This window comes from Neovison vison, chromosome 3 (genome assembly GCF_020171115.1).
Source record: "Neovison vison isolate M4711 chromosome 3, ASM_NN_V1, whole genome shotgun sequence".
Taxonomy (NCBI): domain Eukaryota; kingdom Metazoa; phylum Chordata; class Mammalia; order Carnivora; family Mustelidae; genus Neogale; species Neogale vison.
The window spans coordinates 166660591-166732679 of NC_058093.1; the positions used below are offsets into that span (position 1 = coordinate 166660591).

The 72089-nt window shown below is 37.5% G+C and overlaps 1 pseudogene; it reads left to right on the top strand.

The window, feature by feature from the left end:
* Positions 1 to 4638: 4638 nt before the first annotated feature.
* On the top strand, positions 4639 to 33050 carry LOC122903587 (annotated as a pseudogene).
* The last annotated feature ends 39039 nt before the right edge of the window (positions 33051 to 72089 follow it).

Consider the following 72089-nt stretch of genomic DNA (forward strand, 5'->3'; position numbering starts at 1 on the left):
ATAACTTATAACATAGTAGTAGAGTGATAACGGGCATAAAAACAAACCTTCTACCCTAAATTTTCCACCCTAAAATCTATTTTCAGGGAGCCCTCCTTGCCTCAAATGACTAGCTGTCACTTCACCTCTACTTTTTGAGGTCTTATCATTCTCTTTGCTATCACTGGGCCTCCCTTAGTCTTGGTTTGTAGAAGGCACCTGCCACTTACCTTCTTGGTGATGCATGGGCCACTCCTACTAAAGCATCCTGCAAAGCTGGCAGACCCTGGACTCTCCCTTTGAACACACCCATTGGGAAAGAGATATCCACCCTTACTTATTTAAGCATTTTGAGCCTTCTCCTGCCATTTTCTGTAGCACTTCTGGCATTTCTATCATACTTTGAGTGTGCCAGTACTTTCTTCAAAATTTCAAAAGTCAAAGTAGCAATATGTTAGATCCAGGGTCCTTGCTGGGTATTAAAATGTTTAATATTAAAGAGGACTTCCATATCCACAAGAGTTCCACAAACTCTTCTCACCCTGGTGTTCCATAATTGTCCTTTGGATCCAGTACTCTCAGGACCCAGTCCTATCAACACGTGTCTCCAGACTCCTGTACATTTTGGCTAGGTCTTTTGGCTCTTCATTGGAACAGCTTCTTTCCACCCTTTTCAGGGTTGGCATTTCATCTCTCTAACCAGTCCAGTAATTTCACTCCAGTTACTCTTCTGGAGGTCAGAAGGTGAGGTCTGGCTATATCCTAAAAATGAGGGTGAGGACATTTGCCATTTTGCAAAGCAGAGGTCCTTCATCATCTTCAAGCCTATGGGAATCAGGAAGGCATAAAGTGCTGCTGCAAGTGTAGATGGTTCATGAAAATCTTGGGTTACAATTTTCAAGTACATCCATCCAAATGTCTCTGTCCAAAGTCTCAGCATTCCACTTGTTCCAACTAGAGCCCTGAATGAGGGCTTTGCCATAAGACTTGCCAGGGCTGAGAATGCCACTTTCTTGGGTGTTCTGTTGTTCTTATAATTAGGTCCTGGTTCCTCTGCTTTTTTCTCCCTGGTAGCTACAGGAGATTGAGTTTCTTCATATGTTTCCCAAGAGGTCCTCTGGCTCCCACACTTAGCCATTAATTTAATTTATGAAATACATGAATTGCTCCCAACAACAATCAAATTCCATAATCCTTATAATTATTACTTTGCCCAAATTTCTAAGGTATCTGAGATATTGCCTCACCAGTGCTTTTCCTTCTATGAGTATACAGTCCCAGCTCATCATAAATAAAAATGTTTAATGATTGCACCCCAGTGTACCAAGAGACCCCACAAGGGATGGGATCCTCCCCAGGCTTTACCTGAACTGGCTGGTGTCAGTTAAATCCTATTTTAGATTCAGACCCTCAGACCACTACAGGCACCACTTCTATTAGGCCAGATTCCCTATGAAACACTTAGACAAATAGATGTCTGCAATAGCTTCATATGGGAGTGCCCTGGGGGTCAAATATGGGGGCAGGGCTGAAGAAAAGAAGACCAGACTGAGGGAAGAGTTGAACATTGATGCAGCCACAACAGAGGTCTCAGCCTACCCCACAGATGCTCAGGTTCTGGGAAAACCCTCCAGAGCAATCTTGTCTGGGAAGAGAGGGGTGAGTTTTTGCTCCAGGCTTGGGGAATAAGTACTTTAATCTTGAGAGGTGGATCTGAACAGGGCAACACTTCATTCAGCATAAGCAGAAACCTTTCAGACACAATTAGCAGAAAACAAGACGACATATGCAGCTGCAAGGCAAAATATGGCAATGCAGATGCAAGTGGGTTATTTGATTTGATGGAAGCAAGATCAAGTAATGATTTTTAATTTTTTCTTTCCATGAAAAACAAAATGAGATAATTAGTTGAGGATGAGTAAACAGATTTTGAGGAGAAAAAATAATTACACAGTTCTTGAGGACAACGGGACAAGATATTAACAGAAAAGTAGAATAAGATGGTCAGGGACCCCTGAAACTTACCTGAGATATACTGTCATAAATTTAAGTGAAACAAATCAACATGTTGGAGGAGTGTTATTTTTCAACAACATTTAGTTTCTCAAGTGCAAGCACAGAGTAGGCAGGAAGGTAGGTTTAATGAGGTTGAAGCTCTCCCTGAGTACAGTGGTGGGAGAGGGATAATGGAATGGACATTACAGGGAGGAGGATACATTTTATATGAATTATAGCACCTAAACTAAGGAGAGATATTAAGAACAAGAGGAGTACTAATGACAACAAAAACAAAAATAATACTCAAATGACTAGAAAATCTTAAAGGGTTAAATGTTTGCAGTAGCAGGTGATACTAGACTTGATGAGCTAGAAATACACGGAATGATGGGGCACCTGGGTGACTCAGTCATTGGGCATCTGCCTTCAGCTCAGGTCATGATCCCAGTGTCCTGGGATCCACCCCCGTGTCTGGCTTCCTGTTCAGCGGGAAGCCTGTTTCTCCATCTCCCATGCTCCCTGCTTGTGTTCCCTCTTTCACTGTGTGTGTCTCTCTCTCTAATAAAGAAATAAAATCTTAAAAAACAAAAAAAGAAATACGGGGTGGGGGGCGCCTGGGTGGCTCAGTTTGTTGAGTGACTGCCTTCGGCTCAGGTCATGATCCCGGACTTCCAGGATCGAGTCCCACATTGGGCTCCCAGCTCCTTGGGGAGTCTGCTTCTCCCTCTGACCTTCTCCTCTCTCATGCTCTCTCTCACTCATTCTCTCTCAAATAAATAAATAAAATCTTTAAAAAAAAAATGGGGAATGCTGAGTTTATGGTGCATTACTTCCAAGGGAGAATCAGGTACACCTTTCAGAATAAAAATCTATAGAGTACTTCCCTAGGCTTAGATAGCTGAGTTGATGCTGAGGGAGTGATCATTGTTAGCGAGAAACTCAAAGATGTGAAAATTCAGAATGTGGGTTGAGTCATCCACATGATGCTGAAGTCATCAAAAAAGAAAAAAGAAAAAAAAAAAAGGTAAGATGGGGTGGCAAAAAAAAAAAGAGTTATGTTAAAATTATCAATAAATAAGTCAGTTACCATGCAGTTGGTACATACTGCAACAAGGAGAGGGAGTCCTTATTTAAAAAGTTAAGGCTTTAGGGGAATGAAAGTCTGAATAAACTTGAATGGTAATAAAAGAAAAAGAACATTTACACCGTCTTTAGGTATTACGTTATATGGGGTGAGAGAGAGACAAAACAAGAGCCAGAACGGAAACAGTTGAGAAACTATAGAGGAATCCAACATCCTCAAGTGATGGTCTGGTTTCAACAGAACCAGAAGGGAAAAGGAATGTCTGGAGAAGTTAAAGATCATACACAATTTTACTGATAACAGAACCTTAGTTCCTGAAAGCATGTGTGTACAGGCAGTGAGGACAGGGAGTGGGGAGGTCAAAGGAGGATGGAGGGCAATCAGGGAGCTGTGTGAGATTATATCAGATCAGAGGGTGTCCAGAGCCAAATGGAGATATAATAAAGACAATCATGTATGTCTTGAGGGGTTTGGACTTCTGGGGATGACTATAATCAGAATTATGCACAATAAGAATTATGCACAACATGAAGATACTGATCTTGATAGACTCTCAGGAAATAGACAATATTCAGTCTTAATTTTAATATTCCTAAAACTGTCTCTAGGCCATTTGTCATGGTGAAAACATTCACTTGGGAGCTTGGGTGGGGCAGTCTCAGGATACCAGGAATGTCTTTTTGTCTTTCTTAATCGTGGTGTGGATATGGTCATGACCAGTGAAAGGCCCATGACCCAGGGAAGTCAATGTTAATACTACAGCTTGGGCTACAGTGATTGCTTCTGGGGTCAAGCTGTGCCCAGGGTTTCTAAACAGAGCTGGCTGCAAGGACTTCTCTTTGATGACTGAGCCATCAGTTTCTGGACCCATGTTCCCTTCTATCTACTGAACAGAGAATGAGCAACCCACAAAGACAAACAGAGAGGAAAAGGAGAATTTACTGCATTCCACTCTTTGAATCAATTATTTCTAATGCCCATGCAGACCACACGCTTTTATAAGTGGCCAATACATTGTACTTTTTTTATTACTCTGATTCAACTTAGATATATGTCACTTGCAATCAAACATACTGGACTTGCACATATATTTTAAATAAAAGCATTTTAAACAGTTGGGACAGTTCTGCATCATACTCTTGAAAGTTCTAAGCAGAATGACCTTGAAAGGTCATCTAATCCATTTCTTTGCCTTCAGGCAGAATGACACTTAAACCGTCCAAGAATGCATGTGGATTTTTAATAAATACCATCTGTTGGTGACATATGCCTGTGGGATTTGTATGTGTAAATTACAATTATGAGACACTCAAAAAAAATTCAAAAACAACTATACGTTTCTATTGCCTTCTCTGGAAAGCAATGAATCATGTTACAGAGTGCATACTTTGTTTCTCTCTTTGAAAGGGCATTACCAATTACTTTAGTGATTTGATTTTAAACAAAGTGGAAATTGCCTTAATGAGAGTATCTCAAAATTTCTGCTTTTTCAAAATATATTCAATTATCATAAAATGTTTAGTTTTAGAAAGTCTTACCTTCAACAAATAACTTATTTTTGCCATTAAGAATGCTGTATGGAAGACGAAACGCAAGTTCATGAAATAATGCACTCCTCCCAGAACAGTAATGACGTCATTTCTGACATTATCAAAGGAGCTTCCAGCAAATATTCCACAAACCAGGGCAATGCTGAAGTTTCTTCCATGAGAATCAGGAACTGCGATCAATGTTCAACAAATAATAAAGCATTTCCTAAAGGTAAAGAGAGAAATTTTTTGAGAATCCTAAAAGAGTACAACCAATAATAGAATAAATAATATCTACCAAATATCTACCAAATAATATCTACCAAATAATAACACATTAGATAGCTTACTATTCCATTATTGTGAATACCAAATAAGACTGTAAGTAATATTTTAAATCAGAGTCTGTACAAGGATTGCATATCCTGCATGGAAAGATGCCCATTTCAGGCACAACTCTGAAAGGGGTTATATGGTCACTATGCACTCTAGAGGCCAGAAAATGACCAAGAAATCAGTGGCATCCACCCCGTTCAAGTCCTTCCCATAATGAAGTGTTTCCATAACGCACAATGATGCCTTGGGATTTTATAAAGTCAAAAATACTAAAATAAAACAAAACAAAAAAGGGTTAAGTGAAATTAAATTTCCCCATTCTGTACAACACACAATTTATGTTGCAAATTTGAAAATACGTGTGTTTCAAAATAAGTGTAAGCTTGTATGTGTGCATATCCGTTTGTATACCATGTGAATATCTGCATAACTGTATCACCTGTATAACTATTTTTATAAAATATCGCACTGGGAACACTGTTACAGACTATTTTCCTTAGAATTCTCCAGACCAGAAAGGCACTGTGACACTTCATCTATAATAGACACCAGGCACTAGAATGACTTTGCAGGAACAAAATGTGATATTCAAATCAAGTAAGGAAACTAGTTTCTTTATGCAATTTACATATCTCTATATAATAAAAGGAATCATATTTTCTTCAAACACTTTTCTTAACTCAATAAACAATTCTTTCCTACTTCTGTGAAGCCAAGTTATTTCACAGTCAATAGTTTCAACACATAGCATTTTATATTTGTTTTTCACTTTCATGTTTTATATATCTGCCACTTGTATACAAATTACATAATATTTTGCATATTTTGAATTCTCCCTAATTGCATGAATTAACATATTAGCAAGTTATTTGGAAATTTATTTTTCAGACTGTAACTTTACCTGTATTTCCCAAGTGGGATGCACTGAACTCTGGTCATAGAAAATATTTGGCATAGTTTTTGTGGAAAATACATTTGGAAAATGCTTCCATTAATGTACTTAAATCCCTGAGACATGCACACACAAAAATTTATGTAATTTTATTTAATCTAACTTTCCCCAAATGTATGTTACTCTAGACCATTCTGAGGGAAACACCAGAGAACACAGATCTTCCTGATGGAAACACCACAGACTACCTTGAGGGAGACATAGTTTCTATTGGATTAACTGTAATAAATAGTCTGTTTTTCATAGAAATGAATTAGAAATGAATTTCCCGCAAAGGTACTAAAAAGCTAAACAAACAAACAACAAAAAAGAAGGAAAGAAATAAAGAAAGAAAAGAAAAAAACCTTCACATATTCACATAAGGCTGTGTGAACATTCCTGCCTTGCTGGATAATCCGAGAAACCCCAGCGAGAATGGCGAGGGATAGCAACTCATCCCATCCCTTATTTTCCTCCTCCTCATACCTCTTCCCACCACTCCCAGTGCCACACCATGCTCACGTCTGTGTATCATACTTGATATACTAATTGCAAAGAATTCTCAGATCTGAAATCCCTAATTGCCCTGAATTCGGTCTTTGATGTATGTTTTCATTAATTTAATACCCATAGGAGGAGAACAAAATGGAATCATAGAGAACACTACACTAGGTTTTAGGTGAGATGTTTAGTGCAGGGGCTGCCTTGGCAACAAGAATCAGCTTTTATGCACGCAGAGAAAACCATGAAGAGAAAAATATAAGTTGAACTCTTCTTGTTCCAAAGAGACCTTAAATGCACCCTTAAATGCATCTTTTATTTTTCTCAAGTACTTCCCAGCTCTGTCTGGGTCTTGTAATAATCTGAGTATATCACAGATATATGCCACACTTTTATCTTTGTCCTTGCATTTTTCTTTTCTTTCTTACCAGCTTTTAAATATAAAGTTTTCAAACATCTAATCATCGGAGAGCAAACTAAACAGCCGAAGACCTCATCAAATACTGCACTTCGCCTTCTCATCAGTTCCTTCGTGATTTGCATCAGTCCCCAACTATTTTAAGTTGATCTTCATCAACTTCTGCAATTTTTAATGCCCACTCATCCAACTTTTATTTAAAACTTTGGTTTATCAGCAATATAAAATCTAAATAATTGGGAACATAAGTAGTACTACAGAAAAAGGATAATAATCATCTCAAAAGCCATTATAAAATATGGGGAAATATCCCACAACAGAACCCAGAAACTTCATAGTTAATTTTCAGGTTCTGTTTTATTCCACTGTTTTACATTTTTAGACTACATCAGCTCTTTCAACAGAACAGTAAAGGGAGATGAAGTAATGGATCAACAAATAGTGATTACAAAAAATTATTTGATTACAGATGAATATATATATATATTGGTTTGATTGGCCCATATATTAGTGCTTTGCTAAGAGAACAGTATTTTAGATTCAGACCTTATAAGGAGTCAGGTAACTATAGAGAGTTTCCTAATCAGAAACAACATCCGTAATCCAAGCCAGCTGTCCCTAATTATCCTCTTTGCTGCCTGGATGAGTGAGTATGGATGGATCCACATAGAAGGAAAAAATATCACTAATATAACTTATTGAATGACGAATGTCATTTTCAAATATATTTGCAGAGATTTTATTCATTCAAATTAGCCACGGGCAAATGGCTTGCACTGGCTCACAACTAACTGAATTTCTGCAAATTCCTTTTCCTAGTACGTTATTTTCCCTTCCTTCTTCAAGAAAGGCTAAAGGTAGCTTCCTCCAGGAACATAAATATGATCTGCTCCCAGACTTCATTTAGGGTTGGGGCATCTTTGTCAGGTAAATGGAGGGTTCACTAGTGTGCTTCCTCCCTCTTCCTAACCCACTCTGGAATAGGAACTTCTCTTATATGCCCTGCACTTAATTTCTGAAATAATATTTAACAACAGTATCATCATGACTCAATAACCTATCGACTTGTATATCTTCCCCAGAAGATGGTGCTTTCTGGATGGCAGGACAGGATATTTTTCTTTTGTGCATTTTCCCCAAAGAATTAAGAACTAGGATAAATGCTGACCTCCTACACCAAGATTTAATACCATCATAAAATAAAAATGAATTTATCTTTTTAGTTTGCAAAGTCAGGTTGATCAACTCTAAGCCTTCATACACATATCTGGTTGACTGAAAATTAAGTACCAGTAGTTTATTGTGGTGGGAGGGGAACTCCCCACCACTCTAATGTTATGCAAGAGTTCCAGGGATTTTGATGGACCAGAACATTCAGATATTCCCTTCTGTCCAGTCTACTCGGGATGGTGTTGATACTATATGAGCCCACAGGGCAGCTTTCTGTTCCCAGGCCCATCCTGGACAGATACCTGTCACCAGAAGTCTCGAGTTCTCAGCTATTAGTGATCAGACCACTGACATCTCTGTCACACCATCAGAGGCCCATTATCTCCTTAGGAAGCTGAAGCGGAACCCATCCCAGGTACCCAACACACATTCAACTCAGCCACCTAATCGGTCACCCAGGGAACTCAGAATTCCTTTGATTCAACCACTAAACTTGCTCACTCCTTTCCCTTTTGTATAATCCTTGCTTAATTCTTCTCAAGGTGAATTTTCCCAAGCAGGAGGTTAAGTAGAATAAGGACAATTTACCTTTGGTCCTACAGTGTTGGCCTTTCTTTCCTGAGGTTCAAGTGAGAAAGGAGATGTTAACAACAGATAGTTTCTTCTTTTTCTATTAGCTGACTTGTTAAGTATCCTTCAGAGGAAAAGATTAGCCAGCCATGTCAGCAAAAGCAAGGAATCACTGAGGCGAACTGGTAGGCATTAATTCAAGAACACACCCGGGAAGAGGCACTCAGCTGATTATCTTGAAGTGTTGTAGCCCCTTGGTAGTGCTGATGCTATTGTGAGGATGGATGTATCAGGGTACCCTCCCTGCACTGCACTGTGTCAACATTCAAATCTCCTATTTCCTGTGATCCAAGCTCCAGATTCGTCCCAAAACCCAACTGTAGCTCAGCTTCCTCTGTAGTTCTGCTGATGAGGATAAATGTAAGAGACACACGTGTTTGCTGCATGGCAGTTGTTTTTCTTATTGTGAAGTAATAAAATGGCATTCTGGTTTTGTAAGTTAGTCTCAGGAGCTTTGATAATGTGGATCTTTGGCTACAGACATGGATTGTATATATGCTGACAGTGTGTAGAAGATGGAAGACTAAAGGGGTCATACTACTACAGATAGCCTTAGGAGATCATCAGGAAGATGCCCCCCTCATCTCTCCTTGGGTCATCAGGTGTGTTACTCTCTTTTGGCAGCCTGAACTTACACAAGGGGCCCAAAAGTTCGTTACTGAATGATTAAACCTTTTTACATTTTGACAGCATTGTTTAGCATACAAAAGAAGTCTTCAAGCCTATGCTCTTACCCCATGTTATATACTGTGAATATATGAACTCCTTTGCCAGGTTGGATACCATAAATCTTGGATTGTACTTGTAGCTTGATTTGTCATGTGCAAAAGACATCTTTTCTACTTGGTTTAGTAGCCATGTTTGAGATTTGATTTCTATATTCATATCTCATCAGGCTTGTACTTGGAAATCTGTCACTTTCTCCAACCCCACATCTGCCAGCTCATACTTTCTAACAAAAGGAAAATCCCAAGAACTGACACCTGTACTCTCAATTCTAGATTTCCCAAGTCTGATTCAAACTGTTTCCAAATATAAGTCCATTTATGACAGATAAGATGAAATGACATTTTATTCTATTGAAAGACAATTCCTTTGGAATACCAAGTATATTGAATACCTTCTGCTCCACACTTCTCAGATCAACTTATTAAATGCCAACATATATTTCAATAGGTATCTCATCCTACTGAATATTTTGTGATTTTTTTAAAGATTTTACTTATTTATTTATTTGAGGAAATAGAGAGAACACAGAGGGAGAGGAAGAAGCAGACCTCCCTGCCAAGCAGAGAGCCTAATGCGGTACTCAATCCCAGGACCCTGAGATCAGGACCTGAGACAAAAGCAGATAATTAACCAACTGAGCCACCCAGGCACCTCAACTTTTGTGATATTTTTGACAGTATTCTCTCCATAGGTCACCCACTACAATCATCCATGTTACTCTTTCTTTTGAGAAATATTTATTGAACCACTAATATGTGTAAGAAATAAGCCTAAACAGAATCCTCTGAGAACAAGGCAAAAGTCATAGACCTTGTTGTCAAAGAGCATACTATTTATTAAAGTTAAAAGATGTACAGAAATGAGTATTAGAAGAAGACTAATATTAGTTCCAAAATATTTGTTTTGGAAGAACTTCAAAGGTTTAGAGGAGAGGTTGTTCTATTTAAAGGAGTCAGGAAATCTCCGAAAGAAAATCACATTTCAGTTGGAGTTGGACAGGAGTGCCAAGGAAAAGGGCTCTTCCAAGTTGAGCAACTAGTAAGATCAAAGAGCAGGGTTTAAGACACAGCTGAACAGTGATCTAGCTTGTCTGGAGCACTGTTGGATCAAAGGACATAGCAAGAATCATGTGGAAAGGCAGGTTGGGGCCAGAGTTTATGCACCTTGAATGTACAGCCCTGCATTTCACTCTGAGTTAACTATGGAAGTGAGTAATGCTTTTTTGGTTACGTTCCTCGAAGGCTGAACAAAGGGAGAGTGGAGTCAGGTAAAATCTCCACCTCTGCCACTTGGTAATTGGTGACTTTGCATAAGTCATTCAACCACTGCAGGTCTCAGGCTCCTCATCTGTGACATGATAATGAATATAAGAACTACATGTCAAGGGGCTGTGATGGCAATCAAATTAAGCAATACTTACAAAAGAGGACGGTGTGGAGGTTGGCAATAGTAGATACTAGGTAACACTATCAGTACCGAATAAGCAAGTAGTGAAGACTTCCAGAATTCTCGTAAGTCACTTTGCATGCCTTGGAATAATTTCTAACTCATCTGTGCCACTCTGTGACAAAAGGGATTGGACACCATATTTCACATGTGTGCAGATGAGCGCTATGTGGGTGCCTGTCTCCCTTCTGTTGTTTGCCCACTTCTGTGATTACATTGGCCTTTCTGGCAGATATAGCACACAAAGAGTTTATGTTAATTTTTTGTTTAGATTAAAACCTGCAGGACGTTGTCACATACACAACTTCCATGCCAAGCTGCCTGAATCCTGTCCTCATGCAATTATTTTTTTTTCCTAAATGTAGGACTTTACATCATCTCTGCTAATTTAATCACATTAATTTCAATTGAAATTTTCCTTGTAGAAATCTTTCTAAAAATACTAAATTTAATCTAACATTTTAACGATGAATCACCTGAAAATTTGATAAGCATTGCACCTATCCCTAAAAATATCTAACTACATTAGAATAAGAAAAGTGTTCTGAATCACATACCTTCATATGTCCCCTCTAGTTTTTTAATTTTTTTAATTTTTTACATTTTTTTAATTTTTAATCAGCTCTGTTAGGCTATGATAATTCAAACAGATTTTTCTTACTATCCCTATGTATTTATTGCCCAAAAGGCTATCTTCCAACATTAGATCAAATATTCTGCCCCAATAGGATATAATTTCTCTGCCCCATTATCTATAGTAGAAAAGTAAATTAGATGTTATCGTCACAGGGACGCCTGGGTGGCGCAGTTGGTTAAACGACTGCCTCCCGCTCAGGGCGTGATCCTGGAGTCCCGGGATCGAGTCCCACATCAGGCTCCCAGCTCCATGGGGAGTCTGCTTCTCCCTCTGACCTTCTCCTCGCTCATGCTCTCTCTCACTGTCTCTCTCTCAAATAAATAAAATAAAATCTTAAAAAAAAAAATAGATGTTATCGTCATAACTTGTTCTTTGTAAACACATACTGTTTTTCCATAACCACTATTTTCTTAACACTGTCCCCAAATTTGTTTTATACCTACAGTTTTCTCAAAGTTCCCCCATGCACATGTCAAAGAAGATTTGCTCACCAAGATATAGCTATGGTCAAATGTCTTTACAGGAGCTTTCCCAGGGAAAGCATTTTTAGACTACATCATCGATATTTGAAGTATCGATATTTCATTGATATTTGAAGTTACACATTAGCTGAGTGGGTAGGTAGTATGAAGATGGATAGATCAGAAGACAGAGCAGAGCAAGACTTTTAGCTACATCTATTTCATATATCATGAAATGTATAAACTCTTCACAAGGCAGAGTGAATGGTTTCAGTCTTCTATGTTACAGACTATTTTTAAGGCACATTTTAATATATTATGCAAGCAAGAGAACCTATTCTGAGACCTTTTATTTATTTATTTATTTATTGAGGAACTATCATGCATGCAAAGTAAGAAATACACCAATTAATTTTGTTTCCAATTAATTTTGTTTCCCAAAGTCATTTCATTCCAAGACAACAGCTGGAAATTCCCTTATTTCAAATAGGCATTTGCAATTAATTGTATAAAAAATATTAACAGATGAGAAGATCTTAGTCTTCCCAGCAATCCAAAGAAGTTGTTCTATCAAAAGGACTTGAAAGGGGTTTTCTTTGACCTGACCACCCACTCCATTTGTAGTCTGTTGTCCCAAATCTCTCGTTCTAAAAAGCTTTCACAGAGCGAATACCTCGGTACCTTGTTCCATCACCTCTATTGCACTTTGTCCAATAAATTGGGTCAATATACTTTCTATTCTCAACCTTTTCTTCCGACTCCACAGGATGCTGGCATCATTCCAAACCTGCTGGGTCCCAATCCTGGTTTAATAAAAATTAAAAAAAATAAATAAATGAGAGAAAAAATGTTTCTGGATAGCTCAGCTGACATAGCCACCAGCAGGAGTTGGCTGTGCTATTTGGCATTATCCTCATGACCAGCCAGACACAGACTTTGTTATTTCACAGTTCACCCTTCCAACCACGTCACTCAATTGTTGCAATCAGTGCTAATGCTTTAGGGTACAAATAAATAAATAACACATGGGGACTAGCACGCCTACTGGCTGACACAAGTGAATCCATACAGAACCGCGATATAGGTAGCTTCCGCCTGCCAACGTCTAAATCAGCTCATCAATTCCTGATCTTTTTTTGTTGTTGTTGTTTTCTTTTTTTTGTTTATGCTTTTTCAGTTAACAGGTTGTATGACCCGTGAGTTTCTTCTTTGGAAAGGTGCTTGCTTTAGGTAATAGTCTTCTTTCTAAAAGAAAATCTACTGACCACTCCATCAGTGGGGGACAGTACCTAGCATGAGCTACCACAAGTCAAAGGGAAAAGGAAAGGGCTACCTAGTTCAGTAACAAGGAGATTCCTTGCTTTGAAGTCCATGAACTTCTTTTTTTTAATATTAAATTAATTTATTTATTTTCAGAAAAACAGTATTCATTATTTTTTCACCACACCCAGTGCTCCATGCAATCCATGCCCTCTATATTACCATGAACTTTTTAAATGGCTTTAGAAGCTACTTTCCCATGCAGTAGCCTTGGGATGCTATAATTCATGCAAAGAGTCTCAATCAGAATGGGGAAAATAGAAATATAAAGCTATCCAACTTGGCATGAAAAACTTAAATGGGTTTGAATAATTGAAAGCAAGCAGACTTTACCATATTGCAGCCAAAATTCAAACAGCATGCTGGCTCCTGCTACACAGAAAAGCAATCTAGGGCATTATCTCATGTGTCATTCTTTCTACTTTTCTTTAAGAAAACTATAGCAAGAGGATTTGTGTTTTAGGGAGGAATGCCAGATATGAGCACCATGAAGAACGAGTATCTTTAAAATGCTGAAGAGGCAGAAATTTGGGAGAAAATAGATCTATTCATAATTTGGAATTCTGTCTTTCCTCCGTTGGCTGAGTAACAGGCTTTGTCATCCATTATAGGAGCATGGGATGTGTAAATGTTGAAGGAGTGGGAGGGAAGGAGGTTTCTACAGGCAATATCATTTCTATTATCTGTAGTAAAAGAAAAAAAGAGCATCATGTTCATAAAGGGAGGAGATATCTGTTTTTACCAGCAACAATAGAATTTCTTAGTTTGGCTGCGCTATTCTAATCTCTCCCAAATTATCTCATTCCCTACCGCTACACTCCAGAACAGTCTAGACTTTGTGCAAAATATAACATACAGATAATCCCCTGTGCATGATGCCTAAAGTCATAATTTTATAATAGTTTAAGTCAGGCAACCAAGTAGGATTTCATTTATAAACAGAAATTCTTATCAGTTTCACAAGATAGGAGGAAAACTAAAAAAGAACTGGTGAAGAAATAAAAAAGACTGAGGGGTTGTCACTGGGACACAGATTGGTTGCAGGAAAAGGTTAGCTTTATCAGTAGACAAATTACGGAGTAGAAACAGCAGTATCAAATAGAACTGAGTAGTGGGGAAAACATTGAAAAGCAATGGGACGTTGGATAGAACTTGAGACAACTGGCAGATAAAGACATGTTTTTGAAGGAGACTACATGACAGAATGCATGACCAATAATTTCTGGTTTGATTAAGAAGGTTATGAGAGAGGTACCTGAGTAGCTCAGTCAGTTAGGCATCTGATTCTTGTTTCTGACCCAAGTCACAATCTCATGGGTTGGTCCTGAAATCAAGCCCCACATTGGACTCCATGCTCAGTGGGTAGTCTGCTTGAGATTCTCTTCCTTTGTCTCCCCTCTCTCTCTCTCTCTCTCTCTCTCTCAAATAAATAAATATATATAAAATCTTAAAAAAAAAAAAAAAAGGTTATGAGAATCTGGGGAAGGGGAAAGATGACCCTTTACTGAATATAGATGAGATTGTTGACTGTCGTAGCCTTCAAGCCTGTCATGTACTCTGGATTTAACAAAACATTTTGCCATATGTCCTTTCCTTTTATTAAATATCAACATCCCAAAGAGTAACATGGCTCATTTCTGAAAGCTAACCACATAAAATCTGGATTTAGAGGATCCACCTTGAATAACAAAATAAACTAGATCTTCTCCTTTCATTGAACAGTTGCCTCAATTATTTCCTGAAATAGAATCACTTCAACAACACTACCTCTGACGAAGGGTGCTCCTCTAAGCAGGCCTCACGCTATCTGGCAATGCAGCTCTGATCACCTCCTCCAATGGGGAGGTCAATTGTTCCCAGTGCAGAGGTGGGGCTATATCCAAATCACTGAAGAGATATTTCAAACTTCACAGGCCTGCCACCCTACTGCAACCTAAGAAAATGGCTGTTCCATGGGTTGCTAGATCTCCCCTACAAGGTGTAATTATCTCAATCATATCCAATGCTCACCTTCACTCCAAAAATAGAAATCACCTGAGACAGAGGTATAAAAAGGCGAAAGACTGCAAGAGGGTTCATATTAACTGAGGACTAGATTTTATACTTTTGAAAGTTTAAATTTGGGATGCCTGGGTGGCTCATTGGTTAAGCCTCTGCCTTCAGCTCAGGTCATGATCTCAAGGTCCTAGGATCAAGCCCAGCATCAGGGTTTTTTGCTCAGCAGGGAGCCTGCTTCCTCCTCTCTCTCTGCCTGCCTCTCTGCCTACCTGTGATCTCTCTTTCTGTCAAATAAATAAATAAAATCTAAAAAAAAAAGTTTAAATTTATAAAGTTAATTGATTTTAAGGGGTTATTTTGCTTATTTGTTATGTTGACTTTTTTTGAATACTATACTATTTTTATATGAATAATGCCAAGTAAAACAAATGTGAAAGAAAAAAAATATATTCAGTATGGATTTAAAGGGTTTTTTCCTTAACTGACATTTCAGAAAAATCATAATCTAGATATAAAAGAAATTTTACTTTATATCTTAGTTATTTTCAATATTACTATTCTCTATCACCAACTAATTTCATTGAGAATTTATAAGAAGGTCTATCAAATGGAATCATTACACTTTAGACTTAACTAGATAGTTTCAAAAGATTTGAAAAAAATATTTAAAATGAACGAATGAATGATTTTACTGGTTGTTCCATGAAGCCTTGAGATTTCTGCCGTGTACAGAACTTCCTGAGAATTCAACTTCCCTATTCTGTAGCTTATGCCCCTTCAATTCCATCTCCAAAATATTTATTGAAATCTATCACTGAACCAGAGCAATAGTATTTGTCCAGCTGGGTGGATTGACATTTCCTGCTTTTACCAGTATTTTCATCAAAGATAGCATACTGGCCTCGGGGATCATTTAGACACAGATGTTATCTTTCTCCACTGTTTTTCCTCCTTGATTCTTTAGTAAACTGTAAACCAGATAACAATGGCTCCAAGCCAAATACCAATTTACATATCAAAGGTACATTATGTTGTACATTCCTGTTGACCTATCCATTGTGTTGAGCTGAAGAGAAAATAAGCTGTTAGTGAGCATTATTGTGTTAATTCAGAAGTACAGAGAAAATGGCATTAGATGTGCAAGAGATTTATTAGGGCAGGGAGCACAATGGGGGAGAAAGAAAAGGAAGGATGACAGAAAGACTTTCCAATGGTAACAAAGTTCCAAGAAAGTTTCCGCCAGACAGACTGGGGAGTCCCTAAGTCAAAGTCACCCACAGGAGGAATCCTACCTTATAGAGAAAGGGGCCACATTAGTTCCCCAGTGTACTTGGTCATTCTTTGGGAGCGGCCCACCAGAAGTATGGTCTCAGGCAAATATGATGGGTGATCTAGAGGGGCCTTTCCTGAGGCTGTCAATCAATGACCTGCCCCTAACAGGAGGTCTGATCCATGTGTTTTCATGGCCACCATAATGAGTATATTGTTGCAACATTTTATTCTACCTCAAATAAACAGGCTGACTAAATCACTGACTTTAATTTATTTGAAACATAGATGATATCAAAGAGTAATTAATTTCTTTCATAAACTTTTATTAAGCACATACTATGTATCAGGTACAATGCCAGCTGCTATAGATAGAAAAGTGATTAAAACACAATAACAACCTCAATGAACTTACAAATAGTTTTACCCAAGAGAAAACAATATGTAATGAATGTGCATTACATACTAAAACCAAATAAGACCTACTTTATCATATTATGGAAATCTTTTAAAATGTTTATGATATGTTCACCCAATAAAGCATTTAAGAAAATAAACTGTATTGTTTATTTTCTCAAATATGTTGTCATTTCTCAAAGGCAGGCAGTAAAGCAAACAGTACTATATGTAAATAATTACCACCTTCGGTTTTAAACTTAGAGTATTTCAGTAAAATAATGTAATATTTCTGCAAACAATAAAAAAGAAAAAAATTCTTTTTTCAACTACTGAGCTATTTTCTGTTAACTAGATCTGCTTATAACAAACAAACGATCTCAGTTTTTCCTTTTTTCTTAATTTCAACTGTGTTTCTCAAGAGCTAGGAATTCTATGATTTCAACTGATAGACACCTCACATAAGAATGAGGATCATGAAAATTCATTCATAAAGGTGAAATTAATGGATTATTATGCATTAGTTAATGGTCTGTTATTATTAATGGAAATTAATTGATAATGATCCCAAGATTTCATGCATTTACTGAAAAAATATTTATTGAACATCTATTCTTTGCCAGCTTCTCTAGGTACCAGGATTACGGCAGTGAACAAAACACATAAAATTCCTGCCTCCTGTGAAGTTTTACACTCTTGTTGAGGAGGAGGATGGAGAGGAAAAATAAATAAGATAAATAAGATATAACATGATAGTAGTGTATTCTAAGAAGAAAAAAAAAGCAGAAAAGGGTGATAGAAATTTAGAGGGTTGACAAGGTGTGTAACTGATTGTGCATAAGTGGACCAAGAATAAAAACTGTATTGAATGAAAATAGTAATTCACTAATCAAATTTTTTATTCATTTTTTTTTTCAACAAGCACTTATCTGCAGTTGCCAGGTGACAAGAACAGAGATGCAGGAGATATGATCACTGTCCTCATACTGCCTACTAAGTAGTGGGAAATCATAACACTATTGTATTCCCAAAATGCTAATACAGGGGCATCAAGTAAACATCAATATATCTGTCACATTTCTAAACAGAGATAAAAACACTGATAGAGTTCACTACATAAAGAAAAATGTAAGCCTCTTAATAATATATAAACCAATAACTGGCAATGTGATGATGACAACAGTACAATTTTTTGAGTCCTCCCCAAATGCTCCTAAATAATAAATCAGGAGTGTTAAGCAAGATGAGAAGACAGAAGCTTCAGATACAGGGTGGAGGAACCTAAAGGAAGTGAATCCTGGGAAGCAGTATATAGGCAAAACGATGAGAGTAAGTCTGGTATCGCTACTTTGGAAGGCAAAGCCTATGTAGCTGAGGGCTGAAGCATGCAACTGAGAACAGCAAACATTTCTAAGATAGACTTACCCATAAAAGACACAAAGGCAACTATACAGAGGCCATATTCCGAGTATTTCCCATAACAACAGAACGGATATTCTCAATCCAAAGAGCTCTCCACAGGTACATCTTCCCAATAGCTCAAGAAAATGCACAACACTGAAATATGGGAAGGGGTGGGAAAAGAAATAGCATCTAAACCATATAAAATTGTTGACAAAACATGATGACAATTAACCTAATGACATTTCAATAGTCACAGAGTATATGTTGGGAAAATCTGTCAATAAAGGAAGTAAAAGTAAGCTGAAAGATACTAAGAAAATTAAGAACACAATGCAGCTTTGGAAATGGCACAAATCTTAGTAGGAAAGCTCAGAATACATACAACTATATATCAAGAGGATAAGAAACCGAATCTCAAGGAAAAAAATAGGAAAAACAAAAATAAAAACTGAACTAGAAGGAATGTAAGAGTGAATATACAAAAGTCAATGACTGGGCTCTGCCACAGGACAAGGCTGTAGGCTGGGTCCTCAGGTTACCTGCGGTCATTATTTGGGCTCCCTGATGAGGTCAGGCTATAAGGTATGCTGTGAGAGGCTGAAGGGTGGCCTCCTTGGCTATTCAGGTTCTCTGGCTAGGCTTCCTGGTTGAGCAGGACTGGCATCTACCCCAAATAGTCGTCTTGAAAATTCTTTTACTCTCTTTTTAAAATTTCTGCTTTAATTTTTATAAAGAAAAGGTCCATTTTTTCTAGATTTTTCCATTTGTTGCCACACAGTTTTCCCATTATTTTAATAAATTGTTTTGATCGCTTCAATATTAATAAATAAAATCTCTCCAATTTCTCATTTTAAATAAACGCATATATTAAACTAGATCACACGTGCCAACGTTGAATCTGTTTTTTTCATCTTTTGGGCTTTTAGCGGGGGGCGTTGTTGTTTTGTTGTTGTTTCTGTTGTTTATTTTATTTATTTGAGAGAGAGAGAGAGCACAAGCAGGGGGAGTGTCAGAGGGAGAGGCAGAAGCAGGCTCTCTGCTGAGAAGAGAGCCCGCTGTGGGGCTCAATCCCAGGACCCCAAAATCATGACCTGAGCAGAAGGCAGACATCCAACTGACTGAACTATCCAGGCATACTTTATTGGTCTTTTGAAGAACCTAGTTCCATTTTATGGTTTGGGACAAATTCATTATTTCCTGCCTTTATTTTTATTAATTCCTTCATTCATACATTAATTTTTTAAAAGTTTTTTTTTGTTATTTTCAAATGTGTATATTGTAAATTTAATTTATATGATATGTTCAAAGTTTTATCTTTTTTCTTAATGGATTTAGAGCTTTTTAACAGCAAAATTGCCTGCCAATGACATCTGTGCTTTGATATTTACACACAATCTGAGAGTTGCCTATTATTAGAAAATTTCAAAGTACTTAAATTTATTTTTATGATTTATATGTCTGGTCTCCTCTAATCTAGTTTTATGCCTTCTATTTATTGTATTTCCCTTATATTGCACTTTATTTAATTTTGCCCTTGTGATTTAAAAGTAAATGTCCTGGTTTTGTTTCTTAAGTGTTAAATTTGCATTTTTTAAATATCAAAACCTGGTTTCTCTAATTATGAATATCAACCATTCAAGAGCATATCCTGATCTCTTCTATGTAGAATGAGAAAACTGCCCAATATTATATTTCACTTCGACTCCTCCATATTTTCATTTTTTAAAATAATCTGTATTTAAACCTTGCTTATTGGGTGCCTGGGTGGCTCAGTGGGTTAAGCCTCTCCCTTCAGCTCGGGTCACGGTCTCAGGGTCCTGGGATTGAGCCCTGCATTGGGCTTTCTGCTTCGCGGGGAGCCTCCCACTCTATCTCTGCCTGCCTCTCTGCCCAATTGTGATCTCTCTCTCCATCAAATAAATAAGATTAAAAAAAAAAAAAACTTGCTTATCATTTTAAAGCTACTCATTATTACAATTTTGTTATAATAATTTTGTATTTTTCCATTACATTCCTTCTTAGTGCCACATACAAGTCCATTGTTAAAATGCTGCTCATTTCTCCATACCTCACTGAAGCAACTTGAATACTACTTTTAAAGGTTTTTGAGAGTTGTTCTGGTTATTTGTTTCCAGAATAGAATGAATACTAGCATTTTAGTCTATCCTTATCTTTTTCCCCATGTAAATGGAAACCAGAATAACCCTTTCCCTTAAAGTCCCTGATAAAATACCTTCAACCTGGTGAGCCAAGAATGGTTGCAAGGGTGGGAATCACTGGGGCGTTGGGTGGTTAAACAAACACCCCAACCTGGAACTCCACACTAGTTCCCACCCCCCCACTCCCCCCCCCCCCCCCCCCCCCCCGGCTGCAAACAGCCCTAAGCAGTCTCCATGTCAAACGTCACTTCTTCTGTGTGCCGTATTGCAAAGGTGCTGGGAAGGCCTACCGCAAGGCTGTTCTATTGTTTTCTCTTCTTCAAAGTTATGGAAAGGTTTAAAATCCATTTTTATTCTTTATTGTATTTCATGTTTTTCTATATCCTAGATATGTGTAGATTTCTTTTTTCATTCTTAAATACCCAGACTTTTATCAGAATGTGTTTATAGTCAGTTCCTTTTAGTTACATTTGACAACTTCTGAGCCATTTGAGTTTACAGAGCCAAGTTTATTCTTTAGTTCGGAATGTTTTCTCTCATTGTCCTTTTGTGCATATTCCTAGTAGGTCATTTGTTTTCGTTCTTCTTCAGAAAGAGAGCAAGTTTTTAAATTTTGTTGTTCGAACTTTTCTATTTGTCATCTTTCCACTAATTTGTTTTCACCTCTTTTTCCTTTCCTCTGCATTCTAGGCAACTTCTTAAATTAATCTCTTATGTGATCCTTAATCTTCTGTTTTTTACTTTGTCTACAACAGGTAAAAATTTTATTTCCACTTGTTAAAAATCTTTTTAGTTATTGTACCTAACTTTTATGTTATTTTATGTGTCTTAGTCCATATACTTTTTCATCTCTATTATCTCATCTCTTTCTTATACTGTCATGTATATAATAGTCTATAAAATTTAATTGGGTTTAGAAATTTTTTAAAAAGATTTTATTTATTTATTTGACAGAGAGAGAGTGAGAGAGGGAACACAAGCAGAGGGAGGGGCAGAGGGAGAAGCAGGTTCCCCATTGAGCAGAAAGCCCCAAGCTAGGCTCCATCCCAGGATCCCTGGGATCATGATCTGAGCCAAAGGCAGATGCTTAACAACTGAGCCACCCAGGTACCCTGTAGGTTCAGAAATTTTTAGTGATTAAAGCTACAATGAAATATGTATATGTTTATTACATATGTATTATTTATCCTTTCTTTTGGTTACCAAATCTTTCTACAGGTTCCACATTTTTGTTCTTCCTTTACCTTTGCCAGAATGGAAAGAATTCTAGGCAGGCACCTATTTTCTCCTCAGAAACAGAGAACTATATGATTTGGACACCTCTCATTCTCTGACAGAATACCACTGATATCCTCTCATTTCATCTGAAGTTGGAAAGTTAATTGATTGGTTGTTGCTGGTTTTTGTTTTTGTTTGTTTGTTTGTTTGTTTTTCAGTTGACTAGAAGCCTGAGAAATACAAAGAATTGTGGCCAGTAAAAAAATTGCCTTTCAGTGTTTCTATAAATAGAAAAAATAAAAATACCTCCTGTTACAGGCCAGTTCCAACATCCTAGTGCTGTTACCAACTGTTCCAAGAAAGAGTTTCTGTATTTGGGAAAAAAGAAAAAAAAAATCTGTCCAAATCTGCTGTCACCCTCTGCTTCTATCCTCCACCCAAACTCTGGCCTCTGGTATGTCTACCCTAAGATTTCACCTGCTCCCCTTTGAGAGGGGGCTGCACCAGAGAGGAGACTGAAGCTTTGGGTAAATATTTTTTTTCCCTTCCAAAGTTATAGCCCTAGAATATACTTAAGTTTATTTGGAGCACAAAGTCTCTGTCTTTTTCTAATATAGATAACCGCCCCTCAGACACATAGGAACAACCTTAGAATAAAGACCACACCTCATCGTCTCTCCCCATCATGCCCTGACATTGCTCAACAAAGAGCTGTTGCTCAGTGTTTGCTTGCTTCCTCCCTGCCCGATGACTGGATGGAGGCGAGGAACCCCGATTACCACAGGCAGTCTCGTGTTGGGGACCTCCCTTTCAAATGAAGACTATCTCTACTAATCATGGAGACTCCTAAAACTTGGAGCATGGGGGATTATATTTCAATATACCAGAAAAACATGGCATCCCTCTCTCAGTACAAATTCCAACTGTGTTCTATCTGACCAAAAAATATCTACTGCATTTCACTCTGTTTCTTTCAAAATGATAAAAAGATAAGTGATCAGTGGGGAATCTGTAGATAAAGTTTTAATATGATGTTGGAAAGAAAGTATGGGCACCACGTCAGACTTGTGTGACCCGTTCAGGGTATAGAAAGGCCTTTTATAATGGGTGATTCTGCCCACAAGACCTAGTTCAGTGCTGGTCAGTAGAATTTTGTGCAATGATGCACATGTTCTGTATCAATACATTTGACACAGTAGCCATTAGCCACTGGTGACCAATGGACACTTGAAATATGTCAGAATGACTGGGGAATTGTATCCTAATTTTTTTTAATTTTAGTTAATTTTATCATAAATAGCCACATATATTATACAGCCCATGCCTAGTCAGATCACTGACTTATTTTTAGCCAAATTTCTCCCCCAAAGCCAATCTCCAATTATATCCCCAGCGGCACTAGAGTTTATTTCAAGATTTTTAAAGAAAATATTGCCTTTCTTACAGAGATCTCTCTCAATTTTAAAGGACCTAATACACCCTATGTATCAGGTGGAGAAGGTTAAAGGACTCATTGACCTCTTCTCTCCAGGAATTCTGAGTTTTATCTCTGAGTGAGACCACAACTTAACATCAAATATGAGTTAACCAGGGGACTAGGAGCCCTATAAGCTTGACAAAGACTTTAAGAAGCTATATCTTCAAACTTTCATTTTCCCCCCCTCCGAAGTCCCTTCCAGTCATGGAAGAGTTTTGAAGAGTCGACCACAATGATAGTGGTCCTCATTCTCCCTTCTCAAGAACTAGTAAGATCTGTTCCCATAAAAACAAACACCTAAACCCCATGCTATTTCTTAAAAGTGTGGAAAGTTTTACTATAGCAGATATTCAACTTCTAATCTCACTGTGTCTGTAAAATAGTGGATTTTCACTGTGTCTCATCATATTCCACTTCTGAGTTTAAAAACAGAACAAAACTTTTTGCCTAATGACGTATTTTATGCACAGCATGTGGTTAAAATTAAAATAATACTGTTCATTCCGCATAAAAACTATTTTTCATCTTGAGAAAAACATTGATTACTCCCAGAGAACATTGCTGATAGTAGTTATTACTTCACCATTTCACAGATGAAGAGTGGGAGGAGGAAATAAATACAGACTAAAAGGAGAATATCTGTGTGGAGCCCTAGCAAAAATCAAAATTGGACTTTTAAGGTGTGTGATTTTTCATCTCAACCTCAGACCTGTCTCTCTCCATTTAAGGTTATGACCATAAATCAACCTCAATTAACTGTGAGCATATTTTACATAGTAAATCCAAACTCCTATCAACAAATAGCCTTTCTCCTACAAGGAAGGAAAGAGGGAAGGATGGAAACACGGAAGAAAGGAAGGAAAAGGGGGAGGGGAGGAAGGATGAAGAAAGAAAATTATAAAACCTTTTTTAGCCACAATATGTTCTTAATTTCATAAGCTGTTTTGTTGCCCGGTTCCACGGGAAGGATTCAGAAGTGGATATCTGTGGAACAAGGTAATTGCTACTTCCTTGCTGACCTTGGTTTAGTAACCTGGGAAATATCATGAAACCACAAAGCCCTTAGGTACCATCACATAATTTACTAATCATCCACACACAAAAATAGCTGTTTCTGCCCCCAAATTTCTATCACCGATAGAGACTGCCTCATCACTGAAAAGTAACTATACATGATGATGTGTGGATGGGTGAGGGGCTCATATTTATTTAGGGAATCTTTTGTTTTATAAGGAAGCCAAGAAGTTTTCTTAAAAGAAACATCAAATTTTCTTTTCTCCTAAGAAAAGAAAATCTTTGAAAATTTTTACTTCAGAGGAGAATCTCAGTTATAAAAATCCTGTCCATGTGGTTATACCTATCCCTAACATATTTCTTTCCTTTCTAAATATACTTATCTCAGAAATTCCTTCTCTCCTTCATGATACCTAAAATCCTGCCAAATAGAGTTGCATTTCAGTCAACAATAATGTTCTTTTAAAATCCAAATAGTTTTGCGAATATTCTAACATCTGTCCTCTCACCAATACCTCAACGAGCTATGTGAGAGAAATTAGATTTTAAATGTATGGGGCTGCAGAATAACAATTACGTGCAGTAGAGCAGATGTATATAACATGCCAAATGTAGGCTAGTGGTCCCCAGACTTTAATGGATGTAATATCACATTCTAGAATTTGAGAGAAATGCAGTTTTGGGCTCCACCCCAGAGATTCTGAATCAGTAGGTTTGAGACAGGTACAAGCATTTGCATTCAGGCAAGTTTCTTTAGGCGATTTCATGTATGTTGCCCAATTCCAGGAAATCTGTCCCCTGGTGGCATGGTGTGCAATCTACATGGGGCCCTGGGCATCACTCCGTTTGATATGGGCTTAGGTGATTTGAATACATGGAACATTGAGGATCATGAGGAAAGGGTGAAAATGGAAAGATAGCTGAATATTTGACAATGGCTCAGTGCTAAAGGCATACTTTACCATTTCAAAATGTCATCAGTTTGGCTTTGTACCCAGGAGAGCAGCAACCTCCTGTTTTCTTCCTCTTCCTCCTCCTCCTCTTGCTCATCTCCTGCAAGACTCCCTGTTCTTACAGTCTGAAACCTGTTTTCTATAGTCCAGTATCACACAGACAAAATAATTTTTTAAAGATTTTATTTATTTATCTGACAGATAGAGATCACAAGCAGGCAGAGAGGCAGGCAGAGAGAAAGAGGAAGGGAAGGAGGCTCCCCACTGAGCAGAGAGCCCGATGTGGGGCTCGATCCCAGGACCCTGCGATCATGACCTGAGCTGAAGGTGGAGGCTTAACCCACGGAGCCAGCCAGGTGCCCCAAAAATAATTTTTTTGCATTGACTTGGAAATCCACCTATCATCTTTAACCTTAATTCCATAAGAAAACTTGTAAGGTACAAGTTTACCTTTAGATAAACTTGGTTCTTTAAGATAGAACCTTTAAATGTATACTAAAAAGAAATCAGACAAGACTAGATTCCAAGAGAAAAATAATGCAACTCTACATTGTCAAGAACCAGTATCTAAATTGATTACATTTCTTCTAAAAAAAAAAAAAAATCAGGAGGAGCCTATTAGGGAGTTATTGCCACATTCTAGGACTTCCCAAATCTTTATAATTGTTCCTCAGAATGTTTCAATTCAAGTGTTCTAAATTTTTTAAATGTGATATAAACTCATCATCAGATAAGTACAAAAGAATATTCAAAAGTCAATTATGAATGGATTTTGGATTATTCTTCTGCTTCTTTCCATTAGGACAGCCAAACTGTAATTAATGCCTTATTCTCTTGTTACATAAAGTGTGAGGCTAAGACTTCAGCATCAGCATCACCTAGAGCTTGTTAGGAAAGAATTTCAGGCCCCACCACACACCAACTGAATCCAAATCTCCATTTCAACAAGATTTCTGGTGACTTCTATGCATATCAATATTTGAGAAACACCATTTTATTTCACATCCAGACTTACCTCTGAGGGAATGCAGCGTCTGTATGCTATGGATATTTTCCTATGTTGGTGATATTAAGTATCTTGACAATGGGTCTGAAATATTCATAGAGATTGTGACTTTAGAATGGATTTTCAGAAATAAATCCATTTTTATGAATGCAGGTCTCTACAAGAAAAATTTTCTTACATCTCAATTCCTACTGAGGATTCTATAAAAGAAGGCGAAAGTCCTCAATTTGGTGGTTGACCCACGAGTAGGTAATGACAGAGCCTCTTTTAAAAGAGAGTTGGATCAAAGGTCATAGTAGCTCAGATTTCTTAATACATATTCAAAAATACATGATTTCTAAAATAAATGCTTGCTCCATCCCTACCCAGTAGTAAACCTAATTAGAGTGTCTGATAATTAGCCACTTTGAATGAAAACGCTGAAGAGAAAACTGTTACACCGAACATCCATAAACTTCTCAGATTATGAAATCCAGAAGAAAATTTTAATTGTTGGCTTCAAAGTTCCCCATCTCAAACACCCCAAACCCTCAATAAAAGACATCAACAAAACTATAAAAACATATACAATAAAATGGGTGTGAGGGGTGAAAAAGCAATGGATAAGACGGTTCACTCATAACTAATTTTTCTTTTAATTTCTCTTTTTCATTTAAACTATTTATTTTGGAGAACCTGGGTGGTTCAGTCATTAAGCGTCTGCCTTCGGCTCAGGTCATGATCCCAGAGTCCTGGGATGGAGCCCCGCACCAGGTTCCCTGATCAGTGAGGAGCCTGCTTCTCCCTCTCCTTCTACTGCTCCCCCTGCTTGTGTTCTCTCACTCGCTCTGTCAAATAAATCAAAATCTTTTTTAAATAAACAAACAAACAAACAAACAAACAATTTATTTTGCTTGATCACTGGCTTCCTAGAAGGTAGGCTCCATATTCTCAAAACTGAGATTCGATTTCTTATTACTTAATCCTATCATCAACTGTGAAAAATAAAGCAACTAGTTTATCACGGGTCAAGAACAGAGTTTCTGTTTTGGGGGGAGTATTTCCTTCATTTTATTCCTTAACTGTAACTGTGGCCCGTAACCAAGCCAATCAGCATGAAAATATTCAGAATTTTTTAAAAGCAACATGCAAAAGTGTAGATAGATGAACACAAAGCCATCAGCATAATCAAACAACTTAAAGCACTTTTCTTTAGTGAATTCATTATGTATGTGATGAAAAAGCTTATTTTTCTTCACCATAACAAAACACAAAAAGACAATTCTGATGACCTAATTTTTGCTCATTTAAATTATTTTATCTTTAATTTACTTTCATTTACTGATTCCCTAACACTAACGTTAAATTATTCCAATTTATGGCAATCTGATTTCTTCTCCTATCACTTTTACATTGATAATTTCATCCATTTTAACAGTCTCTTTTCTAACATTTGATATTTCCTAATCAACTACAATATTAAAGTAACCAGCTTCTCACAGACAGGACTTGCCCCTGCCATTAGTATGGAAATGTCATACATTCAGCAGAAAAAGGTCACTTCTAGCATTATTTTTTGAAAATTACACACCCTAACTTAGATGAAGAGCATAAAAGAAGATAGGTATTTATGATTTGGCTTTTATAACTCAAAATCTTCATTTATGGTTTATAATTACATATATTTAATTTGGCTAATATCTAGTCATGCATGTTATGTCAAAATGTAGCTAGACCCGACATTTGAGCAGAAACAAAAATAGCTTGATTTTAGAGAACAATGCTTTTTTTGGGAGTTGAAATCTCAGCTACCACTGTAAATATGCAACCAGATATACACAACCATGTGCAGTGGGTATGGAGGCTATCCAGTAGCTTAATGCTATCAAAGTACTCCCGTGATAATGAAACTCAAGCCTCAAAGGACAGTAAGAATATTATTCCACATAATGTATTATGCATCAATAGTTTCAGGCAGGCAAATCCTACCAGTCACTCAGGCCACCACAACAGTTAGTGAAAAGAATATTAACTGATTCATGAAATGAAAAAATAGAAAAAAAAGAGGGAAACCAAAAAATATAAATCCTGGTTCTCCCCCCCGCCTTGGCCATCTTTCTATCTCTACCCTGAGTTCCATGAATCTACTCTGTAGACTCTATGCTCCTACCCTGCATCTGACCCGTCCTCTGTCTCCACTTATTCTCGTACTCTTGTTTTTCTTTATTTCCCATCAAAGCTCAAAGCCAAGTATATACTTGCCATTCAGCCCCAGATATGATCTGTTAAATTAAAGGTTCTAATTCAAGCCAATCCATTATTATGACTACATTCTAATTCCAACTCTGATTAATATGTGTATCTCACAGCCCATGCATTAATTCCACCTGAACAATATTTTTTTTCCCTGCATAGAAAAAATACTCTGTCACAAGAAACAAATTTTAAAGAAGATTTGCTGAAGTCCTTTTGCCCTGTAATAGTTTATCTAGTTGTCATTTCAAGAAAGATAAATTGGGTCCATTATCAGGAAACAGGTGCTATGGCCAATTTTTAACACCAAAACTGCACCTTGATTTTCAAAATCCCTTTCTATTGATTGCTCTCATATCAGATTATGTGGGGCAGACATATTTTAGACAATTTAAGATCATTTCTCATCACTACATAAGAAATCAAGCAGTTTTTATTGATGTTTATTAGGGGACATGTGCTTCATTTCCTGCATGTCTTATGAAAAATTAACATACCCTTAATATCAAGCAGACTACACAAATTTGCATGGGTATTTGAAAAAATAATATCAAGAGGGTTGAGGTAGCACAGACCGAAGTATTTTTTACAACTTCATTACTCTCCAAAGCAGCAAGCTTACCAGATTTGTGAAACTTTCCCTGTTGAATTTAAATATACTAAATGCTCAAGTGTTTTAATTTATGAATTTTTAAAGATGGGGAAGGACTTGCTCCTGAGTACCAGGAATTTGTCAACTTAATAAAAAAATTCCAGTAGTTTTGTGAAGACACATTAGTAATTTCCTCCTGGTTTTGCTAGCCTCTTGCTTCCCAGCCATGTGTTCTGAAACTCTCTTACTATCTGCTTCTTGTCTCTTTGACTTACAGCCTCTGCGCCCACGGAGTTTCCTCATCAGGCAAACATCACACAGATACAGGCATATGTCTGCTCATCTTTTTAATTGCTGCTATTTACCTAAAGTCAAGAACCCTATGTATTTAAAAAAAAACTATTGCAGGAGTATCTGCCAAAAATTAAATGTGCAACAGAAACCCTATGGAAATTTTGGAAAATAAATTTTGTGAGTGGTAGGGGGGCATTTTGTTTGTATTTTATTTTATTTTTATTTTTATTTTTATTTACTTAAGGGAGAGCAAGAGAGCACAAACAGGGGGAATGGCAGAAGGACAGGGAGAAGCAGGCTCCCCGCTGAGCAAGGATCCCAATGTGGAGTTCTATCCCAGGACCCAGAGATCGTGACCTGAGCTGAAGGCAGATAGATGCCCAATTGAATGAGTGACCCAGGCGCCCCTGTATTTTATTTTTTAAAAAAGGCTTAACATTTCAGGCACAGCAACCCAATGAAACAACACCACATGATGTATGTCTCTAGGTAAGTATGTAAATATATATACATGTAGGTATAAAATCATTCCATATGTATACATTTTTAAATGTGAAGAGAAAGAATCGAGAAGAAAGGCTTCTTGCTCCTTCAGCTTTCCAGTTAGGACCTACCTCAGCTTGCCTTCGCAGCTCCTGTCCACTCCCCGCCGGCCCCTTGGTATAACCCGAGAAACTAAATGCCGCAACCCGATAATATGCATCAAGCAGTCCCTGTCTCACAAGTAATGTCACAGGGATCAAGGGAGAAAGTCATTAAAAATATAATTAATTAGCTTCCTTTTGCACTGCCATGCAATGGCATTTATAGAGTCTTTTTATGATAAATAAAAAGCATTCAATGCATACCTATATTTTAAAAGCTAGTATAATTCAATACATGATCATTCAAACTTTAACAAGTTTTTGCAAGCTAGACCTGAAATTATACACTGAACCTAAATTATGTTTGAAATGGGTTCCTGTACATGGTTTAGAACAAATGATTTCCAGATGAGAGTCAAATCTCAAAAATAGAGCCTAGAATTCAGAACTGTTCTGTTGGATTAGGGAATTTTTAGGCTAAGGCAAAATGAAGGCTCAAAATCGGCTAGAAGCATGTATTTTTGGTCTCTGTTTCTAGGAGAATGTTCATGATGGAGGCTATGGAATTTCTGTCAATTTCTAAAATAACCAAATATTCTATTTTTGGAAACCTAAATAAATAAGAATAAGCACAGCTTCTTTCACATAACAGCATAAAGTTGAAAATCAAAAGTTTGGAGCTAAATCTGTTAGCAGGAACAGTTCAGAGCAGATCTAGGCAAACCGGCAGCATTGCCTCTCTGCTCCCTTTCCTTCCATGTTTTGGATTTTGTTCCCTGTATTAGCAAATATAGTCTCTTACCTTGGGAAAGGGAACTATGAAAAGAGTGCATGTGCTTCATTCTTTCACAGAATGATTTTCTTTTTCCAGACTGAAAAATGTTGGAGAATCATAAAATAATTTCAGATTCACATTTTTGATGACATTAACTATCCTTATTTCAGCACAAAGTCTGCAGCAGCTTACTGACATAGAGACAATGCAACAGACAAGAAAAAGACCACAATTTTTATTGGGGAGAATTGGAGTTGAATTTCAACTACATTGCCTACTAGTAAGAAGACAGCTCTCCAAGCTTCAATTTTCTCCTCTGCAAAATCAGAATACTACCTAGCCTTCAAGAATGCTGACAGGGCAAATAAATAAAATCTTTAAAAAGTCGGAGGGGGGTGGGGCACCTGGGTGGCTCAATCCTTACGCATCTGCCTTGGGCTCAGGTCATGATCTTGAGGTCCTGGGATCGAGCCCCGCATTGGGCTCCCTGCTTGGTGGGAAGCTTGCTTCTTTCTCTCCCACTTCTCCTGCTTGTGTTTCCTCTCTTGCTGTGTCTCTCTCTGCAAATAAATAAGTAAAATCTTTACAAAAAAAAGAATGTTAAGGTGGAGGCTCCTGGATGGCCCAGTTGGTGAAGTGTCTGCCTCCAGCTCAGGTCATGATCCCACCATTCTAAGATTGAGCCTCACATCAGGCTCCCTGCTCAGGAAGGGAGTCAGCTTCTCCCTTTCTCTCTGCCGCTGCTTGTGTGTTCTCTCTCAAATAAATAAATAAATTATTTAAAAAAAAATAAAGAATGTTGAGCGGGTCAAAAATAATGTATATAAAGTGAACCACACAGTCAGTGGCACATAATAGGTGGTCAGTGTGACGCTTGTTACGTAACTGGTATAACAAAACAAACAGAATTCCCATGCACTCTGATTTATTCTGCAACAGATCCCCCAAATCTACCTATACCCCAAAACCTCAAAAGTATCTATTATAATTGCTAGTTCTCTCTATTCTCTCTGTCAGCAGAAGCCTTGTTTCACTATAGATTTAGGTCTGCCCTGGCCGTTTGTAGTCACAATACTGGAATAAATGGAAAACTACTTTCACATGAACCAGCAAAGCCACACAAACCCTTGCCCACCTTTTCTAACACATTTTCTTGCATGCAAAATTCCTTTGACAAACCTTATCATAACGTACATTTTATAAAAAGTACCAATAGTTTTTCGTGCCTCGGCTCCCTGTTGGTACAGGTGAGTTGGACTCTTCATGCTGCACCCAATCACCTACCCTGGACCTTACCCGGGTCTTCCAGGCAGTGGATAGTGGGCCACAGGGAAGGGTGGCCAGCATAGGTTCCAGAGCGTGGGCCTACTTGTTCTGCCCAGGGTTCAGGTCTCTGAGACACGCAGGCCAGTGAGCTCCAGCGCCACTCTGATGAGGCCAAGGGGCAGGGCCAGGGCTTCACATCATTTTTGCTGAATGTGCCACAAAGCAGATCCTTGACCCCTTACCCCCTCCCCAATCCCCTAGTCCTACAGACCCCTGTGCAGACAGGTGAGTTTGCCCCCTGCCCCAACTCCCTCTGGCCTTATGACCAAGCATTTAGCCATTCAGACTGAGGAAGACCTGGAAACTTTGGGGCCACGTGGGCCACAGCCACGGCCGCAGCCACGTGGGCCAGCACCGGAAGCACCTAGGAGGCCGGGATGATGTTGGCAGCATGTGTCACCACCCGATCAGCTTCAACAAATATGATTCAGGTCACTTTGGAGAAGTTAGTGTGAGGCATTACTCCTTAAAGAGAAACCAGAGCCTCTGCCCAGCTGTTGACCTTGACAAACTGTGGATCTTGGTCAGTGAGCCGACACCGGTCAATGCTGCCAAACACAGGACTGAAGTTGTTCCTATCACTGATGTGCTGTGCCCTGCCTACTGCAAAGTTCTGGGGGAAGGGAAAGCTCCCAAAATGGCCTGTCACTGTGAAGGACAGATTCTTTGGTAGAAGAGCAAAGGAGAAGATTCGGGGCGGGGGTGGGGTGGGGTGGGCTGTGCCCTAGAACTTGAAGTCCCGTAGAGGAAGGTTCATTAAATGCTAACCAAGGCTTTTCAATAAATAAATAAGTAAAACTTAAAAGTATCACTAAATTGTAGATCATTATGTACATGTTGTGTAAAGTCTGTTTGAATAAAACTCCTCTAGACACACCAGGAAATCTATCTGACAGACCTGGCTTCTCTGCCACTGTTTCTCCTGCCCTCTTCCTCGCCCCTCTCTCATCCCTGCAACTCCCAATTCTAACCGCACTTCACGTATCACCTTAAAGGTCATGTCTTCTTTGAAGCCTAGAGAGGCAATCACACCACACTTTATAACTCTCTCGATACTACAGTTGCCGATTTTTCACTGTACATATTATTATCAAACAGGGGCAAAGCTCTTGCGCCTGCCATTACGTAAACTCATGAAAAAGCCGCGAATGGCTGTCATCTTCTTCACCGGTAACAGCAAGTGATCTCACCAAGGCAGCACACACTACTTATTCCTCCTGTCATCCCCTTAATGCCTGACCTTTCCTGACCTGGCGGTCCTCACCTGGCCCATCGCAAAGATTCTGAATTGGTCCTTCTGCCTCCAATCCTGCATTTCCCCTCTTTTTCTCCAACTGTTAACAGAATGTTCTCTTTAAAGCATCAATTTCATCATAGCACCAACTTTGTAATTTTTTTTCCCCCGCTATCTATTTAATAAAAAGCCAAGTCTGAGGCATGGCCGCCTGTTCTTTCCTGGGAAGGCAGGTTAGGAAAGGGGCTGAGAGCCTGGGGTTTGGAACGGATCCCTCCAGGGCTGGCACGCTCACTAGCCACGTGACCTGGGCGCTTAGCCAATTCCTTTAGCTTCAACTTCTCTCTGTAAAATGAGGACTTGTGGGGGAGAACTAGGAGTAATAATGAAGCTATAGTGATGAGCAGAGGCTCTTCCACATATAAATCGCTTGGCAAATGGTCATCACTCATAATGCGACCCTCTGCCTGCAGCTCTACCCGCATCTTCTACTCCTGCGTCCAAAGGCGCACGTGGCCAGTGCCCACATGGGGTTCCACTCTCTCAGCCTCTTCGTCTTAGAACACACTGGAAACTCTCCACACGGAGGGCTCTCCATCCCTGCTCACTTTATTAATAGGACTAATAATAATATGTAGCAGGGATGACTCAGTGCCTACAATCTTGGGTGTGTAAGAAATAAAACCTATTTTATTACAACTAAAGATAACTTTTTCTTTTGATATCCATTTCTCTGGGAAGTAAAAACTTAATATCGATCAATTCATGAATCCACCTTCTCTTTACCATCTCCTTGGAGCTGTGTCTAAGTTCCCAGACTTTTGCCTAGCATGCATCCACTGATGGTCATCAGTCCATGCTTGCATCCCTGATAACCGTACCATCTTCATCTAGCCTCTGGTCATTAATCAGGCAATTCCAGGAAATCTCCTTGCTGTTTCCCTGCCCTTCTTGGCCACTCAGGCATTCATCGGCTACTCCTGCCTTGCTCTAAAACTGTGAGACCATCTCTGACATTTCTGCCTAGACCTCCCAGTCATTACTTGACTGGGGTCAGGTCAGCTCCCAGACTAAAATCATGTCTGTGTGTGAAAGCTGCAAGTCCTCTGCAGAGGCTCTGGCCTCCCTTTCTACTCCTTTTGGTGGTAGGAGTGAGGGAAAAGTACAATGTCCCTTCTGAGGGATCACCCACCCCAGACTCCCTGATTCCTCCTTCTCAACTTTGTCTTGTCTGACTTGGAGTTTGTCCCAAATCTTAAGTCCTTTGGGGTCTATTCATTTTACACCCCAAAGTTTTTTTGTCTGCTTATGGCTATAACAAATCTTTTGAAGAAGCATTAAAATCAGCCATGTACCTGCTTCAAATTAGAAAAGTAAAGTTGAAATAGGCACTATTGGAAAAAAAATATATTGCTCTCATTTCAAAATATTATCACAATGCAATATTAAAAATAGCTAACATTTATTGGGTAAGTTAGATACATCTTCACACAATTTACAATCTGTATCAGTCAGGGTCCCAGCAGGCAACAGATGGTGCACTCAAATTAAGATACTGTGAGTAGGGTTTAATCAAGGGACTATTTGCAAACGTGTGGGAAGGGTGTAGATAAACCAAAAGAGATAATGCAGTTCCCTGGGGCTCAGGATGGTGTGAGTTGGGTGACCCTCCCTAGATCCAAAAAGACAAAGACAGGAAGCAGTAAGCAGAAGCCAGAAGGAGAGAATCCTAGGGGAACTGCCACCTTCTAGGGGCAGTGACCTATAATGAAGAGAAAGGCAGCCAGAGGTAACCTTGCCAGGAGGGAGGCCTATGAAATAAATAACACAACCTCACTCTCTGCCCTGCATCAGATCTCCTTCCAGAGCGCAACAACAGGAAGGGAGACCTGTAGATGTAGCCCATGAAGGCTGGTTTTGTGGAAGAGAAAGCAAGAGAGAAAAACAGAGAGTGGTCTCAGAGGGTTAGATGGAAGACATCCAGCACATGGTCCATGAGAAAAGCCCCAGGTAGTGGTCTGCTCTGTCTTATTCACCTCTGGCGGCTCAGTCAAAACACCATGGCTGGATGGCTTCGACAACAAGCACTCCTTTCTCACAGCTCTGGAGGCTCGAAGTCTGCGATCAGGGTGCTGGCATTGTCAGGTTCTTCTAAGAGCCCCTTTCCCGGGTTGCGGAGGGTCCCCTCCTTCATACCTCTTCACAGGAACTTGCCTCTGTGCATGCACGTGGAGAGAGATCTCTATCTCTCTTTATAAGACCTCTAATCATATCATAAAGGCCCTGTCCTCATGATCTAATCTAATTTTAATGACCTCCACAGGCCCCATCTCTAAATATCATCACCTTCTGTGTTGAGCTTCAACACACGAGTTTAGAGAGGATGCAAACATTCCGTCCATGGTAAACTCGGATAATGCTTTCTTAGTGATGCCTTCCTCAGCTAGCAGAAGGGACTCCTCCTGTATTTCCTCCGTGCTGCAGGATTCCGTGCATGCCTCTGGGAAGAACTCACACAGACTCTACTGGGTTTGGGCGCGCCTATCTTTCTCTTTCACAAGACTCAGTGCCTTAAGAAGGGATAAAAGTTTTACTAGTGTGTGTGTGTGTGAGAGAGAGAGAGATGCCAATGACAATGCCTAAAATATAGAAAATATAGCTTGCTGGCTAAATGAAGAGATAAGTGAATAAATGCCTTTTCTCTGTTGCTCAGGATCACACTCCTTAAAGGACAATCTTTTCACAGATAAACAAACTAATTCAGGATCTCTTCCCTCTTTTCCTGATAAAATATGTGTTATTTAATCATGGCCTTCTGTAGGTAATACGCCAGCCTTTGTCAAATACAAACTGATTTGCTCTGATATTGCAAATTTTAGGCAAAGCAAGAGAAAACGGGAGGAGATGTTTGTGGCAGGGTGATAAAATATATATTCTATCTATTTGGAGGCAGGCATGTCTATGAAGTTCCCTAACTTATCAACTAGAGCTTACTGGAATTGAATACAAAAGTTAACATGAATTCAGCAGGAAACCCTGATAAATAATACCATCTAAAATTAGAGTACAACTTAATATATGTTTTGTGGGGCTTTTTTTTTTGCCAGAATAAAGTTCTCTGGTTTTGAACAAACCAAATACATACAATACATTGTTATTTACCTATCAATGACCTAACTTATGCAGAAATACAAACACAGCTGTACAGTCAGTACACTGCATAAAGACCCTTGAACAAGAGAGGGAAGAAGGTGACCCTTCTTGTTAAATTTGGGCCTTGACATGGACTGCATTTACCTGAAGAAAGGGGGCTTTTTTTTTTTTCTTCATCCAAAGATATTATTAATGGACCCAGAAAGGGCTGACCTAGAGAGGGCACCTTTTCCAATTTGCTGAGAGGTCTCTCCATGCCAGCAGCAGCCCTGACCCCAAACTCACCGCAAATTCAATATACTTGAATAAGCTCTCCATCCTATGCCTCTCTCTTTTCACAGCACAATCATTATCTTCAATGTGTTTGTTCAAGATCAGGGTATTATTTTTGACCCTATCATCCCCTTTAACCCCTCCATCAATCACCAATTTAAATGTTCTTCATGAAATAGGAGGGATGTGAATAAATACAAATATATTGTATACTACAGTGTGCCAGGGACTATAGTAGATGGTTAGGAAAAGTAAAAAAGAACACAAAACAAAGACAGGGCTCTCAGAAATTGAATCATTCAGTTCAGGAGAAAGAAGATAAAGTCATGGAGGGGCACCTGGGTGACTCCATTGCTTGAACAGCTGACTCTTGGTTTGGGCTCAAGTCATGATCTCAGGGTACCTGGGATCAAACCCCAGTCAGGCTCTGTACTCAGTGGGGAGTCTGTTTGAGGATTCTCTCTCCCCCCTCTCCCTCTTCCTCTGCACCTTCCACCTCTCTCTCTCTCTCCTTCTCTCAAATAAATCTTAAACAAAAACAAAAACAAAACAAGACAAAAAAAGATAAAGCCATGGAATGGCAAATAACTGGGGAAAAGCCAAATGATAAGTTCAGAAATAGTCATTACAATCCCCGTGAGCCCCTGACTCCAGTGCCTCTCCTTTTTCTGCCCTCCAAGAAGGAGGTAGAGGGGATCGAACAACCTCCATCGTCAGTAGTTTCCTTCCTCTGTGGCTGCCCAGCACAATCACTGATATTTCTAAATCCTATGCAAGTGAATGTGGGTATTTTTATAAAACCTTATTATTTTTAATAATGGAAAACATACAAGCTAAGCAAAAACAAACAATGTGTGTGATATGCAAATACATTTTTAGGACAAGCCTCTCCAAATATTTTACTCATGTTCTTCCAAAAATAATTTTTTAAAGATACACAGCTCTTCACACTTTTCAGTTGACATCTAAAGTTTTTCAATGTATCTTTAGGTAGTTGCAAAGGATGTAATTTCAGGCATATTGTAAATATTGACTTGTTTAAGGAAAACAGTGACCTAGTTCATTTCAATATATCCAATGGAAATTACCATAGCAAGAGGACACCCTTCAACATCTACTTTAAAAATACATAACCAAACTGTTTCTTACATCATTCCTTTTCTCCCTGAATTCATATTTGCATTCCATTGCACTGCAAAATTTTATCTTATGTAATATATTTTTATGGACAAAGTCTTATGCTGGTTCCCCTTCCATATAGTTCTCTTTTCCAGAATCAAAAGACCTAAATATTTTAACAAAATTAATATTTTGATAACTAGTATATAATTAGTCAAACCAACATAAATGTATCTGATATTTTGTTAACTGGTAAGTATACAGTGCTGAATAGTACCAGAAATACATAACTTAGTGAAAGAGATGAAACTTTTAAAAAAATTAGTCCATGTATCATAATTAATTATTGCTAGAATATGATGCAGTTCTGTAACAACTCTATCCATTTAACTTATATGTGGAAGGGTGCATCTGGCAATCTTGTTAAAATAAATAAAAAGTTAGGAATAAAAGTCTTTTTCTTCCCTGTAGTAATCACTCAATTATTTAAACTACCTCCATGTTTAACATTAAAACACCTTATCAAAATCAAAATGAATAATCCATCAAGTATCAATCTGGTTAGGTTCTTCTTTACATTTTGTTGAAGGAAATGCACTGGAAACCACTTGTCTTGTAAAGGATTCATTATAAGTTTCCTCCTAAGGGGCTCTCCCTTTCTTAATATCCACAACAGTATTTTGGATTGCCTCCTTGTTTGACATTTAGGAGATTTATCCAGCCAAGAACAGTACACCAGCATGAGACTCTGGACTGAAGAGAGGAAATATTCTTTTTGGGAGAAGTGGGAGAAGGGTCATGGTTCTAGGAGGAGTAAGAGCTAAGAACCAACATGACATTAATCACAGATGAGTTTTTGGGAAAAAGTAAAAATCAAAGTTGAGGGAAATTAGTTCCCTTAGCACCATATCCTTGAAAAGAATATATGGAACCTTCCACTAAAAATATCTCATTTTGAAGACTGCTGCCCCAAATACACTTTTCCAGAATAGGTGGCCTAACCCTTCTTTCTGAAAGAGAATTCAGCAGGCCACACCCATGCTCAGTAACTCCCAAAGCCTCTTCAGTGTGTAAGATGTAAACACACAGACACGTGAATCCATCTAAATGTGACCATGGTCCCTCCTAATCCTCCCACCTTGACCGCCTTCTTAGGAATCTAAAATAAGCAGGCTGCTATAGTCACATGGTTCCCTCCCCATTTTACGTATATATTCTGCTCATGACTAGACTGGAATGCCTATTCCTCTATCATCCTCCCCATCTAACTGTGGTTATCTTCTTGATCCCTTCACCCAGATTTCCCCTTCCCACTGTGGACCCAAGTGATCTCTGAACCTATAGACGAAAAATAGTCATAAATATTGGGATTACTTTTTCCGAGGGAGGAAAGATTAATGAAAATCAGCATTGCCTACACATATGCTCTTTCATTGTTTTGTTACTCTTCCATATTTATGAATTTTCTATTTCCAATCAGGAAGTGATTGAACAAAGTTTCAGAGCAGTGTTACATTTCTGCATCTCTCATACTAACAAACTACATGCTCAAGAAAGTAAGCATAAAAAGTGTTGTTTGATTTGACCGAGACTCAACCATCAAACATAAAATAGCCTTTTATTCTCAATAATTTTGGGTCTTTCTTGTGTGTTTCTAAAAGTGCTTTGGACAACAACTAACCAATTAATTCTTCCAAAAGAACTGTGACAGATAAATTACTTAAGACATTATTTGCTCCAAGTTTTAGTAAATGGGGACAAAAATGTTTTCAACAATGTAAGTTAAAACTTATCTGTTAATCCCCCACTAACAGTACAAGCACCTCCTTATAAGTGAGTTGAAATTGTAGAATTCTACCAGAAGAACCTTTACTAAGTAAATGAAGTCATGGGTTGCAAAATGCATTTCCCCCCTACAGAATCAGAGTTTACTTGTCACAATAATACCTTGGGTCACTGGTCTTGGTGAAGAAAAATACGCTTTATTGTTTCCTACACGCTGTTGCCAAACAGACTGGAAAATGACAAGGCAGAGATTGAATTAAAACATCGAAACCTAATTAAAATCTCAATACCAACATTACTAACCTTGGGGATGTTTTATTTGCCACAGTCAACTACTGCCTCATATATGGTGAACAGACTATCTAAGAAAAGTCATATGGACTGTCTTTGTGATGCTGTGAAGTTAAAGTTATGGCACTCATCTTAATTATTAATGTGTGTTTTCCCCATTAAAGGCTTGGATTTATTGAGAGTTTTAATTCTAACTACAGTTATTATATGTACTGCTAATTTGATGATGATTTGTTTTATACCATTTTGATATTTAAACATTTTAATCATAAATATTTTTCTCTCCAAAGAAAATATATAAGTTATATAATTTTTTTTACCCAAAGTTATCACAGTGATAGTCACATACCCTGTGATAAATCAGTGTTTCCCAAGGAATCACAAGGTACAGCACAGTACCAAGTATTCTAACGAGATACCTTTATTGCCTTAATTAACAAAAATTAAGCTTAAATTTTTTTTAAAAAGTGCTCTATGAAATTATGTAAGCATTTTGGGGCTAGATGTATAAAATTCTCACAAAAGATGGAACAGATTATGTTTGTAGAAAAGTGTAGACAGTGAGTACATCTTCATTGCTGAAATTAGATGCTGATATAATTGTAGACCTCACAAAACGTGCAAGAAAGAGTCAAAGGGCTAACAGTGATTGAGATGTTGGAGCAGGATCTCAAAATCATAGTTCTGATGAAATGAGAAAAAGAAAATTAACCAAAAGAGATAAGTTAGTTTGTTCCCTGATATCCAAATAAACAGATACAAATGCATTGTTAGTTGACAAGTGACAACAGATCAACCAGCAGGACAGATCAAAAAGAAAAAAAGGAAATTTGAGAGAAGCTTAAAGTTACTTATGTGGTGATGACTCAGTTTCTTGAAAAGGGTTCTGGGCTGGCCAATAGGAATCATTTGGTCAAAAAAAAAATGCAGTTCTAGGAGACGGTACAAAGCATTGGTATTAGAAGGGAACATTAGCCTAGAAGAGTGTAATGCAATGACACACATTTATGAGCACTTACAGGAGAACATTTCTCCTACCATACTCTTGTCAACACAAGAACAAATAGAAGCCAAAAAAATAAATCAATATTGTACAGAACGTGCTGAATAAAAAGAGAAAGAACCTCTTGGTTATAAATCCAAAATATTCATTATCATAATTTTATTTGTTTTCAAAACATATTGCTCTGTTGATTGTGTCCACCTTCTAAAAACTCCCTTCTCTTTGTCTCTGTGACACATTGCCTGAGTCTTTCAAGGTTTACTCTTTCTCATCCTCCTTGGAAGGTTCTGTTTTTCTTCCTCATACATTAATTTTGGGTTTTCTCCATTCTCTGCCCTTGGTCCTCTTATCTTTTACTCCATATAATCTCCCAAGGTAAATTTACCTATGACTTCCACTATGAACTAATTCCAATTACTGTGAAATCCATCTTCTTTCCAAGAGCCATATAGCCTCCTACCAACTACCTAGATCCAGCTGGATGATGTAAACTACAACCTCTCCTTCCCCGTTTGAAGAAATGACACCAACATACACTCAGTTGTCCAAGACGGAACTCCAGAAGTCATTATCTACATAGCTGTAGGAAACACCATGCACCCTGCCCAAATCCCCTTTACCAACACTGTGCCCATCTCCAAACTGCTGGGACTATTAGCCACTAGAATTCACAGCTGCCACCTTTCTCTGGAAAACTGTCCTTAGTTGAGTCAGTTCATGGTGAACTTAGCCATTCCAGAGTGGCTCACAGCCCAATATTGACTGTTATGGGGTAAAAAGCCACTTGTTTTATTTCGATGTGGAGCAGTTTATGTACCAAGAGTCCTCTTGAGGACAGTCCAAGCCTCAGCTTCACATGAGACCACATCTTTGTTAGGCTCGTTCCCCTTCTCTACTCTGCTTGAAGAGTACTCATTGTCTTAATAAAGCATAAGCACTTGATGCCCTATCTCACGCTCTGCTTCAAGGGCATCCAACAATGGACACAATGTGTTCAATATATCAGAATCCTATCCATTCTATCTCCTTAAGAATCTTCAAACATGTACCTTCTCCATCAAAACTGCCACTACCTCAGTTTGGGGAGCAAGGTGTTTGGTTGCTGCTTAATTTTTTTTTCCAATTTATTTATTTTCAGAAAAACAGTATTCATTATTTTTTCACCACACCCAGTGCTCCATGCAAGCTGTGCCCTCTATAATACCCACCACCTGGTACCTCAAGCTCCCACCCCCCCCCCGCCACTTCAAACCCCTCAGACTGTTTTTCAGAGTCCATAGTCTCTCATGGTTCACCTCCCCTTCCAATTTACCCAAAAGCACATACTCTCCCCAATGTCCATATCCCTACCCCCCTTTTCCCAACCCCCTCCCCCCAGCAACCCACAGTTTGTTTCGTGAGATTAAGAGTCACTTATGGTTTGTCTCCCTCCCTATCCCATCTTGTTTCATGGATTCTTCTCCTACCCACTTAAGCCCCCATGTTGCATAATTTTTAAATTTATTTTTATTTTTATTTATTTTTTAAATTTCTTTTCAGTGTTCCAGAATTCATTGTGTATGCACCACACCCAGTGCTCCATCCAATACGTGCCCTCCTTAATACCCACCACCAGGCTCATCCAACCTCCCACTCCTCTCCCCTCCAAACCAACATCCCACCCTGCTCCCCTCCAAAACCCTCAGTTAGTTCCTCAGAGTCTATAGACTCTCGTGGTTTGTCTCCCCCTCCAATTTCCCCCAACTCCTTTCTCCTCTCCATCTCCCCATGTCTTCCGTATTATTTCTTATGCTCCACAAATAAGCAAAACCATATGATAATTGACTCTCCCTGCTTGACTTAATTCACTCAGCATAATCTCTTCCAGTCCTCTCAATTAATGCAGAAAAAGCATTTGACAAGACAGAGCATCCATTCTTGATTAAAACTCTTCAAAGTATAGGGGTAGACGGAATATTCCTCAACTTCATAAAATCTATCTATGAAAACCCACAGTGAATATCATCCTCAATGGGAAAAGCTGACAGCCTTCCCTATGAGATCAGGAACATGACAAGGATGCCCACTCTCACCACTCTTGTTCAACATAGTGTTAGAAGTCCTAGCAACAGCAATCAGACAACAAAGAGAAATAAAAGGTATTCAAATTGGCAATTAAGAAGTCAAACTCTCTCTCTTCACAGATGACATGATACTTTATATGGAAAACCCAAAAGATTCCACTTCTAAACTACCAGAACTCATACAGCAATTCAGTAATGTGGCAGGATACAAAATCAGTGTACAGAAATCAGTCACTTTCTTATACACCAACAATGAAAATACAGAAAGGTACATTAGAGAATCTATTCCATTTACTATAGCACCAAGAACCATAAGAAACATGGGAATAAACCTAGCCAAAGAAGTAAATGATCTGTACTCAAAGCACTATAGAACACTCATGAAAGAAACTGAAGAAGACACAAAAAGATAAAGAATATTCCATGCTCATGGATTGGAAGAATAAGCATTGTTAAAATATCTCTACTGACTAGAGCAATCTTTACTTTCAATCCCATTCCAATCAAAATTCCACCAGCATTTTTCAAAGAGCCAGAGGGAACAATCCTAAAATTTGTATGGAATCAGAAGAGACCCCGAAATGCTAAGGAAATGTTGAAAAAAGAAAAACCAAACTAGAAGCATAATGTTGCCTAATTTCAACCTTTACTACAAAGCTGTGATCACCAAGACAGCATGGTACTGGCACAAAAATAGACACATAGACCAGTGGAACAGAGTAGAGAGCCCTGATATGGACCCTCAACTCTATGCTCAAATAATCTTCGACAAAGCAGGAAAAAATATACAGTGGAAAAAAAGACAGTCTCTTCAATAAATGGTGCTGGGAAAATTGGACAGCTATGTATAGAATGAAACTCGACCATTCTCTTACACCATATACAAAGATAAACTTGAAATGGATAAAAGACCTCAACATAAGGCAGGAATCCATTAAAATCCTAGAGGAGAACACATGCAATAACCTCTTCGACATCGGCCACAGCCAACTCCTTTCAAGATATGTCTCCAAAGGCAAAAGAAACAAAAGTGAAAATGAACTTTTGGGACTTCATCAAGATCAAAAGCTTCTGTACAGCAAAGGAAACAATCAACAAAACAAAGAGGCAACCCACAGAATGGGAGAATATATTCGCAAATGACAGTACAAAGGGCTGATAACAAAGATCTTTAAAGAACTCCTCAAACTTAACACACAAAAAACAAATCCTCAAACTTAACACACACAAAACAGATAATCATGTCAAAAAATGGGCAGAAGACATGAACAGACACTTCTCCAAATGGCTAACAGACACGTGAAAAAATGCTCATCATCACAAGCCATCAGGGAGATTCAAATCAAAACTACATTGAGATGCCACCTTACACCAGTTAGAATGGCCAAAATTAACAAGACAGTAAACAACATGTGTTGGAGAGGATGTGGAGAAAGGGAAACCCTCTTACACTGATGATGGGAATGCAAGTTGGTGCAGCCACTTTGGAAAACAGTGTGGAGATTCCTTAAGAAATTAAAAATAGAGCTTCCCTATGACCCTGCAATTGCACTACTGGGTATTTACCCCAAAGATACAGATGTAGTGAAAAGAAGGTCCATTTGTACCCTAACACTCATAACAGCAATGGCCAACTGTGAAAATAACCAAAATTCCCTTCAAAGGAGGAATGGATAAAGAAGATATGGTCCATATATACTATGGAGTTTTATTTTGTTTTTAATCATATTCTTACTTGTTGATTTTAATAAAGTACTAACTAATTTCCCTTTTTCTTGCCTAACTCTTTCCAATCCACTCTCATCATTGCCTCTCCAGTGATCTTTCTAAAATACAAATTTAATCTTGTCATTCCCCAGCTTAAGTTTCTATTGACTATGAGACAAAGTTAAGTATTTTCATCATGGTACTCAGGAGCCCTCACATTTATGTCTCTAATGCATACTCTGGCCAGCAGTCTATCCCTATTCCCACAGCTAGAGCCCTAAAAGATTCCACACATTGGAATAAATGTAATGATTGTTCTGACCCAAACTAACCTCTTCACAGGATGAATTATTCCAAGTTCACCTTCAAACATACTCAAGCACCAGAACTTCCAGGAAGCTCACCTTACTGTTCGCATTTTTCCCTTTTCATTGGTCCTTAGCTCAGGTAAGTAAACAACTCAGGTAGTTTCCATGTGGTCCCCTGTGCGTATTTCTCTACAAATATTCTGATTACTTCTCTTTTTTTTTTTTTTTTTTTACTACCCTGTAAGTTCCTTGAGTACAGGAACCTTTTTATTCCCTCGGCCTAATCTGTAAGGATTTGTACTTAGCAGACATTCAAAAGAAATTTAAAAGGTAGTAGTAGTCTTAGAAAGAAAATGGTAGCAGAAATTTCTGGCTGTAGAGCAGGGAGTTCGAGCTCCTCTAAATAACACACTTCTACAGCTTATACAAAAGAGAATTGCAGGGGTTCCTGGGTGACTCAGTAGTTGGGCATCTACCTTGGGCTCAGGTCATGATCCCAGGGTCCTGGGATTGAGCCCACATTGGGCTCCAGCCCTGAGGTGGCTCTAGCCCAATATCCGGCTCCCTGCTCAGCAGGGATCCTGCTTCTCCCTCTTCTACTCCCCCTGCTTATGTTCCCTCTTTTGCTATGCTCTCTTTGTCAAATAAATAAAAATATTTTAAAAAACAAAAACAGAACAAAACAAACAAGAGCAACAACAACCAAAAACAAAACAAAACAAAACAGAGAGAGAGAATTGCAGCCCACCTGGGAAGAGAGAATGGTTTTTCCTAAAAGTACAATTCAGTCAGGTCAAGTAGAACTATAAGGAAGAAGTAGTTAACTATACATGTTTTACTAGTTCCTAATAAGCTGGAATTGGGGATATAATGAAAACTCATGTAGGCATTCAGCATAAGTTTCAAGAGCATGTCACCTTGATTTTCACAGGGCTGTGCATTTAAAAGAGCCCAAGCTTGGTTCAATGCTCTGCTGTCACCACCTTGAAATTTTTAATAATTCTTGGAAAAGGAATCCCACATTTTCATTTTTCAGTGGCCTCACAAATTATGTAAACAGTCTTATGTCTACATTATTTCCAGAACTAGTTGCAGGTTAACTCATTAGCAGACCTGTATAAAAAGATTTGTGATCATGCAATTACTTATTTCCAAGTATTTATTTCCACCTTCCTAAAGTGATTTGTTCCTCCTATATTCTCTATTCTCTTAGTTGTCTCAGCTGGGGTTTCCCTGATAACAGAGTTTGAGACAAAGGCTTAAGTGCACGGACTTTACTTGAGGGTCCAGCGAATAAAGCTGGAAAGGATAGTAGACCACATAAGGATGTGTTATCAGGTTGCCTACACCACAGAGGCAGAATGCTCATCTCACAGAACTTTCTGAGGAGTTTAAGGAACTATCTGCCAGGAGGTGAGGTATAACATTTATCCATTGACTCTCATCCCCCAACTGGTCAAGGATAGCCCCAGGATACACTACCCCTTCCTGTTAAACACTCTTGTATGAAGCAGCTTCCTAAAAGCACGAGAGAAACCAGGACAGGCACAGGTGTGGTCCCCAGTGAGGTGCTGCCGTGTTGCACTTGCACAAAGCTAGTCAAAAACTCCACAGAGCCGGTTGATACAGCAGTGGCCAAAGTGAGAAGCAGGGCTGAGGAGTCATGAGAGACCACTGGAGTGTCTAATAACCCGTAGTTCAGTTCTTTCTCTGTTTTTTTGTTTTGTTTTGTTTTTTGTTTTTGTTTTTTTAAAGCAGGCTCCCACCCAGCATGGATCCCAAAGCAGGACTTGAACTCACAACACTGAGATCAAGACCCAAGCTGAGATCAGATGCTTAATTGACTGGGCCACCCAGGTACCCCCCAAAATCAGTTCTTTTGACTTGTATTTTTATTATCTGTTTAGATGTCTGTCTCAACCACTTTAAATGAAGATTTCTTAGAAGGCTTACTCTAATCATACTTCCCATGGAAGACGGAGTACCTAGCACACACGACATAAGTAAAAATGATAACCAAATGCAAGTCATCCTGTTTCACATTAGTCTGACATCCTCAGGCTTAGACAGAAATAATGACAAGAGACATGGTGTCCAGAACACAGTGTTGTGCCTCTCCTGTGAACCACAGTTACAGAATTTGATCCTGTCCCTCATACATGCTGCATGCCCCAAAATGGATGACCTCCAGCTTCAGCCAGGCTAGAATCTGGTCTTTAAAAAGAGTTTTTAGAGAGCAGTGGGGTAGAGAAGCAGGTGCTTCACCTTCACCTCGAGAAAAGAGAGGAGCTTTCAGGGAGCCACCATAAAAGAGTGTGTCCTCTGGAGTTTGGGGGACCTTGAATTGTGAAACCTGACACATGCCTGATAGTCTCAAAACAGATGACGCATTGCCACTGTCACCGTGTGGCCAAAGAGGAGAGAATTGGTGGTGTTGCACTAGGAGGAAACTGCACTTTGACAGATGAGAGGACAAGAATATAGGTAAGGTTTTTTTTGTTTTGTTTTTGTTTTTGTTTTCCCCCAAGAGCTAAGTGGAATCTTGGAGGGCCTCTGACACAACAAGGAAAGTTCACGTGAGGTAGACTGAAATTGGATGTCATAACCAGCAAACGAGAAGAGAGTTATAAACCACATTTTGGAGAATTTCAACTAAGGTCACTCACTAAAGAAATCGTGGGGAAAACACAAGGGCAAAAGAAACCCTGAGGCAAGTAAGCACCCTTTCTCTCATCCTCTTTAAACTCATTTTGGGGACACCAGGAACCACTGCAAGCAAGCACTATAGGTTTCCAGGTCCAAAGTAATAGTGAACTAGGGCAAGAGAGAAAATCAGATAACTAAGAATTCCAAATTTTAATTATGAACTGAACCAAACACATGGATTAGTAGGTTGTTTTTGGTTCAGAAGGTAACAGAACACTTATTTTTTTTCTTTTTCATCTCAGAGTAATTAGAAAATCTACGTGACTTCCCCGACATTTCATCCTTTGGGTAGAACATCTCTAAGCCTACCAGAAGGGTTGAAATAGGTGGAATCTAAAACACAAAACAGACAAACACAGAAATAAAACAGACTCTTAAATGCAGAGAACAAACTGGTAGCTGTCAGAGGGAAGGTGGGGGTGAGATGAGTAAATCAGATAAAGGAGATCAAGAGGTATAAAATTCTTCATCAAAATCAAAAGCTTCTGCACAGCAAAGGAAACAGTCAACAAAACAAAGAGGCAACCCACGGAATGGGAGAAGATATTTGCAAATGACAGTACAGACAAAAGATTGATATCCAGGATCTATAAAGAACTCCTCTAACTCAACACAAACAAAACATAATCATATCAAAAAATGGGCAGAAGACATGAATAGACACTTCTCCAAAGAAGACATACAAATGGCTATCAGACACATGAAAAAATGTTCATTATCACTAGCCATTAGGGAGATTCAAATTAAAACCACTTTGAGATATCACCTTACACCAGTTAGAATGGCCAAAATTAGCAAGACAGGAAACAACATGTGTTGGAGGGGATGTGGAGAAAGGGGAACGAACCCTCTTACACTGTTGGTGGGAATGCAAGTTGGTGCAGCCACTTTGGAGAACAGTGTGGAGATTCCTCAAGAAATTAAAAATAGAGCTTCCCTATGACCCTGCAATTGCACTACTGGGTATTTACCCCAAAGATACAGATGTAGTGAAAAGAGGGCCATCTGTACCCCCATGTTTATAGCAGCAATGGCCATGGTCACCAAACTGTGGAAAGAACCAAGATGCCCTTCAATGAACGAATGGATAAGGAAGATGTGATCCATATACACTATGGAGTATTATGCCTCCATCAGAAAGGATGAATACCCAACTTTTGTAGCAAAATGGATGGGACTGGAGAGATTATGCTGAGTGAAATAAGTCAAGCACAGAGAGTCAATTTTCATATGGTTTCACTTATTTGTGGAGCATAACAAATAGCATGGAGGACAAGGGGTGTTAGAGAGGAAAAGGGAGTTGGGGGAAATTGGAAGGGGAGGTGAACCATGAGAGACTATGAACTCTGAAAAACAATCTGAGGGTTTTGAAGGGGTGGGGGTGGGAGGTTGGGGGAACCAGGTGGTGGGTATTAGAGAGGGCATGGATTGCATGGAGCACTGGGTGTGGTGCAAAAATAATGAATACTGTTATGCTGAAAATTTAAAAAAAATAAAATATAAATAAATAAATAAGTAAAAATTCTGGTCAAAAAATAAATAAGTGGTGAGATGAAAAGTATAGCATAGGGAATATAGTCAATAACATTATAATAATGTTATTTGGTGACAGATGGTGGCTACATTTATGGTGGTAAGCACTGAACAATATAGAGAATTATTGAAGCAATATGTTGTGCTGAAACTAATAAAACACTGTGTGTGAATTATACAAGAAAGAAAGAAAGAGGGAGATAGAGAGAGAAAGGGCAAGTCATGGGGAAACTATCTTCTGCTGTCACTATATTGAGTCCAACAAATTCAACATATCTGTAAGAACTCTTTAATACTTGTTTGATGACTGCATGCATGAATAAATTAAGTCCCAGCTGAAGACTTCTGGTACTGTCAGTGTAGGAATACACTGAAGTCAGATTCCAATAAACTCAGTCAGAAATCCCTACAAAATTGGCACCTTAACTGGAATAATAATAAACCTGGTTGCCAGGGGAGCTTGAGTGGCTCAGTGGGTTAAAACCTCTGCCTTCAGCTCAGGTCATGATCCCAGGGTCCTGGGATGGAGCCCAGCATCGGGCTCTCTGCTCAGTGGGGAGCCTGCTTCCTCCCTCTCTCTCTGCCTACCTCTCTGTCTACCTGTGATCTCTGTCTGTCGAATAAATAAATAAAGTATTTTTTAAAAAATTAACCAGGTGGCCATGAAGACCTTATGCCTTTATAGACCACAAATTAAATGCATGTACTTCATTAATTAAGAGAGGGTATATCTCAAAATGTGATATACAGGAAACACAGGCAAATTATGCAATTATTCTGCCTTTCTCCTACAAAGCACTTTAATGTAAACAGGTTTCATTAAGAACTGGTAAAGGGAAAGGTAAAATGAGTAGAGGAAACTTTATGAAATCTAATCTTTTTTTTTTTTTTTCCTACTGAGGAATGATTTATACATTGAGTAAAGTCTGATTAGTCAGAAAACAAAAATGAAAATACTGAATGATTGAAATTAAAGATAAAGGGGCAACCAGGTGGTCTGGTTGGTTAAGCGTCTGCATTCGGCTCAGCTTATGATCCCAGGTTCTAGGGATGAAGCCCCAACTCTGACCCCCTGCCAAGCTTCTCCCTCTGTCTCTTCCCTCCTACTCATTATCTCTCAAATAAATAAATAAAATCTGTAAAGAAAAAAAAAAGAAGAAGAAGAAGAAGGAAGAGAATATAAATTTGGAAGAAAAAGTGATGTTCAAAGTATTTTTCATATTTTACCTGTAATTTTGTTCCTGTATCGACTGAAACTTTTCCTCCTGTCACATCCCCTGGGCTCCATTTCATTTCTTAACTCCAAAAGAATCAGCCATTCATTCATTCAATGTACCATTTTATATTCGTTTGAATATCTGTTGCAGAATTTATCATGTAACAAGAACAAAATTATTTATATGTAAGTATTCTTTGCCTTTCCTCTCCCATTAGGTCTTGTTCTTCTCTCGTTCTAAGGAAGGATAGCTACCTCCTGATTAGTTCCTGGAACATCTTTTGTAGTTCAAAGTTTAGGTAATATGTTGACTTTCCTGAGGAAGGCTGTCAGAATTTAGGAATGGATTTTATTTCTCAGAGGTCCCTGATCAGTCGGGTACATCAAATGAGGTTTTTGCAATAGAGGCAGTAGACAGGATTATTTAGTGGAAGGCAAGATGATATGATTAGAAGATATCGGTATAGCTGTGGTTGTGTGGATGATGGGGAGAGTGGGGGAACCAGGGCAATTGCCGAGAGAACAGCGCTAGGTTTTAGCAAAGAGAAAGTTGGGTTTGGATAGAAATCAGAGAGTGAAAGACAAAGAGAAAGGCTGTGTAGTAACTGTGAGTTGGAGAAGACTGAGGAACAGGAGAAATGATGAAAGGAGGTTTGAAAAAAATGTTGGTGTGGGTTATGAAGCTACTTCTATTAATATTCTCTGAGAGGTGAAATTCGTGACAGACACAGTTATTGCCTTCTTTTTTCTCTGATTAAGAAAAAACAACAACAACAAAAACAGATAGCAGGTTGAGGAAGGTCCTGATCTGAGTGGCTTCACCAGCCCCAAGACACAAATCATGACCCGGTAATCAGTCCCTGCACTAACATTGCTCTTGGCCAGTGATGGCTATAAACTTGAACACTGAGTCCTGGGTCTGACTAGCAGGTGTAGTGGGAAGTCTGACTGAGACAGGAAAAGAGCCTCCATTCCTGAATAAAAATACAAACTTATTAAAGAAAAAGCCATTTTCCTCTTCTTCATTCGTCATTTCTTGTGCTTTGAAGGAAAACTGATGGCTGAGGCTGGAGCAGCCATCTTGGGACATGAAGATAAAAGCCAAGAAATCTTAAAGACCTAAACATTGACTAATTATTGAGTTCACTGATTAGTTATTGAGCCACTAAACAAATGCCAGTGACCACTACTTTTGGCTCTTCTATAGTGTGAGAAAAATAAACTCCTATTTGTTTAAAACACTCTGGATGGGTTTTCTATTACTTGTCACTGAATACAGCCCTAGCTAATTGAGTAAAGATCCCAATTTTGATAAATGATGGTATTTCTAGGAATGGATAGAACATCACCTGAAGCCAGAACTGCTAGCAACCCTAGGATTTATTAGCATCATTACCACAATGCCTTATAATGAATTATGTGCACATGTATACCTCCCATTATGAGACCCTCAAGAAGGACTGCTTTCTGTTAATCTGCCTATCTCCAGTCTTATCACAAGTACAAGTACAAGGCACACTGTGGCAGCTTATTAAATGCTGGCTGAGTAAATAAATACAATTGAGGTTAATCCCAGGACACAGTAATAAAAGCAGAACCAACAGTTATGGCATAAACAAGTTCTTCAAAGCCAACTCAGAAAAACTTCCATTTCAATCCAAACCTTTCTTCCTACCTTAGTCATTTTAACTACATAAATTTTCAAATAAATCAACTCTGAATTTTCTAAGTGCTAAGCTTCCAAGTCCATATTCCCTACACAGCAATACTAACCACCCAACACTCCCCCCTATTTAGAGTTGCTTAGGTGTTAATTCAAACCACAGGATAAATAAGTAACAGCTTACATCATACTTTTTACATTCTTTTTTTTTCTATGTGACAGGATGCTTGAATCAAAATACTGATTTGCAAATTCTGCATAAATTTACATATTATGTTCAAGCATCCTTAACACTAAGCTTGTAAAATAAAACCTAATTAATTAATTAGTGCAACCTACTGCAATTGTATTTAAACCCAATATTCACAGCATGACACACAGTGTATTTTTAAACCAATTAATTAAATCACATTCCAGTTCTGAAAAAGCAGGCACAGAGCTAGTGACAGACAAAGAGCTAGTGACAGACATGGAAAAAGAAACAGAACAGAGGAGGCTGGGACTCCCTTATGGATTCAAATTTAATAGCAATACTAGAAGTCTAAAAATCAGAAATGTGGATTAGAACCTTGAAAATTCTAATGTCATCAGCAACTGTTCTAGTGTAATAAGAAGAGATCTATTCTGGATAAAACAAGGGACAGTCTATTCTCAGTGCAATTCTACATAAGTTATATTGCTAGATATTGTGTAAGAATTGTGTTCTCTTTCCAGATTAGTACTACAATTGCTGCTGTGACTATAGCCCACATGAATGCCTCTCTTTCTTCAACTATTACCCTTCCAGTTACTATCACACGATTTCCCACTTAATCATTCTACAATTATTTTATGTATGCTGTGATCTCTCATTGATTTAATCGTAATCTCTACAAAGTCCAAAATCATGTTCTACATTTCTGTAGTCCTATGACTCCCTGGCAGTGCCCTAAAGGACAGGTGTGTAATAACTTGAATCAGAAAGGCCTTCTTAAGCTATGAAGAGTAACATTTAAGAGCCACATGGAAGTCATCTAGTGTTGTTTGTAAGTGACTGTTATGCTAAGGGACAATACCACATGACTTTCAAGGAAATCACACCTTAGAAGCAGATCCACCCATTGGCCATTAGTGGAACAAGTTGAAATGAATAACTTCAGAGTTTAAAAAAGCAGAAGAAAGGATGAACAAATGATGAAAGATGAAGAATTATGAAGCAGAATTAGAAGTTATAAAAAAATTAACAATGAGCATTCCATAATAAAAATTCAAATACCTAAAAATTAACAGTTCAATAGATATGTCGATAGCAGTTTTAACACAGCATGTTGAATAAACTCAAAACAAATAAAAAATATCCAAATGGAAGCACAGCAAGAAAATAATGATAATGGAAGAGAGAACTGAGGACATTTTGGGCAAAATAAAAAATATAATGTTTACAAATTTAGAGAAAAAGAAATGATTGAGAAAGGAATAGGGTAGAACAGTTATTATAGAAATAACAGCCAAGAATTTTGTTTAACCATTGAAAAGACATAAACCTATAGAATCATGGAGCTCAGCAAACTCCAAGGTAAATACAAAACAAAACAACAACAAAAAAAACACATACCTAGGCTCATCTTGGTAAAACTGCTAAGCACTTAAGTAAATAGAAAAACTTTAAAGCAGGGATCAACCTTCGAAAGAGAGTCATAAAACTGACTGGCTACTTTCAACAATAATCAACTTCTCAATAATAAAAATGTTTTCAAAGACAGGACAATGGTGTGACATCTAAGTATTGAAAGAAAATAAGTGCTAACCTAGACTTCTGTATCCACCAAAGTATTCTTCAAAAAAGATTTTAAAATGTGCTCCAGATTTTTTTAATGATAGAATTTGTTGCCAACAGACAATTAAAAGGAAATTCCTTAAAAGAAAGAAAACTTTCCTAGACCAAAAAAACAAAAACAAAAATAAACAAACAAACAAACAAAAAACCCAGGAAATAATAAAGCACTGCAAAAAAGGAAATTAGATAAAAAATTAAACATAAAGTAATTGTGATTACTAAAAACAATATCTATAATGACTTAAAAAATTTAAAATATTTTTATGTGCCATTATGTGTCAAAGTAGTACAAATGCTGTGAAGGGGTTAAATAGAATTAAAGACTATTTAATTGTTTTAGAGCTGTCTGTTGAAAGTTAAAAATCGGAATTAGAGCTGTGTTTTAGAGCTATCTGTTGAAAGTTAAAAATCGGAATTAATGTGTAATATGACAAAGATGCATATTGAAATCTTTGGAGTAACCAGGAAAAGTAGAAATCAATCAATCAATCTATCTATCTATCTATATCCAGCTAACAAGTTAATAGAAGGAAATAATAAATAATAGCATTTTGATTACAAAAAATGAGGTCAAGAAAGATGGAGAACAAGATTATAAAAGAAATGGGCTAAAGTACAGGTATCAAAAGATGACAGACTATCTCTATTGCATTAAATGCATATGAGCCAAGCACTCTAGTATTACAATGGAAAATTAAGTTTCAGTCTGATAACAATGAACTATATGCTACTTTACAAGAGACATACATTAAATATAATACGGAAAGACTGCAGTAAAAGAGAGGAAGAAAATATACCATACAATACTTCACAATGACAGCAAATTGATTTAGCTGGCTTAGATAAACTCATATTGGACAAAGTAGGCCTTCAAGGCAAAAAACATTGTTAGAGATTAAAAATAAAGATATTATAAAATGATTAAAAGTCAGTTCAACAAGAAGATATTAGAATCTTTAATCTATATTCTCCCAATAACACAGATTCAAAATATGCAAAGCACATGCTGACAGAATTAAAGAAGAAATGGATAGAGGCACCTGGGTGGTTCAGGTCATGATCTCAGGGTCCAGCCCTGAGAGATCTAGCCCTGAGTTGGGCTCTGTGCTCAGCAGGGAGTCTGCTTGTCCCTCTTCCTCTGTCCCTCCCCCAACTCATGTAAGCACATGTGTGTGTGCATTCTCTCTCTCTCCTCTCTCTCTCACAAATAAATCAAATCTTTAAAAGAAAGAAAGAAATGGACAAATCCATGAGACTTTAACAACATGTTCAATAGCTAGTAAAAAAAAAAATTAATCATAAAATATAACCAATGCGAACAACAAATTTGACAAAATCAATCTAACAAACACATATAGAATAGTGCACTCAACAATAATGGAACTATCTACTCAAGGGCATGTGGAACATCTACCAAAACAAATCACATGTTGAGCTATAAAAAAAGAATCAACAAATATCAAAGATTTCTATCATCTAGGGTATATTTTCTGACCACAGTGGAAGTGAACTAGGAATCAATTTTAAAAAAAGATAACTAACTATGGGCTAGGCACTGTTGTAAGTTCTGGGGATCCCTGCCCTAGTTGAGCAGACATTCAAGAGGGAGAAACTGATTATATACAAGATAAATAAGTAAAACCCAAGGCGGGGGGAAAGATCACTAGAAAACCTCTAATTTCTGAATCTTAAACAGTATTATTCTAAAGAATCCACAAGTCAAAGCAGGATTAAGAGAAATTTAAAAATATTTTTGACTGAATGATAATGAGGACACAACTTATAAAAACACATAGAATATAGCTAAAGCAATGTCCAAAGTGAAATTTATGAATTAGAAGAGAAAAAATCTAAAAATCAACAACTGATGCTTTCATTTCAAGGAACTAAATTGAAAATACTGAGTTAAGGGGTGCCTGGATGGCTCAGTCAGTTAAGCATCTGACTCTTGATTTTGGCTCAGGTCAGAATCTCAGGGTCCTGAGATCCAGCCCCACATCTGCTCTACAGTGAACATGGAGCCTGCTTGAGATTCTTTCTCTCCCTCTCCCTATGTCCCTCTCTCTTTGCCCCTCCCCAGGCTTGCATTCACTCTCTTACCCTTTCAAAAATAAATAAGTAAATAATTATTTTTTTAAGAAAAGAAAAAAATTTTGAAAGTGTTAAAAATGCAAACTCAATACACTTTTTAAAGCATGAAATGCAAAATATAATCAACAAAACCAAAAGTTTGTATGTTTTTTTTTTAAACGTTAGCAAGGCTAATTAAGCAGAGAGAAAATACAAATTACCAATAACAGGAATTATAAAAGAAAAATCATTACAAATCCTGGAGATACTACAAATTATGTTGTAAATAATTTTATGCCAATAAAGAGCAATTTGGATGAAGTGGATAAATTGTTTTTAAAATTATTTTATTTTATACCTTTCCCTTAAAGAAAATCCTACACCCAGATGACATATTTTGTGAATTCTTCCAAGTATTTAATAAGGAATAACAATAATTTTATACAAGTATTTCCAGGGAGTAAAAAGACAGAAAACACTTTCCAACTACTTTAATGAGGGAAGCATTATTTTAATACCAAAACCTGATAGGGGTACTAGAAAAAAAACCAGATACAGATTAATTTCCCTGTATATATAGATGCAAAAATCCTAAGCAAAATATCAACAAATGGGGGCACCTGGGTGGTTCAGTGAGTTAAAGCCTCTGCCTTCGGCTCAGATCATGATCCCAGGGTCCTGGGATCGAGCCCTGCATTGGGCTCTCTGCTCAGTGGGAGGCCTGCTTCCTCCTCTCTCTCTATATCTCTGTCTGACTCTTTGCCAACTTGTGATCTCTGTCTGTCAAATAAATAAATAAAATCAACAAATGGAAAATATATTTAAAAATACATCATGATTAAGTGAAGTTTATTTTAGAAAAATAAGAGTGATAAAACATTTTAAAATTAAATATTATATCACATCAACAGAATAAAAAGAATAAAATATATTACCATTCTGTATCTGCAGAAAATGCATTTAATTGAATTTAACACACCATTCATGATCAAAACTTTGAGCAAAATAAAAATCATAAACATACCTTAATCTGATAAGTAACTACCAAAAATCCTACAAGAACATCATATTTACTAGTGAAATATCGAATCCTTCCTCCATGAGATTGGAAGTGAGTTAAATTAAGGATACGGCATAAATTCAACAATCTACTGATAGTACTTGCTAGTGAAATAAAGTAAGAAAAAATAATCATTAGAAGAGATTTGAACTGGGAAGGAAAAAAGAGAACCTTTATTATCTGCATAAGATATGATTATATGCCTAGAAAATCTAAAAGAATACACAGATAGTTAAGTAGAATTAATAACCTAATCAGTACATGGTCACTGGACATCAAATCCATGAAAAAATTAGTTGCGTTTCTAAAAACCAACAATAAAGAAATTCAAACGGTATTTTAAAACTGATATTATTACATCAAAATATCAAATACTGAAAAACATCAAAAATATCAAATACTGAAATACAAATAAAATGAAAGATGTGCAAGACTTCTACACACAAAAAAATATACATAGATAGATATACATATATATATCGATAGATGATAGATAGATAGATAGATAGTTTTTTTTTTTTTTTTTAAATATAGGCTCCAGCATGGAGCCCAACATGGAGCTTGAACTCATGACTCTGAGATCAAGACCTGAGCTGAGATGGAGGGGAAGACACTTAACCAACTGAACCACTTAGGTACCCCAAACTTTAAGACATAAGAGAAATTAAAGACCTAAATATCTAAGAGACAGACCACACTGATGGACTGAAATGCTCAGTATTTAGAATTGTCAGTACTCTCCAAGATGCTCTATAGATTCATGTAATCTCAGTCAAAATACCAGAAAGTTTTGCCTTTTTTTATTGATATGGAAATGTAGAGGGTGAGGAATATCTAAGGAAAATGTTTGAAAAAGATAAAAACTGAAAGATACATGATACCAAATATAATATCAATTAATAAAATGTGGTAATGGCACAAAGATAGACAAGTGGAAAATTGGAAGAAATGGGTCAAAAAACATATATACACATACATAAAAGATTGCTTTATGACACAGGTGGTATTGCAGTCTAGTGGGGGAAAGACAGGTATTTCAATAAAAGGGTCAGCTGGATATGCATATTTTAAGTGCCCTGACCTTTTCTTAACATGATAGCAGTTCCAGATGGATTACAGATTATAAATGCAAAAAGTTAAATGTTAAAGTTTTTAGAAGGAAATATAGAAAAACAGTTCATGACATTAGCTTGAGCGAAGATTTCTTGAATAAAAAAAAGACAAATACCATTTAGCAAAGATGTTAAATTGTAACATATTAAGATTCAGAACTTGTGAAGACACCATTAAGGGGGAAATAAGACAAACTATACAGTGGAAGATGTTTCTAGCTGATATATTAAATAGAGGACTTCTATCCAAAATCTGTAATAACTCCTAAAAGCATTAAGAAAAGGAAAGTAAACTGAATAGGAAAAAAAAATGGAAAAAAGAACTGAACAGAATCTTTATAAAAGAGGACATAAGTGATCAATAAGTATATTAAAGTTGCTTAACTTTATTAGTCTGCAGGGAATACAAATTAAAACCACAGTATGTCACCAGTTCACCCCCACCATAATACTTAAAATTAAGCAAACAAAAAAGACATTCTCCAGTATTAGCAAGAATGCAGAACAATCAGAACTCTCATACACTGCATGTGGGAATGAAAACTGATGCAATGACTTTAGAAAATGGTGTGGTGATATCCACTAAACATATGTGAAACTTTGATTTAACAATTTCACTTGTAGAAAATAATCCAACAGACATATATACATTCATTCTCCAAAAAAGAGAAACATAATAATAGCTTGAAATAGCTCTAAACACTCATCGGCACTAGAAGGCACAAAGAAACTGTGGAACATTCATACAGTGGAATACTATACAGTAATGAAAAATGCAGCATATGATTCCATTTTTACCTAAGTCAAAAATGGGAGAATTAACCATTGGTTTGTACTTTGCTAAGTCAGTTCACATGTTAGATTCTGATCACATGGGTGGGTATTTTCACCTTATAAAATTCATTTATAGATATGTATGCTCTTTCCTATTATGTATTTTATACATTATTTTAAAAGTTCAAAACTCAATCATAGCATGCACGTAGGCTAGTCTTATGTGAAGAGTACATGAATAAGTATAATGATTATACTCTAATACTTGTAAGACACTCATAGAACTTTATCTACTTATATGATTTAATTACACAAATGATGAGTTGAAATTGTTACTCCCAAGGTTTCCAGTGAGACTGTTAAGTACTACAGAGCTTAAGAACCTTGTCAAAGAGCTATAACTCAAAATACATAATCTTCCTACTATGTGATTCTCCCTCCTAAAATGTATGAAATTCTGGAGCTAATCCAGGGGGCAATAAGGTATAAAAACATTAATTCAGTGTTGTCACAGAGTGGGTACACTAGAAGATCAAAACCTGTGAAAGGAAGGGGAGGAAGCAGCACTGGACAGAGGGAAAAGATGAACTTTGATGCAAGCCCAGTAAAGCCTCAGCAACTGGGGCGCCTGGGTGGCTCAGTGGGTTGAGCCTCTGCCTTCGGCTCAGGTCATGATCTCAGGGTCCTGGGATAGAGCTCCACGTGGGGAATCTCTGATCAGTGGGGAGCCTGCTTCCCCCTCTCTCTCTCTGCCTGCCTCTCTGCCTACTTGTGATCTCTGTCAAATAAGTAAATAAAATCTTAAAAAAAAAAAAAAAGCCTCAACGAACCTGGCAGGGAGGCCGTCATTGTGTCCCTCACCCATCCGTCCCTTGCTTCCCCATCACTATCTGTCACTGATACATGTAAATACCTCTTGGGTCCCAGATGCAGGCTGCCCTGGGAAAGATGTGCTTTTGAGGGCTTGCTGTGCAAGAAGCTACTCTCTATAGCTGAAGTCCCTCCCAAAAGGGCAGACAGCTGGAGTCCACCTGCTGACTACTCTCTCCACACTGGGCAAGTCCTTCCATGAAGGAGGAACTAGGCAGATCAATTCCAGGTCTGCCACAAGGCTTTGACTGACCTGTTCTCTTTCAACCCTTACAACCATGCATGTGCTCAGTTCAAGGTCTTTTCCAGAAACCCTCTTCCCTCAGTGACCCATCTGGGTCTTACCTTCTTCAAGTATTCCCTTCTTCAAGTATTCCCTTCCAGTATTCAACTCTCACCTTCTCAGTGAGGCCCAACCTCAACACTATATGTGAAATTACAACCAACTCCCAATCCTTGCTCCACATCCTCTTTACCTTTTGCTGTTTGCTTCATTCCTTTGCATGTATGTGCATATATGCATATAGACCGTCTCTTAGCATATTCCATCATTTACTTGTGTTTTACACTATGCTGCTTATTATTGGTACCACCTTCTCTTAAAACCCAAGCTCCACAATGACAGGAATCTTTGCTTTGTTTACTGATGTGCTCCTAGAGTAGTAATCAACATGTAGTAGGTCTTAATAAATGTTTGTCAAATTAAATTGAGTAAAAGTGTATCTTTACTCCTGAATATGTACCTACTAGTAATATATGATTAATATCAACATCAAAAGAAAAGGAATTTATGGCTTCCATTAGGAATGAGGAAGAGGATGATTGCCTGGTACAAAGAAGAGGTGGAGTGTTAAATAATTGTATCACTAATTAGTGTTTCCTTCTCTGTTTTCCCTAAGAGAATTTTCACAGTGTGTGCCACTGACTAGGAAAGTAGGAAGGACATAAAGAACTGTCATAGCAGTAGGCATAATGTACAAGCTTCTAAAAATCTATTCCTGGACATTTTTTTTTTCAGTTTAAGATAGAGCAATTATAATCTCCAGTTAGAGTTAAGTAAGAGATAATAAAAACACAGAAAAATCAGCATTGTAGGAAAAGGGTAAAAATACAATTATCTATTCTAAGGAAAATATAATAGAGTAAGTTTACTATATATCAGTTATAGTGTTAAGTCCTTTTCCTCAATTGCCTCATTTAATATTCACATTTCTATGAACTAAGTACGCATTATCCCATTGCTATTTAATTTATATTATCCTAACATTATAATATAAAATTATTACTTTCACGGGTTAAAAAATCAAACAGTGGAAAGAGTAACCAAGGTCACAGAATTAATCCCTGATAAGCCAGAATTTGAACCCAGGCACTCTGACTGCAGAGCCCATAACCACCCTTTTTTGTCTCCCAGCCTTTTCCATGGTCCACACTACTTACAACTGGACTTCATAGGAATGCAAATCAACTTCTCTTATGATAAACCACTAACATATTGGAGTATATCTGTTTAGCATGCAGTGTTGCTCTAACACAGTTAGGAGCATTTTGATTATGTATTTTTTTTAAAGATTTTATTTATTTATTTGACAGAGAGACAGAGATCACAAGTAGACAGAGAGAGAGGAAGGAAGCAGGCTACCTGCTGAGCAGAGAGCCTGATCCGGGGCTCAATCCCAGGACCCTGAGATCATGACCTGAGCCGAAGGCAGAGGCTTTAATCCACTGAGCCACCCAGGTGCCCTGATTATGTATTTTTATATTGTGATTTGCCCACACAGGAGTGAACCCTGCCTGATGCTCCGTTTATTAGCTCCCTGTGCTTCTCCCCATGCCCACTCTACCCCTCGGAGATGGTAGGAATCCAGAGAGAACAGTCATGGTGGAAAATTACGAAGGGGAAGATTTGACCTAGGCCAAACTTCACAGAACCTGAGAAACTACTGCCCTTGCTCAGTCCCGGGTTTCTGGTTCCTGGGGTTTTTTTCCAAGCAACAACACAGACAAGACCAACTAGTTAACCTGTATTGGTTCTTACTTCCCATGACTGGGCCAGGCCTGCAGGTTGCAGAAGCTCTCTCCAACCCGAAAGATCAAGATTAAAATCATATGTATGCAAATTAAATTCTTCATCTGACCTTGGCCTTAACTCTTGGTGGCACAAACTCATTGTAATCTCCTCTCAGACCCTCCCAGAAGGTGCAACTAACTAGAACCATTGATGTCCAACTTCTTAATTACTGTGGGTTTCATTTGCATATATATTTTCTCTTTACATACCATTATAGTTAGGAGTTATGTTGCTCTGAATGAAGAATTCCCCAGTGCAGGATTGTCCCAAATATAACTCAGCATAGTGAGATCCTACTATGATGTAAACTTTCAGCTTTTTCTCACCTCTCTTCCTCTCTTCCTGTGAGATCTAACTCTTTCCTTCAAGGTCTAGCTGATAAATCCTCTTATTTAATATTAACAATTAATATTTTTCTTTTGCTCTATTCCTCCTCTGATCAAGATGCATCCAATTAGCCTTCACTTAGTCTCACTTTCACATGCATCCAATTAGCCTTCACTTAGTCTCAGGGTCACAACTACTGTAGCACAGCCTGGGAAATGTCACCTTTGGCTGGACATCCATGTGCCCAGCCATCGCTCAGGGTGCTCTTCTAAAAGCAGAATGAGGTGTGCACATTGTTCTCTGACATGAAGTAGAAAGGGGAGAATCCATTTCGGAGTCAACCCTCTGTCTCTGTCACCCTTGCATTTACCTTTTGGAAAATGTTCATATAAAAAAGATGAGCCTTCCTTCCTCCCCTCACCTTCTCCACTACCATTTACCAAGAACTCTCTTATGGAGCTTAAGTTTTGCTTAGATTTATTTTTCCTAATGCTGTTGAGCTGCCATGATTTGAAACATTGTTGTGGTGGTGGTGGGGAGGGATGGTTGGAATAAACTTAACTAGAGAAGCTGAAGAGTTTAGAGGGTAGGGAGAGAAAAAGAAAAGAGAATGAGGCAACTATCTGAGGTAGAGGAAAGCTGGAGAAACAGAAATGTTTAAAGGGTTGTTGTTTTGTTTCATCTGTTTTTGAAATTGTACCATGCAAGCTGCTGTATAATTGTTTTCTTCATCTTCTCCTGAAAACAAAGTTAAAATATCAATAGTCCTTTTTGGGTTTGTTTTTTTTTTTTAACACCAGGAAAGGATGTTTTATTTATTTTTTATTGAAATTCAATTAATTAACATATAGTGTATTATTAGTTTCAGAGGTAAAGTTCAGTGATTCATCAGTCCTATGTAATACCCAATGAGTCCTTTTGGATTTTTAAACAGTCCTTTGTGTTTAGGGAGAATTTTACAAATCTGAAATTGACTTTAGGGAAAGTGTGGAACAAAAAGAGTTAAGTCACACTAGTTATGAAGGAATAATATGCAAACATATGTAAGTTAAAAAAGTCTCTTATACCAGTCTTGAGGGGTTTTACGCCATTTTTTTAAAGATTTTATTTATTTATTTGACAGACAGAGATCACAAGCAGGCAGAGAGAGAGGAGAAAGCAGTCCCCCCGCGGAGCAAAAGCCCGATGCGGGGCTCGATCCCAGGACCCTGAGATCATGACCTGAGCTGAAGGCAGAGGCTTTAACCACTGAGCCACCCAGGCGCCCCTATGCCATTTTCTTAAACCATAATTAGCCAAAGGACAGGTATTGTTCTGTTTTATGTACATGATTATAATATACTTATTATTCCAGTGACCTTATGAAGCTGGTTTTATTTTATCCTATTTTATGGATGAGAAAACTAAAGCTTCAAGATGAAGTAATTAACCCAATATTTCACAGGCACAAAGTAGCAGAGCAAGAATTTTAACCTAGGAGCTGTATAATTTAGCCTGTAACTTTCTCTTCCTACATCTTCCACGTATACAAGTCAACGACCTCATTAACTGACATCATTTTGATGGGCTTTGTTCCCATTCACACCACACTAATGAAAAGCTAATATATATGTCCATATATTGCTGATACATTTCATCAAAAATTAATAAGTGACTTCTGTGTGTGTGTCAGGGAATATGCTGAGGTCAGGGCAAAGATAAAGAAGACATTGTCTATGACCCTGAGAATCTCACAATTTAGCAGAATAAACTGAATCATATTTTGTTATTTTGCCATTTGCTATAGCATGTTGTTTTTCTAAAAGTCCACTTGGAAATGTAAATAATGGAAATAATAACTAGTCACAGAAGACAAAGTAAAATGTATATAAAAAATCATTGGGGGGGGCTGGGTGGCTCAGTGGGTTAAAGCCTCTGCCTTCGGCTCGGGTCGTGATCTCAGGGTCCTGGAATCGAGCCCTGCATCAGGCTCTCTGCTTGGCAGGGAGCCTGCTTCCTCCTCTCTCTGCCTGCCTCTCTGCCTACCTGTGATCCCTGTCAAATATATAAATAAAATATTAAAAAAAAATCATTGGGGGCACCTGGGTGGCTCAGTGGGTTAAAGCCTCTGCCTTCAGCTCGGGTCGTGATCTCAGGGTCCTGGGATTGAGCCCCACATCGGGCTCTCTGCTCAGCAGGGAGCCTGCTTCCTCCTCTCTCACTATGCCTTCCTCTCTGCCTACTTGTGATCTCTGTCTGTCAAATAAATAAATAAAAATCTTAAAAAAAAAAAATCATTGACCTGACCATTGTTATAATTCTTAGATAGGTATCTAACATACTATGTAGGGTACAAAATTGTGACTAACAAAGTTAATTTTGTTCTATTACCTCTAAAAGATAACGGCCTTAACAAGTACACATACTTCTGAGTAAATACATATTGCCTTCATCAATAATCTTCCAGAAACTATTCCATCAGCAGCCAATCCATCTATAAACTAAACCATGGAAGCAATACATTAACTGGAATGCTAAGTAGCCCTGACTAGTATGAGCTCCCATGTCACATAGACGAAAATTCAAAATGTCCCAAAGTCCCAGCGAAAGGATAAGTGAGAAGTACTTAGCTGGCTCTATTAGACTGTCTTTTTTGATTAGCTCTGTCAAAGTACTTCAGCCAGGTTTAATCAGATGCTTCTCTTTGACTCTACTTCTCTTAGCTTGCAGCGCTCCACCTGGACATAATATTCCCTCCCGAATCATAGTCAATTTTGTAATGTTTTCCAAATCTATCACTACTGATATCAGTGGTAGCTATTATCCTTACTAAAAAAGAAAACATTGTCTGCAGCACAAGCAATAATGCCCACAGTCAGAGTCTCCTTGCAGTTTGGCAATGTTTGTTCTTCGTTCTCAGTTCTGATTCATCTTAAGGATTTCATCTGGCATTCTTTGTTGAAAGCGAACATGTAAATAATACAACTTCTGTTTACAAAGGTTTCTTCCCCTGTTTAATTCAACATTTCCTACTTTGAAATGTCAGTTTTTTTCTTCACCAAGCTATTCTAATATTTTTCCAAATGATATGCAGTGGAATTCCTTTTTTTCCCTCTTCAAATACAATTCTTCAAAAGCACCCCACATACCATATATGAAAAGATGAACTGTTGCTCAAGAAGTTGAACCATTTATTATGTGTTGGAATATTCAATTATTGTAACCTTAGGATTATACACAGCAGTTTGATAATCACTTCTTTAGATATTTCTTGTGTAATTCATGAAAAGTTATCACACTATATTTGTATCGTGACTTCCCCTGTACATGCCAATACTGTTCAATTTATTGATCTTTTATAGCTTTGTAAACTTGGGGTAGGTGGATTCAAATGGAACTAGATTTACACTCTGACTTCACTGCATGCTCACTGTGTGACCTTGAACAGTTATGCAAACTCTGTGTTAGAGTCTTTTTACCACTATTGTGGAATGAACAATCCTTGTGTTATACGGCAATTTTGAGGAGTAATGAGGTCAACATCAATAGATTCTGACACCCACCAAAGCTATCTGGAAAGACTTTGTCTCCTCTACACCACTGTGTATACAAAATACACAGGATAGTTCAGACCACAAAATGTGAAAAAAAAAAATTTAGCTGCACTAGTGTCTTCATTAATCTACTGGTTCTCAGAAATTGGTTGAAAGTCACTGGTTTTCTCTGAAGCACATTTCCATTGAAAGTTGTAATTTTTGTCACAAGTTAACTGCCTCTTCAACTTCCACAAAAACTTTATCCCGCTTGACAAGAAATGTTTGAACTTTGTTGGTGGGAGTTGATACAGCCACTACAGGAAGAAGTATGAAGGTTTCTCAAAATATTAAAAATAGAACCACCATATGATCTAGCAATTCCACTTCTGAGTATATATCCAGAGGAAATGAAAGCAGGATATCAAGGAGATAACTGGACTCTCATGTTTACGCAGCATTTTCCACAATAACCAAGATATGGAAACAGCATAAGTTTCCATCAATAGGTGAATAAATAAAGATGAGGATAAAAAATGGATATAATGGATTATTAATTAGTTATGACAAAGAAGGAAATCTTGCTACGTGCAACAATATGGATGAAACTTGAGAGCATTATGCTGAGTGAAATAAGTCAGACAAAGACAGACAAATATTGTATAATATGTGGAATCTAAAAATTTCAACTCATAGAAAGAGAAAAATGGTGGTTACCAGGGGGCAAGGCGGGAGGTGGGTAGGTGGAGTACGTGGAGAAATCTCTTGGTCAAAGAGTATAAATTTAGAGTTAGAAGATGAGTAAGTTCTGGGGATCTGATGTATAGTGCTATGATTATAGTAAACAATACTATATTATACACTTGAAAGTTGCCAACAGAGTAGATCATAAATGCTCTCACATTGGTAATTATGTGACATGATGGAGGTGTTGGCTCATGCTTCACAGGTAATCACATTCATTACCTAAGTGTACCAATCAACATGTTGTATACCTCAACCTTACACAATGTTACATGTCCGTTATATCTAAATGAAACTGAGGAAAAAAGACCCAATGAGAAAGTTTAAAAAGAAATGTTTGCATTGTTTAAACCATTTAATGAAAGAGTTTCAAAGTAACTTTCAATTCATACAAAGGGATTAATATATATATATATATATTTTTTAAAGATTTTATTTATTTGAGAGAGAGACAGTGAGAGAGAGCATGAGCGAGGAGAAGGTCAGAGAGCGAAGCAGACTCCCCATGGAGCTGGGAGCCTGATGCGGGACTCGATCCCGGGACTCCAGGATCACGCCCTGAGCCGAAGGCAGTCGTCCAACCAACTGAGCCACCCAGGCGTCCCAAGGGATTAATATATTTTTATGTCACATAAATATTCTTCTCTCTAGCCTTTAAATAGAATACTTTTACTTTATAATAGCACATATCTTATTGTAGCCCTATTTTTCTCTATGCTTTTTATCATATATCTACTGTGGCTTTCCTGTAATCATGGCATTTGGTGAGTGCCCTACCAAACCATCTGGTGAGTAGTTTGGATATGTCTGTGATACACATGTTTATGCCACATTTGCCATTTTTGAAGTCAAGCAAGAAGAGTGATTGTTGGATTGGACTGTAAAAAAATGTTGAGTTTTGTAAAAAAAAAAAAAAAAAAAAGAAAAGAAAAGAAAGAAAGAACAACAAAAAGAACACAAAAAAACCTCCAAAGTGTTTTCTTTCTTTCTTTTTTTTTCTTTATCTGTTTTATTCAGTGCTTATGTAAACCATTCAGTTATGGATTTTTTTTAATTTAATTTTTGTGTGTGTGTTCCAAAATTCATTGTTTATGCAGCTCACCCAGTGTTCCAAGCAAGGTGTTTTTCAAAGTAGTTGCACCATTTTGCATTCTGATTAGCAATAAAGAAGAGTAACTGTTGCTCCACATCCTTGTCAGCACTTGATGCTTCAGTGTTTTCAGTTTCCATCATTCTTATGAGTGTGGGAGTATCTCACTGTTTCAATTTTCAATTCTCTAAGGACAATATGATGCTGTATATCTTTTCATATTATTTCTCTATTATTATTTCATCTATTTCATATTATTTTCATATCTTTATCTTTTATGAAGTATTTGTTTAGGTCTTTGGAATATTTTTTAATTTTTTTATTGTTTAGTTGTTTCCTTACTGTTGAATTTTGAGACTTTTTAAAGAGTTTTTCTGTGTATTGGGTAACAGTTCTTTATCAGATCTGTTTTTTTGCAAACATTTTCACCTTACCTGTGGGTATTCTTCTAATTCTCCTAACATTGTCTTTCACAGAAGTTTTAAATTCTAATAATGTCTAACTTATCAATTATTTCTTTCACGCACCCTGTCTTTAGTGTTATGTCTAAAAAGGTCATCACTAAACCTGAGGTTGTCTAGATTTTCTCCTATGCTTTCCTCCAAGAATTTTGGATTTGTCTCTCACATTTAGGTTTATGATCCAACTTGAGTTAACTCTTGTCAAACATATCAGGACTTTAACTAGATTTAGTGGTAGTTGTTGTAGTAGTAGTAGCAGTAGTAGTAGTATTTTGCATATGGATTTCCAATTAATCCAACACCATTTGTTGAAAGGACTATTGTTCCACCACTGTATTGCTTTGACCCTTTATCAAAAACCAATTGGCTATTCTTATGTAGGTGTATTTCTGGGCTCTCTATTGTGTTCTATTCATCTATTCTTTTGCCAATACCACAATGTCTTGATTATAATGTCTTTAGTAAGTCTTGAAGTTAGGTAATGTCAATCCTCTGACTTTGTTCTTCTTGCCAAATATTGACTTTATTATTCTGGGTCTTTTGCTTCTCCATATAAACTTTAGAATCATTTTTGTCAACATGCATACTGAGATTTGTTTTAAAGGTTTTATTTATTTATTTGACAGAAGGAGAGAGGGGAAGAAAGAGCAAGAAAGACCAGGGGAGTAGCAGGCAGAGGGAGAAGCAGGGACCCTGATGTGGAGCTTGATCCCAGTACCCTGGGATCATGACCGGAGCCGAAGGCAGATGCTTAACAACTGAGCCACCCCTAAATCCACAAATCAAGTTGGGAGAACTAATATCTTGACAAATTTCAAGTTTACCTATCCATGTAATGAATTATCTCTCCATTTATTTGGTTCTTTGATTTCTTTCATCATAACTGTGTGGTTTTCCTCAAGTAGACTTTATACATAGTTAGATTTAGTTTTGTTTCTATAGACTAAAATAATCTCAACTTTTTAAATTTGTAAACAATCAGATGGAGATAGGCAGGAAGTCCAGATCAAGGCTCTAGAATCCCCCAAAGAATATATGTATACCCTAACCATAATGAATGTGTAATAGATGGGGCACAGAATATAATACCAAAATGATAAGTTTAAATTCTAACAATATTTTGTATTAACCACATGACCTTACCTAAACTAATCAACAAATCAGAGTCTCAATAATATGGGAATAGCATTGCACCTTCTATTTGATGTGTAATACTTTATATTTTTTAAAGAAACACATTTTATAAAAACAGAATTGAAACATGTAATTTTGAATGAATGAATGAAGCCTAAGTTAAATGATCATGTAATTGAGTTGAGGAAGAAAGGAGTAGAGAATAGAGAAAATAACAGAAAAACACAGCAAAGGATTTAAATAAAAAATCCACATATCAATTCAAAGATTCTGGGCAGTAAGTGATCAAAACCTAGACCACAATCTATTGAACAGTTTTAGAGCTACTGCAAGAAAAATTGATTTTGAGCTACAGAGTAAGATTCAGTGCTGTAAACACTTCAATTGAAACCTAAACTATTGAGCAAATTGGTTGTATTTGGGAATGTCAGAATTTAGACTCCGTTAGTGCAGTGCATTTTTCTATTTTATTTACTATTATATATTCAGCATATAGAAAATTACCTGCACTCAAAGAATGTTATTGAATGAACACATAAATTAATGAATAAGATATGATATGAACAAGATAACATGAACAAGTTACTTTTAGAAACTGGAAATACTCATACTCTATTTTGGGTAAAATAAATCCAACATTTAGCACATCATAAATAGGATGATACTTTATCAGACTGAGAATCTTGACAGTCTTTATTATCAATATACTGATTGACTAATGGCTCATAATATATCTATCTATGTATTTATGTGTTATAACTTAGAAGTATAATAGTTTGAATTTGTCAAGTAAAAGTAAAAAGCAACTAGTAAAGAATAATCCTATTCTTTTTCCCTTGTGCTTCTTTCAGGCCCTAATGCATTACCTGCCTTTGGCTTTTGTTTCCTTCCATTATGAATAAATCGGTTTCCTTGGCTGCAAGCTAACATCTGATTACTTCTTACCTTTGAATAGCAAAGATAGTATTGACTCCAACCCAGGATAATGACTTTCCTTGCGTTTTTTTTTTCCTTTAATTTTCTTTATTAAGTTAAAAAAGAGGCCACAATTTTAGAAAAAAAAAGCAGCAAGATATAAAATACAAAAGATATTGCAAATCTTTCACAGAACAGCAAGTTGAATAGTGGTATTTCTTAGAAATAATGTGACAGAAAATCAGAGTTTTGTTAAAGACAGCAGATTAAAATGGGTTATTATCAGCATTTTAAAAGTTCTCCCTGAACAATAAATCTAACATTTTTAATAAAAATAACATTTTAAAATTATAAACAATCACTGATTGCTATATAACAATTTGTTAGGTTTGTGTTATATGTCTATTTTCATAACCAATGCTTATTTTTTTAAGAGAGACAATATAATAGGTTTTAAGTATTCCTAGGGTCTAGAGGGAAAAAGAAGATACACTATACTGAATACTATATGATCTTGTGTTATAGTACCATAAAGGAATGGTTTTCGTTAAGGATTTCCCATAAGAAACCATCAAGTAATTGTAATACCTATATGTATTACGAAATTGTTTCTCTATTCTGCCTTCCCTCACAGGTGCTTCCCACCACATGTGGATCGCTATGCTATATTATAACCACTAATCTATTAAATAAACTGAATTTATGAACAAAAACTCACACTGAGAACTAAAACTCAGAACTAAAAACTTTGCATGCAAAGACTGGGCCAGGTGTTTGCACTGTGTGGTGGGGCTAGGTAACAGCTTATCTACCCCATGGGTGGATCAGTTTCCAATGACCACGTACCATTGCTCTATCACAGAAGGTACTGCCAACTGCCATTTCAGTAATTTCTGGGAAATTTCTCCTTGAAAATTAAGTTTGGTTTTAAGAAAGAGAGATTTCCAAGGAAGTTAATTTAGATCAGATAATTCTAAAACATTCATTATCTCTTGTAAGCTTCAAGTTACCAGCTCTTATCCTTCCTCCCTTCCTTATGTCCTTCCTTCCTATCTTCCTTCCTTCCCTCCTCCCTCCCAGATTTATTTATTTATTTGAGAGAGAGAGTGCTGGGGGGGAGGGGCAGAGGGATAGGGTGGGAGGGAATCTCAAGCAGACTCTGAAGCATAGAAACTTACACAGGGCTTGATCTCAGGCAACACTGATATCATAACTTTAGCCAAAACCCAGAGTAAGATGCTCGACCAAATGAGCCTCCCAGGCACCCCATCACTGGCTCGTTGTCAACACATCTAGTCCCATAGTGAGTCATATTTTCAGTCACATTATGGAGAAGTCATTGTCTCTGCTAAAATCTATTGCTAATTACTCTAGTTTGGAGTCATTCATTTATATTTGAACATGATTAATGTCAATATTCAAGACTAAGACAAAAATTGTACAGAGAAAATGAAAAATAATTGTGTCTCCCAGAAGTACCACAATAGTATTAGAATACTGGCAGGGGAAGATATATCTACCAAGTGTTAGAATCTCAATCTGGTATATGGTCTACCTATGACCTATGCCTTGAACTCTCACTGTCCAAAATTTGAGGATATTGTGAATATTTCCAGAACTTTCTCCAATTACTTAGAATAGGTCTTCTCTTTACTCGGAATATGTTGGCTACAATTATAGTTACTCTATTTTCAACTGTATTTTGTTAAATTTTCAGATTATGAAATGTGATTAGTGTATCATACTTTATCTTTTTATCAACTTCTTCATACATACACATACACACATAGCTTTATTGTTTATTCTTTTATTTTTTCTTAAAATTTTCATTGGCCTTTTTGTTTTTATTTGATTTTAGTTAAACTGCTCCTAATTTGTACATGACTAAAGCACAGTTCACAGTAGCTTAAACAAATAAAATGCATTTGTTGGATTTACAGATGCAAGCACAGAATTATGGCCAGATTATGGGATTTAACTATTTTGTCATTGATCAACTCTATTGTACAGCTCTCCTTCAATTGTGCTGTCTTAATTTAGGGACAGACTTTCTTCAGTGTGCCAGGTCCCAAGATTTTAAGCTTATATATCCCTTGCAGTTAAGGCAAGAGTATCTCCTTCTGATGGTTGCTCACTTTGCCCAGAGGTCATTAATTAATTGTAGAATTTGTCTGCCATCTTGAGTGGCTAAAGCTTTTCTAAACCATCTAGTC